This window comes from Gastrolobium bilobum, unplaced genomic scaffold (genome assembly GCF_033153095.1).
Source record: "Gastrolobium bilobum isolate Gb01-03AN ecotype WA unplaced genomic scaffold, APGP_CSIRO_Gbil_v1 utg3205, whole genome shotgun sequence".
Lineage (NCBI taxonomy): Eukaryota > Viridiplantae > Streptophyta > Magnoliopsida > Fabales > Fabaceae > Gastrolobium > Gastrolobium bilobum.
In genome coordinates this window covers 640,865-712,953 of record NW_026899186.1, presented here as the reverse complement: position 1 = coordinate 712,953, position 72,089 = coordinate 640,865, and the positions used below count along the sequence as shown (strand labels likewise).

General features: G+C 34.1%; 4 protein-coding genes across 5 annotated transcripts; 2 read left to right on the top strand and 2 right to left on the bottom strand.

The window, feature by feature from the left end:
- Window positions 1–91: 91 nt before the first annotated feature.
- Window positions 92–3,881, bottom strand: LOC133288081 (uncharacterized). Its single transcript, XM_061485779.1, has 3 exons — window positions 3,660–3,881; window positions 1,768–1,947; window positions 92–937 (listed from the first exon to the last, which is right to left on the bottom strand). The coding sequence occupies exons 1-3, from the start codon at window positions 3,879–3,881 to the stop codon at window positions 281–283; spliced, it is 1,059 nt and encodes a 352-aa protein (XP_061341763.1). The 3' UTR covers window positions 92–280.
- A 13,220-nt stretch (window positions 3,882–17,101) lies between these two features.
- Window positions 17,102–17,785, bottom strand: LOC133288060 (NDR1/HIN1-like protein 12). Its single transcript, XM_061485756.1, has one exon. It carries the CDS (start codon window positions 17,783–17,785, stop codon window positions 17,102–17,104), a length of 684 nt encoding a protein of 227 aa, XP_061341740.1.
- A 982-nt stretch (window positions 17,786–18,767) lies between these two features.
- Window positions 18,768–34,167, top strand: LOC133288066 (uncharacterized). 2 transcript variants are annotated; one of them, XM_061485764.1, is made up of 5 exons: window positions 18,768–18,809; window positions 25,565–25,642; window positions 27,177–27,258; window positions 32,833–32,975; window positions 33,789–34,167. In XM_061485764.1, exons 1-5 carry the CDS (start codon window positions 18,768–18,770, stop codon window positions 33,990–33,992), a joined length of 549 nt encoding a protein of 182 aa, XP_061341748.1. In that variant the 3' UTR covers window positions 33,993–34,167. The 2 variants fall into 2 exon arrangements, with proteins under 2 accessions (XP_061341748.1, XP_061341747.1); XM_061485763.1 differs by lacking the exon at window positions 18,768–18,809 and adding an exon at window positions 24,945–25,388.
- A 4,112-nt stretch (window positions 34,168–38,279) lies between these two features.
- On the top strand, window positions 38,280–38,762 carry LOC133288059 (secreted RxLR effector protein 161-like). Its single transcript, XM_061485755.1, has one exon. The coding sequence runs from the start codon at window positions 38,280–38,282 to the stop codon at window positions 38,760–38,762; it is 483 nt and encodes a 160-aa protein (XP_061341739.1).
- The last annotated feature ends 33,327 nt before the right edge of the window (window positions 38,763–72,089 follow it).

Sequence of the window (72,089 nt, the reverse complement as noted above, 5' to 3'; positions counted from 1 at the left end):
CTGATGCATTTTGTTTTACCATCTTATCTTAACAACATTGATCAAAGTTTACAAAATAAGAAAGACTCATGCATAACCTGAAAAGTGGAGAACAAACTTATTTCCTATCCCCTTCCATGTTTGGGTGGTGGAAACTGAGAAAACAGAATATAACACAAACGACTAAATTACAGAGATACACCACATTGTACAAGCAGTAACAAGCACAAAACACAATAAAGAGACTCATAATTCAGATTATACTGCACATGATAGAACACAACCCAAAAGAAAAGTAATGTCAAGCCAAGGAAAGGAGACCAAGCCGGTTCATGGTTTGCTTCATAAGAGGTAACACATATGGAGCCAGCATACGGATAACGCTTGGTAAGGTAGGGTAGGTTAAAGTGCCAAGAATAAACCAATTGAAGCTTAAAAGAGCAACTGCGTCAGATGCAGGTTTGTTCTTAATGATGGAGAAAAACTTCACCACACTCCTCAAGGACATGCCTACCACGGTAAAGAGAGCTACAACAAGAGGCACGCAAGGGTCTTTAGCTTCCCACACAATCACACCAACTACAAGCGACAAAAAGGCACTGAAAAGTGATTGTGAAAGAGCAACCTCTCGACGATGATCAAGTACTTCTCTCATTTTTTCATCTTTTGAGATCTTTTCAGGTTTAACTCGGGGAACAGATTCAGTTTTCAAGAGTTTAAGTAACTCACTTCTAGTTTTTCTCTCATCTTCCCAAATGTCATCGCGCTTTAGCAGATCTTGAAAGGCTTTTCCAGTCTCATTATAATTGGGTTTCCTTGACCGGATAGGACGGGGAATGCTAGAGCTACCTTCATCAGTGTTTTTGCCATTGTCAATGATTTGTTTATCTTTGGAGCTCCAGTATTTCTTTCCCTGAATCTCTTTGAGCCGAAGATTTTCGTTTGTCTGATCCCGGGACTGTCAACATGACATATGTAACAAAGCACCAAATCAGTAAAAGCTTTGTACATGGATATAATAACAGAAACTTAAATTCCCACTTCACAAAGCAAGTTGAGAATTAGACAGAACAATGATAGTAAAAAACAAATAATTTTGGCATGTTATCTATTTTTTACACAATCTTGAACCCATAGCATCTTAACCAAGTTTCAGGACAACCTTTTAATCCAATGGAACTGTTGCAAACTTCAGAAATCTTAAATTAGAGAAGTGCGGGTGTCATTTTCTAGTAAAATCTTATCTCGCTTTTGCTGATGATATGTCAATCTTGACATTCTTATTAATTCACCAAATAGTTACACAAGAATAATACTGATTTTAATTTCTGATCATTGCAGATGTTAACATATTGTTCGTTATTCAATGTCAACCAGAAGCTAAGTCTATACATCTAGGTACACTTAAAACAGTCTTTGAAGGCTCTTTTAAAATGTATTCTGATTTCATAGTTTACAGACTTCCAGAAAGTGAAAACCTTAATCATAATTATCAAGACATTACAAATTACAGACTGGGATGTAAATTAAAAACAGTAGCCTCTGTGTCTGTTACTCTGTTAATCTATTCGACTTTTAAATGCAAAATGCAAAGTTTATCGAAGAAAAAAAAATTACTAAGAATTTAGCAAGTTCTCCTTATGCCCGCAAAGAAATATCATAAGCTCAACAGTAAAAGGCTATCAACAGGTAGCATCAAGTAAGTGATAAATTCCAACCCTCAGGTCATTTTGACAGTTGCATAGATATGTAAGTTACAAGGCAAGCACATGGATATAAAATATTTACCTTACTCTCTAACTTTTCAATTTTTGCAATGGCCATATCATGTTCCTTTTCAACCTCTGCTACTACCAACTCCATCAACTTGCGTTCTTTGACAGCCATTTCGAGTTGTTCTTGAAGTTCCTTCTGATCCAATGCTCGTTTCTCCAGTTCTTTCTGCATTTGATGGAGTATTTGTTCCAGCTGGATAACAACATAACCACCATTGGATCTAAAAACATTTAAGATAAACTTCATGCTTAGGGGGAAGAATAAAAGGTGGAAGCCAGTAGCCACAAAGGGTATAGGGAAATTTACCAGTGGGTCTAAAAGCACCAATCTCCCCAACCCCCGTTCCCATTACCTTTCTTAATAACTAGGATGAAGCTCAGATAAAGGGTTAAAATTGAGCAGGTGTGCAGTTTTGGTTTACAAATCAAGTTGAAAGAAGGGGAAGATGGGAAAAGGGATAAGACACTCCTATCTGGATAGAAGCTTATGAAGCACCAACACCCCGACCTATCAGGCCAGATGCCTATAAAGTACCGACACCAACATGAGACGCGTAACAAGTTTAAATTTCGACACGTACAACACTCCGATACATCAATTCTAATTTATTTTTTTTAGATTTCGACACTTTAGAACACGTTTTAATATTAAATATTTTTAATATATATAGTATGGATTACATTTCATATTCAATAACTTAACAAAAAAATAAAGCAAAACTGATTATATCCATTAATTTAATAAAAAAATAAAAGAAAATAAATCATTTTCATAATTCCATTACATTAATAGAAAGCAAAAATAATAGAATATCCATAGAAAACCGTAAGTTATGTAGACTACAACACAATAAAAGTTCAATTATTTTCTTTTAATGGAGCATTTTCATCTTCACCACCTTTATGAGAATATCATCTCCATCTAGAAAAACACTTGACTCCATCTCATGCTCATCAAGTGAAAGACTAACAACTTCAAGAATTCTAACATCTTCAAATATATAAAATCTATCTCCACCAACTTCAAGAATTCTACTTGACTCCATTTAGGGATTATTTGTAATTTAATCTTTTTTTAATTTTTTATTATATGTATATAAAATTTTTGAACAATTGTGATTTTATTTACAAAAAATACCATTTGACCATGTCTGACTTGGTGAAACATGCATGTCGGATTGGTCAAAATGTCGGAAATCGTTGACCGTGTGTCAGATACGGAGAGTGTCCATGTCTGACTTGTATCGGTGACTCTTCATCAAATTTTGTTTTAACATGTTCATGCTTTCTAGACAGATGCAACAGGCGAAGAAATATGCTCACAATAGTTTTGAACAATTTTCAGTCAGTGCGTATTGTTAACCTAATAGAACAATATTTTTACATTTACTTCAGCCTATCAAAGGTATGGTTCCCTATAGTGCTCCGCCCCTCCACCACCTTTTCTCTTTACTTTCCTTCTCCCATCTCTTAAGAAACCAAAGCAGCCTCACTTTTTCTGCTTTATTTGACAGCCTTAATGTGTTACAATTGTAGCATGGATGATCGTTACGATTGTAGCATTGATGACTACAATTGTAACACATCAATGCTACACTAGTAACCATCATTAATGCTACCCTCGTAACACATTAATACTACAATCCTAACATTTATTTCCTGTTCCTGTGGGTGGTTTAACTAATCTGATCTTTATATTTAGTGCTAAATCTTCTATCAGCACGTATTATGCAGTAAGAAAGGGAAAATATTGGAATCTAAATCATCTATGTAATTTCGAGCAAAATGAATTGTATTACGCAGATATCAAAACCTGTAATTGCAAATTAAATCATCTTATAATTTAGGGGAAAATGAATTGTATCCATAAAATGAAACAAATAAAACCAGAGAGTGAAAATTAACCTGCCTCTCCCTTTGAAAGTAATTCACAACTCTTGCAGGTAGGGAGACTAACCCAAATGTCCATGTGATAATTAAGCTAATTGTAGCCCCGAGCAACTCCATCCAAGTATAAATGACAAGTAATGCAGTTCTTATACCAAATAAGCATGCCAGTTTAAGTAGAGAGAAAGGCCATGTCACCAAGAGTATTACGTTAGCCAATAGCTCAGAAATCAATGCCATTAATCACTAAAATGAGTGCTCTTCCTCCTTAATTATTACTGGTTCAAAAGTTCCATAGTGTTGCACTGATACAGAAGATCACAGCATCCTGCAATATCAATAAATCCATATGAAAATATTATAGACTACACGGAGGATTAAACAACTGTGGCCGTCACAATCGCATCAGGCTGGGATTGTGGACTGCATCAGCTGCAATTAGCCGCATCAGCCCAAAATGCAACCGTGATTTTAACGCCACCACAACCTTTGGTGCAAATAAATAAGTAGAAATTTTTTAGCTATATAACTAGACTAAATAGAATTAAGCACATGCCCTAGGAGGAAACGGCGCAACCCTAAGACTTTATATTATAAAAAGGAAATGCATGTCACATTACAACTGAATAGGTTTTTATTAGGAAACTTGATGGCTTCCAGTGTTTACAACTCGAAATATTGAAAATTCAGTGTCATTCAAATTTTTAGCCTTGGTTTTAGCAACACATATCATTTTAATTCCAAACATTAATAAAAAAACTAAATTTTCCAAGTGTTGCCATGGTGGAGAGATTTCATTGCAGAAAACTACAATCTATAAACAACAAACAACATTGAAAACCACAATCTATAAACAACAAACAACTATGAAAACTACAATCTATAAACAACAAACAACTATGCGCTTGTTTGTTTCACTTGTTTGTTTCTCCTTTTGGTGAAGACAAATGGACGTTCAGTGGTAGGAAATACATTGCTCCTTCAGTCAAAAATGCAGCCGACAACTAAAATAAACTGGCCAAATGTCCAGCAAATATAACAAAGCTCAGAGTCTTACAATCTTCTATTGAAGTTGCAGCTGGACATATATGAAGCCTTCCACTGGTCCCCCAGCCACACATACATACAGAGGTGCATCTCATTTCAAAAGGCCCATTTCTGTTTGTACTAATACAAATTATTGTAAATATGAAAAATATCTGTAATATTTGTTTCCATTATTAATTAAATTAGTGCTTCCTTATTTTTAGGATTTGGGTTTATTCCTTTTGGTCCATTAGTCTTTCTATATATATATGTACTCCTTTGTATATGTACTCTTGAGAATCAAAAATATTTTTTTTTAATTTTTTTCCTTTCAAGTTGGTATGAGCCTTTTGCTTCCACAGCCACCACCTCTAGTGTGCATCCTTCTTTACATCTACATCCAAGTCACTGCCTTCAGTGCAAATCGCCTTGCATAGTTGTCATGCCTCAACTTTCGGTCACTTTTCCAGTCACCAACCACCACTGGGATATTTTTCTGGTCACTTATTCCGATTAAGAAGGCAACTTTTTCATTCATAATTTCCCTATGGCACCCTTGCATCTCATAATTGCTCCAAGCGCCTCCACACACACCAAAAAGTTGCAACCATCGCTTTTCTCTCCGCCGATCACTTTTTCGGCCTTTTTTCAGACCAGTCCAGTCCTAGATTGACCTGAACCTAAAAGCTCATCACCGGAAACAGCCGCACACGCCCCATACACCTCCAGCGTTGTCATACTGCAGCTCACGTGATGGCGCATAAAGCATCCTTTCGGCCGTTGCTCACCATCACTGTGCTTGCCTTGCCCTCCTCTTTCCATATCTATCTTCATCTTTTTGATCTGACACCGTTTGGGTCGTGGGTCTTTGCTTTGCCATAAAGCCCAATTTTTTTGGGTCGTTCAGGCTTTCGATGCTCAGATCTGGCATTTTTATCGCTGTTTGGGGAGCTCCAATAACTCAAGCAAATCAACACTCTAGTTTGTGGATCCTTATAAATACCTTTAATAAGACCTCTTACTCTCAGGCTATTATTGATAAGTACACATGTACTCAATATTTTCTGGCTTCTGGAAGAGATTTTGATAGGTTATCGATTGTTGACTCTAGTGTGACTAATCATATGACTTGTCAGCCTGATACCTTTATCTCTTATCAACCGATCGCTAGTATTCGTATAATAACTGTCGTTGATAGATCCATGTATCAGTTGCGGGTTTTGGTACCATTCAAGTTCAACCCTCCTTACATTTAAAAAATGTTCTCCATATTTCCAAAATCTCTTATAATTTTCTATCCATTCACAAACTTAACACTGGTTTGAATTGCCTCGTAACATTCTTTCCTACTCGTTGTGTCTTTTATGATCTCACCACAAGAAGGACGATTGGAGATGCTAAACAACAGGGTAGATTGTACTATCTCCTTCAAGAACATGTTGCAAGAAGTGCCCGGGAACAACTTTCGGAGGCTTATAACCAATCCACTTAAGAGTCTATGATTTGGCTTCATCATAAGCGTTTGGAGCATCCACCTTTTAGCCTTCTCAAAACTTTGTTTCACTTCATTATGATGTCTCTAATCTTACAAAACACCATCGCACATCTTTTCCCTATAGCTCCGTAAAAAGTATGGAATCATTTGATCTTGTTCACTCTGATGTTTAGGGATCATATAAAGTACATAATATCTTAGGTGCTGAGTGATTTGTTTCATTCATTGATGATTGTACTCGGGTAATTTGAATTTTAATAATGAAAGACAAGTTACACGTGCCACAGTTAGTCATCCAATTCTATCACTTGGTTAAAACCCAATTCGGAAAAAAAAAATTAAAAGACTATGGACTGATAATAGCACTGAATACATCAACCAACAACTCTCATATGTATAGATACCTCTCAATAGAATGGGGTTGCTGAGAGGAAAAATTGTCATCTACTTGAAGTGGCAAGAGCATTACTTTTCTAGACATCGGTTCCCAACTCTTATTGAGGAGAGTTGTGATGACTGCAACATATTTGATCAACTAGTTACCCTTTTGGATTCATGGAAATGTAAGTCTTATTCATCTCATGACCTCTCTCTTTCCATTTGTCCCTATTATGTAGAGCCTTCAGTCTCGCGCCTTTGAGTGTGTTGCATCCGTCCATGTTTAAAAACAATACCATGGTAAATTGGATCCCCGGGCTCTTAAATGTATCTTCCTAGGATATGCCCCCAACAAAACAGGGTAAAAATGCTATCATTTTGTCTCTATGGATTTAACTTTTAATAAATCTGAGTCATTTTTCACTCGTACTTAACTTCACGAGGTTACAAGTTCATAAGCTTTGTCCATTTTTTTCAAGTTTGAGTCCCACTTACCTTTCCCCAAACCTCTTGAGCCAGATTTTATTGAATTTTGCCCAGTTACTACACTATATAATAATGAGCAAGAAGACTTAGTTGACTAGGCTCATATTGAGCAGGAAGACTAATGGAACCACAATTTACTACACATGAATTCAAGAAACAAAAATGGAGACAAACTCCTTACAATCACCAATCAAAGAAATAAGAACTACAATGGTTGATAACAACCTTGAAATAGAAAATAGAAATGCGAAGAAAAAACCCAGAGGATGACCAACAACGCTATCACCCCTAATTCCCCAAATTACTCAATACATGCATCCGTTACTCCACGGATTCCCCTCCTTTTATTAGCTGCCCTTTTTCCAAGAATATTCTCAATGAATACTTTATAACTAACTCTCTTCCTTTTATCTCTCCTCAACCACCCCAATTTAGTTATTACTTTTAGCAAATACTTTTGATGCCCATCAATACTCCTCCTGCAAAATTTATTTTGTCCTCAAGGTGAAAGAGGATGGCAGAATTTTCCACAAGTGTGTGAAACTCTTCCACCTAGATGTTATTGCTTGAAGCATATTGACCCAATTGGTAGTCTCAGTTCTTGAGCAATATGAGTGGCCAAAAAATTACATGATGCCCAAAAATCCACCAAGATTTTCATTTTATTTCCCTGAACCTCACCCCAAAACTTCAACAGATGGTTGGAAATAAGACCCACAATATTATGGACACTTAATTGAAGAGTCCCGTCTTCCTCTATGTCTTCACCATCACAGAACTGACCTCCATCTTCAAGCTCGAGTTCACAGGTACCAACAACCATGATGTGGAGGTGCTGATCCGGTGCAAATAGCGTGTTGCACCAGAAGTGGAGGTTGCACCATCACTTTTCATTGAGCTCTTCTAGTGAAAGGTGACGAAATTTAGCTCCTCTTCCACTGCCATTCAAATTAGGGTTGTGTTTGCCAGAGTTCCCTCCCCTAATATTTGTGACACTAGCCTCTAAATGTTGTCCTTCTGAAGACCCAAACCCAGCATTACTCTTGGTCCATTTGTTTCACTAGTGCCCATTGCTCCAGGCCTACTACGATGTGAGTAACTGGCGTGTGTGGGCTGCGGTGCAGCATAATTAGTGACCTTATTATTCAAGGCTGGGCATGTGTTATATCCAGCTACTGAATTAGGTCCGCATCCCACCTTACCCGCAAGAGATCTGACCCTAGCCCTTACTTTCTCCCCTTCCTCTACTATTTGTGTGAGGATTGTTATGCGACCCAAATTAGTTAGGTTATGGAGACGCAACTCAACTTTCATTGTCGCCTTTCTCCTTCTTCCTTTTGCTTTTATTTTTCCCCATTTTCTTGTTGGTATTCTTTTTCTTCGACCTCCACTTATTCTTCTTCATATTCTTCGCTTTCTTCCATTTCTGCCAGAACCTTGCCATTGAAAACGTGTCCCACCATGACTTTTACGGTTAGAGTCTCCTTCTCTACCCACGCATATAGGATTTTCAACATTTTTCGTATTAGTGTTGTGACTTTTAACATGCTAGTTTTCTCCAAATTTGCAAGATATCGTTGCATGGTTTTTATTCCCTCAAAGATCTAGATCAGAAACACCCTTGATCTGAAGTGCTATGATACCAAATTGATGAAACCACAATTTTTTGAACTTGAATTCAAGAAACAAAAATAGAGACAACCTCCTTACAATCACCAAATAACGAGATAAGAACTACTGTGGCTGATAACAGCCTTGAAACAGAAAATAGCATTGAGAAAAAATAAACCAGAGGACTACCAGCACTTCCTCTCACCCTCCCTAGTTCCCCAAATTACTCAATACATGCATCCTTCACTCCACATATTCCCCCTTTTATTAGTTTTCCTAACTAACTATCTTCCTTTTTTGTCTCCTCAACTACCCTCAATTCTATTATTATTTTTAGAAACATACTTCAAATGCACATCAAAGACTTAGTTGATGAGTCTGGTAGTTCATCTGATACTTCACCTGACATGCCTCCCCTTAACAATGAACAAAAGGCTAATCGACAGAAAGATGGGACACCCGAATTATTCTATAAGAGGAAGAAACAACTCACATTGGCATACTAGCAACTGCAATTGCCTAAATCACTGGTAAGTACTAAATGCACTATTATTTTTATTCCTAAGCCTGATATTATAAATCTTAATCATTTACCCATTGCCTTAAGGAAAGAGAAAAGATCTTGTACCCAACATCTCATTTCTCATTTTGTCTTTTTTAAGAAACTTTCTGTGCAGTATAAAAAATTTATTTCAGCACTCAATTCCATTTCAATTATGATATCAGTGCATGAAGCATTACAAAATGAGAAATGAGTTCAAGCCATGCATGACGAGATGAATGACTTGGAGAAAAATAAAACACAGAAAGTTGTTAATAGACCAAGCGAAAAGAAAGCAATGGGGTGCAGATGGATTTATACTTTGAAATATATTTCAAATGGTACTCTTGACAGGTATAAGGCTCGATTAGTAGCTAAGGATTTCACACAGACTTATGGCATTGATTATGAGGAAACGTTTTTTGCAGTGGCCAAAATGAACACCGCGAGAGTTCTATTGTCCTTTGGTACTTACTTTTGATTGGGACTTAAATCAATTTGATGTGAAGAACGCCTTTCTCAATAGTGAGTTAGAAGAGGAGGTTTACGTGGAGATTCCACCAGGATTTGACTTCACAAATGGAAAAAATAAAGTTTGTAGGTTAAAGAAAGCCCTGTATTGGTTGAAGCAATCCCCACGTGTTTGGTTTAGAAGATTTACTAAGATTATAATGTCATTGGGATACAAGCAGAACTAAGGAGATCACACACTTTTCTTTAAACACTCCCAAGGAGGTAAGGTCGCTATTCTCCTTATTTAGTTGATGACATTATTACCACGAGTTGAAATGGTTGAAAAATGTGCCCTACAAGAGAAATTGACTATTGAATTTGAAATTAAAAATCTTGGGAAGCTGAGATATTTTCTCGGGATAGATATATTCCATTCAAAGGAATTTTTATCTGTGAGCAAAAATATTTCCTTGATCTCCTTAAAGAAACGAGAAAGCTTGGGTGTAAACCTTTCAATACTTCTATTGAGAAAACTCACAAATTGGGGAATGAAGAGAAGAGTCCTTTAGTTGACAAAGGACAATACCAACAACTGATGGAAAGATTGATATATTTAGCTCACATTAGACCTAATCTAGCTTATGTAGTTAGGATTGTTAATCAGTTCATACATGACCTAAGGGAAAAACACATGCATGTAGGAGGATTCTCTAGTACCTTACTAACAAGACGACCAAACAAAACATATTAAGATCGACCGTCACTTTATCAAAGAGAAACTAGATAGCAGACTGATCACTACTCCATGTATTCCTTTTGGTCGTCAACTAGCTCATATCTTGACTAAGGAACTTCCCACTGACAAATTTCAAGAACTTACTAACAAGTTGAGAATGATAAATATCCATTTCTCAGTTCACACATAACTCAGTTCAACACGACCAAACAAAACATATTAAGATCGGCTGCCACTTTACAAAAAAAACTAGATAGTGGACCAATCACTACTCCATACTCCATATATTCCTTTTGGTCGTCAACCAGCTCATGTCTTGACCAAGGAACTTCCCACTGACAAATTTTAAGAACACTGAAAAATCAATCTTGAATAGAGTACTGGTCATCCTGCAGACTGCTAGCATTTAAATAAAATATTTATGAAGATGAACGAGTCACAGAAACTATTCCCACAGTTAATTTAATATTGTGTATATCTGCAAAAGCTGAACACTAAATTCCAGGCTTACCAAACAAATGCCTTTTTTTTTTTCAAAGATGCAAACATCAGATTAATGATACTCATTTTGGGGGCTACTTATCCTCAAACCAATGCCTAATTACTTTCTCTCAAAAATCCTTAACTTGCTGCACAGTTGGCTTTCCATGTTGAATGAATCTGAATTCAGAATCCAACAGTCAATAATAAGGCCAGTTTTTGTGTGTGTTCTACTATATATAGTTATTGAATTCATGAATTAGTAAAAGAATGGACCACTTCCAGAATTGGAAGCTTAAGCCTAGTGGCCACAACATCAAAAATAGCAGTCAAAAGTATACTATAACTCTAGAACAATTCTTAAGGAATCTAGTCAGAACAGAGAGGGATAAAGCAGAAATACAATAAAAACCCTTAAACCCCTATGCATGTCTAGCAGGGACACCTTTGAAAATTGAAACTGCCCATGAGCAAAACGCCAAAATAGATTACCATTACCCTATCCTACAGTAATGGCAAAGACAGAAACCCCACCCCTCCTTCACTATATCAGCATTGGGCTTTCACCATAAGTTATGCATAAAATAGCTGCACAAATAGCACACCATTACAAACAACGATTGATACAATAAGAAGAATAGAGTGGGAAAAATGCAAAATTGATTTAATAAAACGAAACATCCACAGACATTACTTGAAATATCACCCATGGCCATAAAATTCACGAAAAGAATAAACTTTCACAGAAATTAAACAATGCCCATATAATCAGAACGCAAAAGAAAATGTGGGTTAGAACTAAAAAGCAAATCCTAGCAACCTACACGCCACGGAAAGGAAAAGATTAAATTTTCCAAATGCAATTCCGAAATGATCAAGCAAAACCCAGAACAAATAAAAAAAGAAAAAGAACCCTTGAAGCAAATAAGTACCAAACAAATCCATTGGCACCAGAAAAGTTACCAAAACTTACAATGCATGCAAATGGGAACGGAGAGAAACTGTGAAACAGAGCAGAGCAGAGAAGAAAAAGCTGAGAGAGAAAGAGAAAGACAAACGAGGAAGGGTCTGCATAAGCACACGAAAGCAGTGTGAGTTTGAGGGCAGAGTTGCATGATGCTTAGGTGGCAATCAAAGGTTCTTCGAGCTGCCACGTAAAGCGTGAACATCTATGCCACCATAACAACAATTTAATTGAATCATAGTACGTTCATAGAAAGATGAGATTCATTGAAGAAGGTGGTCGACGTCATTTCTCAACGTGTCTCTTTGGAGCTCTCATGAGTGTCCCTATTTTGCGTCTTTTCTGTTTGAATTTTGGGGTTTGGTTGCGAGAATTTTATAACATTTCTCGACGACGTCATTCATGTTTGGCATAAAGTTTTTGAAAAAAATTATGAGAATCCTATAATTGTTTTTGTAAAATATCATCAAAACGGTGATATATTTTGAATCCCTGATGTTGAGAAAATTTTACAATTTTTTTTAGGATAAAATTTAAATAATATTTTCTCTATTAAATAACTTTTTAATAACATTACTAAAAAAATACTTTCTTACCATATTTTTTAAAATCATAACGCACGGTGACTTTTTCCGTTGCAGAATTTAAGACAAGGCAATTCTCAGAAAATTGATTCGGCTCATTATTGAATCTTATGAAAATCTACTAAAGATAAAATATGAAATTGTAATGTCATCTTTCTTTATAAAAAAAAATTGTGTCATTTTAAATAATATAAAGGAAAAATTTTATTTTCATCCCGTGTGACTTATGTGTGTATCATTTAGTTCCATTATGTGTCATTTAAATTTCTGAATGACTAAAATACCTTTATAAAATATCAAAAATACTCTTAATAAATAAAATATTAAACTAAAAATAAAATATCAAAATTATCCCTAATTAGAATTAATACTCTAAAAATAAAAAATAAATCATATCTTTTTCCATTCTAATTTTGCAGGAGGAGTTGTATGTTTTTCGGCATCCGTTTCTCCTTGTGCCCTACACTTTGTGGTATACACATTGTCCATGCGCGATTTTTTTTGTTTATTATATTTTCTTTGTCACTTTTATTTTATTTTATCATTGTAAGGTGTTAGCCTCCTATCTGATGTCATGTTCTCCTCTTATTTTATATGGTTTAAAACCAGTTACAGATAAATGGCTGAATACTATATCATATAAATGCTATAACACTTTGGTTCAAAATCCTTGGCTGAATTATTTTCTTGGAAGAAAGTATGCAGAAGTGTATCACTAGTAACTGCATTTGGAGAACTACTGGTCCTCTATCTGCATTTTCGGAAAAGATTTCCTTGCTTCGTCAAGACTACAACATCTGCGTTTATATATATGTCTCTAAACTTGTACAACAAAGCAAGCTTGAGCTAAATAAAAATTGTCGGAGAAGATTAAGATAAAGATAAAATATAAAGATCGTCAGGTTGGAACCATTCGTCGAGGTAGAATATAAAGATCTAAATATCAATTTGAGAGAACAACGATCTGGCGCCATTGACTAGCAAAGTTTCTAAAGTTTAATAAAATAAAGATAAAATATATTAAGATTTTATTTTAATTAAGGATATTTTTTATAATTCATCTTTAATTTAGTGTTTTGTTTGCCATGATTGTTTTTGACATTTTATATTATGAGGGTATTTTAGTCATTCGGGTTAAATGACACATAATGAAACCACAATGGATATAAGTGATAATTTTTAAACCACAAGGGGCTAAATGATACACTCACAAACTACAATGGGTGAAATTGAAGTTTTTCCTAATATAAATTATGTTATTTTATAGACATAAAAAATATAAATTACACTTTTATTTTATTTTTTGTCTTTATTTTTTCAATAGGACTCACATTTTTATGTCTATAAAATAACACAACTTATATCATTTAAAAAATTAGAAAAATATTTTTGCAGTTAATACAGATAAATTATCTGCATTACTTCCAAAATGATGTCGTTTTAAGATTAAAAAATTTGAAAATTATAATTACAAAGACTATAATAACCCTGAAATAAATTAAAATTACAAAAATACCATGATTTCCGCCTCAAAATGACGTCGTATTGGACTTATTGCAGATAATTTATCTATAGTAACTGCAGAAAAGACGAACCCTTACAAAATACACTATTTTCCTTCTTCAAATATAAATTGTACTTAATTTAAACTATCTTTTTAAGTACTTTTAAGGTTTTACTTTTGCAATGATTTAAATTTTGTAATGATTTAAGCATTGACTTTGAAGTTTATTTATGATAACTAAAAGGTAATATAAAAATTATCAAAAAAAAAACCCTTAAATATAATTCTTCCACATGCCTTGTTACTTCCATTGTTCAAACTTACAATGCACCGATACTTCAAAAAATTTAACGTGTTGTGTCTAATACTTTTCGATACTCCGACATTCTAACACGTGTTGTAAAGACTCAAAAAAGATTCAAAGGTTGCATTGCATTATGTTGCGTTTTTAGTTTCAACTATTAGATTCGTTGGATTATACGAGTACTATTTTATTGAGTTTAATAAAAATATTTGTGATATCTTATGTTTCTTTACAAAATTAATTAGTATTATAAGTTTAGCTTCATTTTTTATTAAATTATTAAATATTAAATATAATATACACTACATAAATTAAAAATATTATTTAAAATCTAAATATATCCTAACGTGTCAAAATTCAATATTTTTTAAAATTAACATATCAGAGTTTCGTAACATGTCGTCTCCCGTGTCACGCGGTCCAATATATATAGGTGAGTTTTTTGTTCTCACTATTACAAACTTACATTTGACTCGAAATGAAAATCTCTGTTCAAAACTAATTTTTCCATGATTTTTCCTACAAGTTGTTGCATCAATTTTTCAGTATTATAAAATTTTTAACATCTAAATGCATTATTTTCGTGCTTGGTGTAATGAGTTATGTACATATTTTGCCATTGTGGAAAAAAGTAAACTTGGAAATATGACATGTTTAGTAGAAGTTTTTTAAAAATTAATCTTTAACATTTTTAATATATTATTTGATTTTTATTTTCATAACGAGGAATGTGTATATTCTTTCCCAAGAAAATAAAAGTAATATTATAAACATTAACTTTTACTTTCATTTCTTTATCCCATCATTTGAATTTTAGAATATTATTTTTCAAAATATTAAATACTGACCAAATATGTTTTTAAATTTACCAAAAAAATGATATTCTACCTACAATATTTTAAAAATACCATTTTTAAAATATAATTATAGATTCTATTTCTCTTTATGTTATTGGAAATAAGTATCTTTTATCATAGATATATAATATGGTGGAGCCCATTATCCATTAAAAAAATAAATAATGGCACAACTTTTTATATAAAAAAAGCATAAGATAGTTATTTTTATGGGTTTTATAATTCTCGTTCAATATGAGAATTGAAATTTTTCTACACACCATTCGATTTTTCGTGCTGAGATGAGTTCTACACATAACTTTTTCTAACGTATAGGTCTTGCGTGCTTTTTGTAGAATTATAAAACCCTATTTGTATACAAGACAATGATTCCCCCCTATTTATATGGAAAATACTTTTCTTATGTTGTAGGAAAGTAGATACCTCATATTGTAGAAATAAAGTTGCAAGTTAGACCTACATGCTCAGATACCCGGACACGCCATTTTTCAAAAAAAAAATGCGTGTCGGACACGGATATGCTCTGACACGTTCCGACACGCGGTCAACATTTTAGGACACATGGTCAACTCTCCGACACGCAGTCAACTTTTTCAGACACGTGGTCAACGCTCTAACACGTTTTTTTTTTATTAACTAAAAATAAAAAAATCATTTATTAATCAATTTTTTTCTGTTATGAAATTTGACATAAAAATTTAACAAGGTACGAAAAATTATTATTTTTTATATTTATGTTATGAAATTTGAATATTTGATTGGTTATATGACTTACTATGAATTGTTATATGTATTAAATATAAATTATATTATATATATTAAAAATATTATTTAATATCAAAACATGTTCCAACATGTCGAAATATGCCATTTTATAGAATAACGTGTCGGCGTGTCGTGTCTCGTGTCAGTGTCTGTGCATTATAGCCCACATGTAAGAGAAGAGAGAAAAAATAATGGTGAGATTCACCCCTCTTTTAGAGCAAACTTTGAGTACTACCCTCGTAGGTAGTACCGTTCCCAAATTAGAAAGCAATAGGGGTATAAATGGAAATGGATAAAAAATAAGGGATTAAAATGGAATAAAAATTTTCTATTTTAGTAAAATGATGTACCCAACTTGATACACTGTAGTATTTAAATTTTTCTTTTCTCTTTATGTGTAGAAAAATTGTTTATATCATGTAAAATGAGATAAATATAACGCTAATTATATACCTTCAAACATACACGGATACACCGCTAAACTGAAGATAGTGGTGCCAAACCCACGAAAAAAGCAACAGTAGAAAGGTGCCAAAATAAGAGGTAAAGGTGGAATCTTTAACATCCTTTGAATGTTGTTGTAGGTATGCTTGGTTTTTCTAGACTCTTCCCCCCGGTCCACTCTCTATCTTTGGTCTAGTTATGCATACCAAATTTCGTAAGATTTTCCCCCTGTCTGGTTTCCTTAGCTCCGAAGGAAATGACCACTTACAAGCCAAACACCAAAGCTTCAATTCAATCAACAAATTTCCTATTCTGCACTTTTCTTAAATTTTAATTTCTACTTTCCACTATATGTCCCACAAAAACCTTAAAGAAATTAAATATTATTTCTTTCTTTAAAGTATTTGTATGATTATATCCTATTGTTGGCAGCTAGCTACAAAAAAAGTGCCAATAAATAAAATCACTAATGAAATAACAAGTGATTGTTGTAGCAGACAAAACTAATTGATAAACCTTTGTATTGTTATTTATTTTACTAAATTGATATAACTTGTTCCATACACAGATGAAAAGAATATTAATTCTTCACTACCCATTAAAGCCATAAGCTTCCTAAAAAGAGTGTCTTCGGAATACATTAATGCAGAGTTATCTTAGCAGGATTGAAATATCTCCTGCAAAAGCAAAGAATCAAAAAAGATACTGAATTTTATTAACTGTAAAAAATCTATTTCGTGAAGAGAAAAAAGAAGAAGAAAAAGTATGGTAGTTGAACATGAAGAGACCTTGTCCAATTTGTGTACATAGTGAAACAAAATGGAAGAAATAATCATTTTGATTTAGAGGTGCATCGTGAGGGAATGTAACTCCCATTCAAGGGGTGAAATTTAAGAGTACACTCCAGATTGTCCCAGAACTTAACAGAACCTAAAGGTCCTATTCTCCACCGTGTATACGCGTTTCCCTTCAAGTCAAAGCCTATGATATTTCGCTTCCAAGATTGATCCACTCCCTCCATTTGATCAGGAGTTAAGGGTATAGAGGAGGCCTGAACAACATAATTAAGGTACTTTGAACTGTTCTTGGGAACATCAAAGGGTTCAGCAACCATCACAGCAATGCCTTGGCCTTGGTAGCTAAGGTTGAACCTTACATTAGTAAAAGTTGCATGAGCCTTTGCATTTCCATTCTGTGCTCTCACGAGAATGGAGATCTGGGTTTGGAGCAAACCAGCATAGTCATTTCTGAGAAGGTCTAGATGAGCATAGGTGATGCTGATGATAGGGACCCTAGGGTGTAAGACCAAGAAACCAATGAACACTACTATGCCTGCAATGACCACACCTATGGCTATGATTGTGCAGAGAATAGCAGCAAGCCAGATTAAGGGGTGTGTGCTACCACTCTGATGAGTGACTAGTCTTTTTCTATGCCGCTTGGGGGTTTGAGTCTCTGCACCTTGGTGGTGATGTTGAAGGGGGTGGGGGTTTCCATGGTCAGTGTGGGACGGCATGGAATGGAGATTGATGCACAAAATTAAGCCATGTTGTGTAATTGTGAGTTTTATGTTTGTGGGGTAATACTTGGTTGGGTTTGGCTACCTTAGCCAGGTAGGGAACTGCACAAAAATTTGGTTCTTTATCTCTAATTGGTGGGAAGGTTTTGGTATCTTCCTTTCCTAGCTTTAAAGCATATGTCGTAGCTTGTGCTAATTTTTAATCATTTGTTGCATATTATACGCTTCTCTCCATTAAGGTATCTTGGCTTGGCTACTATTTTAATCCTAAAGAGTAAGCAAACTGATTTTTATACATTAGATTTTTTCTTACACCTATACTTGGTTTAGAAAGAAAAATAAAAAAAAAGAGGTTGTTGTCTATAGATAAAATACCAAACTTGCAAAAAAAATGATAAAATTATTTAGTAATGTAAATATCAGTGTACAAAAAAGTGAATACCAAACTTGCATCACCAAATACCAAGTTACAAAACACTTTTCTTTGCCGATTTCCTGGCTTTAAAGCTTTAATCGCGAATGCGTTTGTAGTTGGAGGGAAAGTCATCAGTTAATACATTTTCACTTGCTGAGTTGATTTATTGATATTTTAATAAACCATAAAATATTTATGCATTGTTATTATTGTTACATTCAATGAATTGTAATAAATAATTTAAGGAAAAACTATTCTTGTGCAACATAAGAGTAATGTTATCTCCAATAGATCCATCGAAAATCGTGACACTCTTTTTTATTTTTTTATAAATGATATGTGTGTCTACAACATGAAGGATCTTCTCTCATGTAACATCATATTATATGAACCCAATATTTAATTCATTAAAGATAGCCAATACTTTATTAAAAAAATGGTAGCCTGAATTCCGTTTCTGTCCTTGACATTAATAAAGCATGACACAGCCTCATCAGTTATTACATTTTCACTTCCGGGCCTGCAGAGAGAAAAATGATGGGAGATTGAGAGTGATGATCGTAAATGGGCCTCTTTCGTTCGGAAGACAAAGTATGGCCTAAATTAGTTTCAGGCCCAAACTAGTGGGCCTCTTTCGTTCGGTTGACCCAAGTAGTTGCAGGGCCAAATTTGCTAATAGAAATGTGTAAGTTAGGTTTGGTTTGAATTGAATTGAATTGATTTTTAAAATCAGAAAAAAAAAAAAAATATAATATAATTAAAAAAATTGATTTTTCATATTTTTTCAGTTTTCGTTATATTTGATCCGTTTATAAATAGTCGTACTAACTTTTCATTATATATTTATGAAATTAAAATATTTGAGTTTAATAAAAAAAATTCTTTTTGAAAGGCACATGGATTAGATTCTCTCTTTTTTTTAAATAAAAATAAAATCAGTTTAGACCTGGAGCTTGCTATTAGTTGCTGCTGTTCTCTCTCGTATCATATTGCAAAGTACTTGTGGTTTTTCCTTTAATAATAGATGGAAAAAGTGTGTATCAATTTAATAGATGTAAAGTTATGTCATTTTATGTGAGAGAAAGAGATAGATAAATGAGGAAAGAGAGTGGACAAAAAAATATAAAGGTGTGGGTCTCACCTCTTTGTGAGAGTGAAAAGATATAAGTTGTGTCATTTAAAAGGATAAACACTTTTCCCATAATAGATATGTGTAATAATATTTTTTAAAAGTGTGTTGTTTATAAAAAATGATTAATGTTTCTCATGTGAGATAATTTTATCTCTTATATATACATAAAAGTATATGAGGTCCATTTTTCTTCTATTCTTTTTACACGGTCTTATATATTTTTATATGTGTGTAGGAGATAAAATTCTTTTGAGAAACATTTATCCATTTATAAAATATATAAACAATGAAGTGTCTACTCTTAATTTATTTTAAAGAAAAATTATATTCTTAATTTATTTGAATTTAAAAATAAATACACCATTATTTACAGACTTTTGATAGATTATTTTTACATGATTTTAAGACAAGAAAGGTTTGTCAAATTTTAAACTGATTTTAACCAATCTCAGTTAGGCTCTGGTACTAAAGCCAAACCCAGCCCAAAAGGACCAAAGCCCACAAGACACGGACCCGTAAAACTAAAACCGGAAAGGGTTATCAGCAAACCAACCCAAAGGCCCACTACGAACCATAAAAAAACCTTTATCTGTTGCCAAAACATCCAAAAGCAACGGTAAAAAGGTTTTTGTATCAGGTACCAGTGTGACAACCATGGGGGAGCTTGGTGGATCTGAACCAAAAGGAGAGGACAAAGAAAATGTCAATCCAAAGGATCAGCCTCCTGATGCTCTGGAAATAATGAGAAGATTCTCCCAATCCCAGGAAGGGAAAGAATTCGATGTTAAGCTGCTTACCATGAGTGGTACTGAAGTGTTCTCTGAAATCAGGCAATGACTCTCTTGCTGTGTATTTCTTTCCGTAAAATATCTGTTTTAATGATTGTGTGCAGCTGGAATGTGAGGGGAGCAGGGAAGAAAGGTCTGGCCCCACTTATTAAAGATTTAACCAAAAGATTCAGAATTAAGGTTCTTTGTCTAATGGAGACTTGTGTTAGTGGAGATAAAGCAAAACGTTGCATTGCTAAATTGGGTTTTAATAACCACTTTATTCAAGAAGCAGTGGGATTCTCTGGGGGACTGTGGTTGTTATGGAATGAGGAAGATGTAAATATTCAAATAATTAATACACACCACCAGTTTATCCACACATCCTTGGCTTTGAAGGAGTCAAGGAAGGTTGAACTTATTTCGTTCATTTATGCTAGTCCTAGAGCAATTGAAAGAAGACCTCTATGGGATAGCCTTTAAAATATAAACATCAACGACAATGGTGCTTGGATAACAATGGGAGACTTCAACGCATACCTGCTGAAAGATGAAAAAAAAGGAAGGGCTCATCCGAATTGGAACTCGATGAGGGACTTCCAAACCTGTCTGGAGGAATGCAATCTCTTTGATATTGGTTTTAAAGGGCCAAATCATACGTGGAAGAGAGGCATGCTATACGAAAGACTGGACAGAGCTTGTAGTAATGACAAATGGAATCTTCGCTTCCCTAATAGATTCCTTAATCATATTCCTTTCTATAGCTCAGATCATAGACCCATCATCCTACTTAATGGTTGTCCCCCTCGTGGATCTAATAGCAATCGGCCATTTCGCTTCATGGCATCGTGGCTGACTTGCAACTATTTCCATAATGTAATAGATAACTACTGGGGTGGAGAAGCTGTCTGGAAACCTGCCTCTGTGAAGTTCCAAAATGAGGCTCAGAACTGGCACAAAAACTCTTATAAGGAAGCAAATAAGAAGAAATACAGCATCCATGCGAGACTCAATAGGATTGATGATATGATGAGTCGAGTTCATGATCCAGACTTAGAAGATATCCAGAGACACCTGTGGAACGATTTGAATGAAATTTATCTTCGTGAAGAGATCCTCTGGTTTCAAAGATCTAGGTGTAATTGGCTGATGTTTGGGGATAGAAATTCGAAATTCTTCCACTCTACTACAATTGCGAGGAGAAGAGTTAACAGAATTGATTGTTTGAAAAATGAGAATGATGAATGGATAGGTGATCCAAGCCTCTTGAGCAGCATGATAACAAATTATTTTGAGGTACTCTACAGTGAAGAAGCTGGCAGCAAACCCAGATTCCCTATGAACGGTATGTTTCCCCCTCTCAGAAACCAGAGTCTGAGGTTGATCAATGTTATACCTTCTGTGGAGGAAATCAAGCAGGTGGTCTTCCAATTTAGAGCCTTTAAATCTCCAGGTTCGGATGGTCTTAATGCTCTTTTCTTCCAAACTCAATGGAACAAGGTGGGGAAGGCTGTCTGTGATGTAGTCATGGAAGCGTTTCTGAACCCTGCAAGTGTGGCATCAATCAATCAAACTCTCTTATGTCTGATTCCTAAAGTGGAATGCCCTGAATCAGTGAGACAACTGAGACCTATAAGTTTATGCAATGTGATATACAAAACTGTTACCAAGTTGGTTTCCAATAAATTGAGGAATCATATGAATCACTTGGTGATGCCTAACCAGTGTAGCTTTGTTAGAGGAAGACATAACTCAGATAACATTATCATTTCTCAATAAGTCTTCCATTTCATGAGAGCCAAAAAAGGGAAGAAAGGCTGGATGGCCATCAAGGTGGATTTGGAAAAAGCTTATGACAAACTTGGCTGGGATTTCATCGAGGATACCCTGAAGGAAATTAAGCTTCCTGATGATCTCATAAAATTAATCATGAACTGTGTATCAACAGCTTCCGTGAATGTTTTGTGGAATGGAGCCACTACTAGGGAATTCAAGCCAACAAGAGGGGTGAGACAAGGTGATCCTATATCACCCTATCTGTTTATTCTGTGTATTGAGCGTTTGGCTCATCTTATCAACCTGGTTGTCGACCAAGGAGATTGGAAACAAGTGAGACTAAGGAAAAATGGCCCTTATCTATCCCACTTATTCTTTGCAGATGATCTTCTTCTGTTTGGAGAAGCCTCAATGAAGCAAGCTCAAGTCATGAAACACATTTTGAAGTGCTTCTGTGATTCCTCAGGCCAAAAGGTTAGTTCTGAAAAAACTCGTGTGCTATTTTCTAGGAATGTTAACCATAATCATGCCATGGAATTAAGCAATGAGCTAGGATTTGGCCTAACTGGTGACCTGGGGAAATACCTAGGAGTTAATCTCCATCACAAAAGGGTAACCAAAGGAATTTTCAACCATATTATGGTGAGAGTGAACAGGAAGACGGGAGCTTGGAAGAAAAGATCTTTGTCCTTCGCGGGTAGGAATGTTCTTGCTCAGTCAGTCTTATCGGCCCTTCCTATGCTATGCAAACTAGCCTCATCCCTCTAGGCACTTGTGATGAAATTGAAAAGACTATCCGAGGATTTGTATGGAACTCCAGTGGAAAAGGTACCAGCCCTCATAATGTCAACTGGTCGAAAGTGTGTTATCCGAAGGACATGGGAGGTTTGGGAATCAAGTCTATGAGAGAATCAAATAAAGCCTTCTTAATGAAAGTCGGCTTTGGCATTCTAACTAAAAAGGACACCCTCTGGGTGCAAATTCTGAGAAATAAATACAACATCAGTAATGATCCAATTCGTGATCTGAAAGCATCTACAAATGGTTCAAACCTGTGGAAAGGAATGATAAAAGTTTGGCCTGATGTCAAAAAATATTCTAGAGTCCTAGTCGGTAATGGAGAAAACACCAGATTCTGGCTGGATAATTGGTTACCGAATACTGGGTGCATCAAGGACTTGGCTCTTGAAGAAATCCCTGATCAAGTGCTTCAGTATAGTGTTGCGGATTATGTCACTCCTCAAGGCTCATGGGATTGGCAGAGAATCTCAACCATTGTTACCCCTGATATTAAGAAGGTCATTGCTATCATCCTTCATGCAAATCAAGAGAATGGTGAAGACAAGATTTGCTGGACAAAAACCAGTGATGGGTGTTTATCTGTGAAATCGGCTTATAAAGCGTTTAAAATTTTTAAGGATGATCAGACGAGGATAAACTGGAAATCCATATGGAAATGGGATGGGCCAAGTAGAATCAAGACATTCCTCTGGTTTCTTGCTGGTGACAAGCTAATGACAAACCAGCAACGCTTTGTTAGACATTTCACTGATTCTAATATTTTCCCCCGTTGCCAATCTCAGCAAGAAAACTCCTCGCATCCTATTAGAGACTGTGTTTGGTCCCAAGCTGTGTGGAAAACCATGATTTATCCAAGTAAATGGCCTTCTTTCTTCTCGAATGCGCATGTAGATTGGTTAAATGGAAACCTGCAATCGAAGGGGACTGGGGTTGGAAACAGAAACTGGAGTCTACTATTTGGTGTGACTTGCTGGTGCTTATGGAAGGAAAGAAATGACTTTGTTTTTAATAGGGTACACCCGAATACCCAGGGAAACATAAGAATTATCCTCGGGTATTATGAAAACTATATATCTGCAAAAGATATTCTGGTGAAAGGTGGCCTCCAGCAAATTTCAGGCCCTCCCCCAGCTGCTACTTGGATTCCTCCTCTCGCGGGCTGGATGAAGATGAATGTTGATGGAGCAAGCTCAAAGGACAACTTAAAGTCTGGGTGTGGTGGTGCACTAAGAGACTGTGAAGGGGACTGGATAGTGGGTTTTACTAAAAATCTGGGACATGAAAATGCTTTTAAAGCAGAACTTTGGAGCTTCCTTGTGGGACTCAATGTGGCTTGGGAGCAAGGCTGCCGTAACCTCCTCATTTAAGGGGACTCCACTCAAGTCCTAAAATTTATAGAAGAGGAGGAACAACTAAGCCACCCTTTAGCCCAGATTGGAAGGAAAATTCGGGAGCTTCTTGAGAGGAATTGGAATGTGCAGATGAAGCATACATTAAGAGAGGGAAACGCGGTGGCTGATTGGTTAGCCCACCAAGATACACCTATTGAAGGATCTGTTCAGTTGTTTCTGACCCCTCCTGTGAGGTGCAGTATTTTGCTTTGTAAAGACAATTTGAATATTGAATCAACTAGTGTAACCAACTAGTTTTCTGGTTATGCTGAGAATTTCAAAAAAAAATAAAAAAAATAACGTGACCATGAGTCAAGAATATATCCGCTTATATCTTATTTAATATATGATAGGGGTCATATTATAACATTATAATTTTATAAAACTGAATTGATAATAATAAAAAAATTTAAAAAATATTAAAATAGATATTTATAAAATTTTATTAATAATTTATTTTTATATAGTTATAATTTTTTCACCATAACTTCAAATAAAAAATATGAGAATTCATGAAGCTGAGTCGTGTCATGTGGAGCAGCTCCCAAATCATTGCTATGCCCGTTATTATAAATTTATAACAGACGTTCGCATCTTAAATTTTGTCATGATATGTGAAAGTTCTGATATTAATATAAGATTTCATTCAATAAAAAATAACATTTTAAAAGAATGTGTTGATAGCAAACTTATAATATACACGTGTCGGCCCAAACTATGTAATAAATAATAAATTCCAATCCGTACAAAAAACCCCAAGATTTTTATGATGACTTGTTGGAAAAAAGGGTGGTTTTATTCAAATTGAGTTCCAGATGGACGAGACAGGTTCTTAACTGGTGGCATGAGACAAAAACAACACAATCACTGTAAAACTCCATATTTTTTTGTGGCTGACGATGACCCTTTTCAGACAGATACATGAACACACCCTCAACGTTGATTTCGCATCCCCCATTTCTTTCTCTCTCTCTTTCTCTTCCTAACTCCTACTCTGTCTTAGCCACTAACTGCTTCACTTTTTCGATAGACCATGAAACTGTCGCAGACATTGTTGCGGAGACCCTTCACAACAACATCGCCAGCGTCACTCAACAGCCAAAGTTCAATCTTGAGCTCAAATGGTAAAAGGGTCTCTTTGTTGGGGTACCAAAGCCTCAGATTTCTACGTTGCGCTTGCAGCAACTCAGGACCCGCCGTTTCTTCATCTACGGTGAATCCTTCTCCGCCGCTTGTTGCTTCCGATTCTGGTTTTGATTCTGTTGCAACTCATAACTTGGTAGGGAATCTGGAAGGCATAGAGGAAGGCATTGAGAAGGTATGAGTTTAGCTTGCTGGGGTTCCTTCTTTGTGATAAGCTTTTGGAATCATTGATTTGGTTATTATTCTAAATCTTACTTCATGAATATAGCCTTAGTTATTACCTTTGAATGGTTTTGAAACTGGGTACTTCTTTGTCTGATTTTTTTGTGTTTTGGTCGATGAATTTTGTAGGTGATTTATAGATGCCGGTTTTTGGCTATTCTGGGAGTCTTTGGGTCTTTAATTGGATCATTTATTTGTTTTATCAAGGTATGGTTTTTAAACTTTGTTATTTACTTTGTCATGGTCATGGTTGTCATTTGTATAGTATCTGATCAAATTTACCAAAATTATTGTACGCTTTAATGCCATATTGGTTAGAATAGTCTCATAGATGAAGCTAAAAAAAAAAACAAAAAAAACAAAGAAGACTACCGAAATCTTTTTGTGTACACCTTAAAGCGGAGATGTATGAAGAGGGAGCTGGTAAAGTTGCTTCTTTGTGACTGAAAGGTCATGGGTTCGAATCCGAGAAAGAATCTCTTTGCAAATATACAAGATAAGATTGCATATATGGATTGTCATTGTTTAGGGGCCAGAAAGTGACCACAATTTAGTATTCTAACCTCCTTGTGAATTATAGATTTTACATGCAAATTCATCTGATAAATGGCATATGCTGATAAAGATCAATCAGACTTAGGGCCTGTTTGGATGGGCTTTTTTCCCTCCAAAAGCTACTTTTTTTAAGAAAAAAAAGCACTTCTCACTTTAAGTTCGTCTGGATGCCTGTTTTAAAAAAAAACAGAAGTCACAAAAAAAGTTAAAAACCTACTTTTTTTAGAAGCTAAAAATTTTAACTTCTAAAAAAAGCAAAAGCCAAATATTTTTTTCAAAAACTAAATAGCTTTAAATTTTGTAAAAAGCACTTTTAAAATAAGGAAGACATAAAAGTTACTTTTAACAAACTGGCTCTTAATCATCCTTGATCTTTTATGTATGGATTTTATTCTTAGGTCTTAATTTGACATGCCGTCATTCATCTCATTTGCTCAAAAAGGAAATAAATAGTACGTGTGAATTTAGGATTTTATAGGTTTAGATTGTAATTGATTCTTATTGTTTTCCTTCATTCAACAAAACTAATACAACCACTGCTACCAATTCCATTAGAAACGTCGCAATGGTCCTGCTGATTGCTGAAGCATGTTTCTCAGCCAATCCATAAGTACACGTTAGCCTTGATCCTTTATTTAGATTAAAAGTAAAATGAGACTAGCTGCTCACTTAGTTCCTTGGTTCAATTTCGTCCCAACTAAATAACAGTATATGAGCCCCGCAAAATTTTGGCTTTGCTAAAGACAGATGATATAGATAGTGCTTGGTCACTGGCCTGCATACATCTTATGAATTTTGATGGGGTGATTCCAGCATCCTTGCATGGAAATATTGTTGATTTCTTAATATTTCATTTCAATTATAAAAATCTATACAAACAGCATCTCTTGTATCTATGTGTGCTTCCCTTGTACCATTCAGACCTATATGAGGAGATGAAGGCATCTGCGGAAAAAAAACATGGTGGGAAGAGTTGGGGACATGGAAAGTTGGGAAGAATAAAGGAAAGTTTGTATATTTGCAATTTGAAAATTTAAGTAACTTTATGCTTAGATAGATAATTGAATTGCCCAAATTGGTTGAGTTAATTGTTTCAGTTTTAAGAAATTAATTACAATGGTTATGCTATGTCTGATGAATTTCGTTTTAATGCATAATTCTATTTTATTGACCCCTTAACACGCAGGGCTGCACAATTGTTGCAGAGTCATATTTGGAATACTTTGTAAACCGCGGTAAAGTAATCCAAATGCTGATAGACTCTATTGGTAAGTGTCTCTAAAGTTAAACTCCTATAAGTTTGTGCAGTTGGCTTCTTCTTATCCTATGTCTTCATTATATAGCATATTATTCTTCGTTTAATCATTGTCCTTGGTGATAATAACATTAGTCCTTGTCGTCATTGAAATTAAATTGGTAGAATTCCATAAAAAGGGCATTTTGGCATAATGTTAAATAAGGCCTTAGGCACATACTATAACAGAATATGACTCAACTTGACCAAATTTTACAATTACAGAACCAAAATATTTTATATCTGCCAACTTTTTTCAATGTGTTTTTTGTGAACCTGTATTTGACTTTGTGTAAAGAACCACTTCAACCCAAAACCTTAAGGTGTTGGGTGAGGGCCTTTTTAATGATTTATATTATTCTCTAACACACCCCCTCACGCAAGAGCCCTTTGGGCTAGAAGCGTGGATATTGCACAGGCCCAATTTTTGGTTTACCTTTTGTGCTTTTTATTTTAATTCCACTTTAAAGTGGGGGGCGGTGAGGATCGAACTTGTGACCTTGTAGTCACTCAAGCTCTGATACCATGTTATGAACGTAAAACTTAGTGTATTTCATGAATCTGTCATCTAAATATTACATGAACGTATCGTTACATATATACACTCTCTGATACAAGAGAGGAAGTAAAAGCACTTAAGAAACTAACTAACAGTATACAACTAATCTCCTAAAAATTAGGAACCAATTAACAAACTCCACGTCAGCTAGTTAAACTAAAACGCATGCAATATTACAAGTCAAGTAGACGTTGCATTAGTAGACGTTTTATACTTCAACACCCCCTCACAAGCTGGACGGTGGATATCACGAAGACCCAGCTTGGCAATGATGGAATGGAAGGAGGATGGATGTAGTGCTTTTGTAAATACGTCAGCCAACTGATCAGCAGAGGCAACAGGAAAAAGACGTAGCAATCCAGCTTGAAGCTTCTCTCTGGTAACATGGATATCAATCTCTATATGCTTAGAACGTTCATGTAACGTTGGATTCTTGGCAAGAAAAATGGCGGAAACATTGTCACAATAAACGTGCGCAGCAGTGGTGCAAGGTATACAAAGATCGCGAAGGAGGAAAGTGATCCATTGCAGTTCACAAGTCATTGAAGCCAGAGCTCTATACTCTGCTTCACTGGATGAGCGAGAGACTGTTGGCTGCTTCTTAGATCGCCAGGAAATCAAAGAAGAGCCAAGAAAAACGCATATCCCAGTAACAGATCTTCTAGTATCAGGGCAACATGCCCAATCGGAATCTGCAAAGCCACTCAATTGCAGAGAGTTCTGAGATGACAGGAACAAGCCAACACCAAGTGAACCTTTAATATACCTGAGAACACGATGAGCTGTTGTACGATGTGCATCAGTAGGGGCATTAACGAATTGACTGAGTTGTTGAACGGGGAAGCAAATATCTGGACGAGTCGTTGTTAGATATAACAAACGACCTATGAGCCGTTTGTATGAAGCAACATCTAACTCAGAAAGGGGTGTACCTTCAGTACGAGAAAGACGAGTAGAAGGTAGCATAGGAGTTGATAAAGGCTTGGCACCCAAGTAGCCAGCAGCAGACAAAATATCCAATGCATACTTACGTTGATTGATCACAATACCACTTATGTTTCGAGAAATCTCAAGACCCAAAAAATATCTTAACGGGCCTAAATCTTTAATTCGAAATTGGTTATCCAAAACAGTCTTTACATGATGAATTTCAGCAACACTATCACCAGCTAAAACAATATCATCAACATATATAAGTAAAGCTGTAAAGGAGCTATGATCATGTTTGATGAACAAAGAATGGTCAGCTGTGGATTGAATATAACCAAGTGAAATCAACGAAGTAGACAATTTCGAATGCCACTGTCTGCTGGCTTGTTTTAACCCATAGAAAGATTTTCTCAACCTACAAACTTTGCCTGGAGAAGCTGTAACACCAGAAGGTAATTTCATAAACACTTCCTCATTCAAATCTCCATGTAGGAACGCATTGTTAACATCGAGTTGTTCAATCACCCAATTCTTAGCTGCAGCAACCGAAAGCAGCAATCTGACAGTGGTCATCTTGGCAACAGGACTAAAGGTATCAAAATAGTTTACCCCCTCCAACTGAGTATACCCTTTAGCAACCAATCGTGCCTTATATCGTTCAACAGATCCATCGGTCTTGTATTTCACTTTATAGACCCATTTGCATCCAATGAAATGTTTATCAGATGGGAGATCAACAAGATCCCATGTATGATTTAATGCCAAAGCAGATAATTCAACATTCATTGCATCTTGCCAGCAAGGAAACTTAGAAGCTTCAGCATATGACTTTGGCTCAACAACAGTAACCATATTTGAACAGAAACGAGTATATAATGGAGAACATTTATCATAAGACAAAATTTGAGAAAGGGGATAAGGAGTACCTGAAGAAGAAGAGAGGACAGTAGAAACAACATTGTTGCACTGAAAATCCATGAGGTAACTTGGTCTTTTCTTTGGTCTGGATGAACAACGAATGGGAACAATAGGTATTGGAGAAGATGTTGGAACATCAGTAGTTTGGTCACAAGGAACAGCAGGAACAGGTGATGGGTTACTAACAGTAAAGGGATCATAAAAAATAACAGGTGGTGGGCAAGGCAATATGGATGGTGAAACAAGATTAGGCACATTAATAGAATGTGAGAATGGAAATGTCAATTCATAAAATATGACATTACGAGAAAGAAACAATTTGTGAGAAGAAAGCTCAACCAACAAATATCCCTTGGTACCATCTTGATATCCAAGGAAAGCATATTTTTGGGCTCTAGGGGAAAATTTTGTGCGATGAGAATGAATGGTAGAGGCATTTAACATAAACAACCAAAGGATTTTAGATGAACAAGAGATGGTGGTTTAGAATGTAAAATTTCATAAGGGGTTTTGTATGCAAGTAGAGGTGTACATAGACGGTTGATGATGTATACTGAATGAGCAATAGCATAACACCAATATGACTTGGGTATGTTAGCTTGGAATAACAAGGCTCTAGCTACATTCATAATATGTTGATGTTTACGTTCTACTATGCCATTTTGCTCAAGTGTTTCAACACATGTGGTTTGATGGAAGATTCCTTTGGCCTTAAAAAACTCATGCACGAGGAATTCGGTACCATTATCAGTGCGAATGGATTTTACAGTAGCTTGAAATTGGTTTTCATGGAATGTAATACAATGTTGGATAGAACTACGAACATCGGATTTGTTCTTAATGAAGATGAGCCAAGTATAACGTGTATAATCATCAACAATAGAAAGAAAGTATTTATGTCCATGTACTGAAGCATTAGGTGTGGGACCCCAAATATCCATATGTAGCAATTCAAAAGCTTTATTTGATCGACTATTACTTGAACAGAATGGTAATTTCTTTTGTCTAGTAAAATGACATATAGCACATGGTGATACAGTTTTTGATGAAATAAAAGGAAACTTGACAGACATGTGTTTTAGGGTAGTGGGAGAAATGTGGCCTAATCTATACTGCCAAAGTAGGTGGTCATTGTTATCAGTACATGAAGTGGAATTACAGATAACAAAATCAGTAAAATTCGAGTAGTTGTTGGTCTTGAAACTTGGTGAAGAAGGTATGACCAAAGAAAAGCGACCTCCATCTTGTTTAGCTGTACCAATCTTCCTCTTGGTACTCACCTGCTTTATGAAACAAAAGGAATTAGAGAAAACAAGATAACAATGCAACTTGGACATTAATTTTGTGACTGAAATTAGATGGACTTGGAAGTTTGGGACATATAGCACATCAAACAGTATTAAATCAGAAGAAAAATGGACATTTCCTGCATATGATGCAGTGACTCTTGAACCATCAGGCAGATTTATATGCACAAAGTTAATTTTATGAAATGAAGAAAGGCTAGAAAGTGATGATGTAATATGATCAGTTGTGCCAGTATCAAGGATCCAACGCAACTGAGTACCTGAATTATAATTGTTTGTTTCTGCACTTAATGCAGATGTGGACACAAGATTAACATGACCAGTGGTATCTGTATTGAGTGTTGGTGTAGATGCAGGGTTTGTGTGAAGAAAGTCCTTTGAAGATTGTAAAGCTTGTACCAGTTCATGAAACTGTTGATTAGACAAAGTCATCGATGAAACTTCTTTGTTTCGATCTGCACATTCAGCTCGCGTGACATTGTTTGCAGTGGATGCATCATTCCTCCTCTTATAGCCTAGAGGAAAACCATGCTTAAAATAACAGGTTTCAACAGTATGATTGTCCATCTTACAGTGAGTGCAAAATCTTGAATCACGTCCTCTTCCTCTTCCTCCTCTATTGCTGAAACGTCCTTTGCCTCTATTTGTAGGAAAACTCCTTCTATTCTCATCTGATTCACTTATAAACACCTTCGAAACATCATCAATATTCAGATTCAGATGAAACTCTCGTTCCTGTTGAGCCAGCATTGAACACCTTATTAACATCTGGCAAAGGATTGATCAGCATAATTTGGGATCGTACATGAGCATACTGCTCATTTAGCCCCTTTAAAAATCTTATAGTCTGATCCTGATCCCTTCGAACTCGTATCTCAAGTAAAGCTGGACAGTTACAAGCCATAGCGCATTGGCAAGTAGGCATTGGCCTCAGATTTTCTAACTCATCACACAGACTCTTCAAATGAGTAAAATAATCGCTTATGCTTTTGTCACCTTGTTTCATCCTGTAAATATCTTCTTGTAGATCTGAAATTCTGAAGATATCTGCTTGCGAAAAACGTTCTTTTAGATCTTTCCAAGCATCCTCTGCTCGATCTATCCAGAGTATCGATTGCAAAATTGATGGAGAAATTGAATGATGAATCCACGATAGTACAGTAGTATTACAACGCTGCCATGCATTGAACTGAGGATCCATGGTTGGAGGTGGTTGCAAGCTTCCATCGATGAAGCCAGTTTTTTTTTTTGACAGCAACGCCATGGACATGGCTCGAGACCATACATGATAGTTCTATCCATCTAGTAAAACAGAAACTAGAACTTGCGATGGACTTTCACTGGGATGAAGGAAGTATGGATGAGAGGGATTTGTAACAAAATCAAAAGTCATACTCTGATTCGCCATTGTTGAAGAACTCAAAGAAAATTGGAGAATCAGAGCTTCTTGAGTATTTGACTTTGTAACTAGAAACTTGAAGAGTATCAGTATTCTATTTTCCAATTACTATGGAAAATAGTTTGTGCATATGTTCAATCCATATATGAATAAAATAACCTTAACTTATCCCAGGGCAGCATATATATCTATATATGTTCATGTGTATACATGGGCCTTTTCTATAGGATAGAGTTGTATTTTGGGATAACCCGTGGGTTTCCATCATGAATTTCTTTAGAGGTTTTACCTAAAGGGCCTGGAAAGCTCTTATAAGATATTTTCATTTTTCTTTTATTTCTTATTTTGTATATGTATTTATGTTGTTCTACGAGGATTTCTTATCTTTTCTTTGTGCTTCTCTTCTTTCTAACTTCTACTTTATTGTTCATCCAGATGTCTATCTTTTAGGAACTGTGATGCTAGTCTTTGGAATGGGTCTCTATGAGCTCTTTGTCAGTAATCTTGGTAGTTCAAGCTCTCTGCCAGATCAAAACCCTTCTGACAGATCAAATCTATTTGGTTTATTCACTCTAAAGGTTAGCTTTGGGACATTCTGTTTCTTGATCAACCTTATCTAAGTCAGCAGGATTTTATATTCTACGTATTGCTACTGGCTACGGCCTCTCGTTTGCATTTAGGCCATTTGAAAGAAACACGGAAATGAAAAAGTTGTACTGAACTAAATGTAGGGAGAGACATGCAAGATGTAGAATTACTTTTATGGAAAGTTAAAAAAATAAAAATAAATAAATTTAACACAGATGGGTAATCAAACGATTCAGGAATGTTTTCAGTCATCGTTCAATCGGTCCATTATATGCAGTGGTTTGTAGTGTGCTAAAAAGATAGTTACTGTTAGTTGAAATCCTCCAAGGTTATTTACTTTTAGGTGACCCTTTCATGGGCCATCGGCTTTGTGGTACATTTTTTACCGGTATTTGGAGCTTTGTTCCAGTGGAGAGCACTAGTTGTGTATTAATGCAATGCAACTGTAAAAGTTTTTATTATTACTACTGTAGTTAGAGACTTGTTGGTAGATAATTATGTGAACAGATTATGATCCATTACTATAAATATTAAATAGATATTAATGGATAACATGGTAAATTTAGCATTCCGTAGCTACAGAAATTTGGTATTTCTTGGTTCTAAACTTAAATTCTACTAGCTTGTGTTCCTAAATACCGGAAATTCCTCAATAATATCGATGTACCCGAGGTTGCAAGCTCATGGCCTTCGTAGTGTACTCCTGTTTACCTGCCCAAATATCACACTGTCTCAGGATCTTCTTTTTCTTTATAAACTTTCTTTTGATGTTAGTTCCTCTATGTTGTTTTTTTCCTTTTCAGGAACGACCAAAATGGCTGAATATAAAAACTGTCAATGAACTAAAAACCAAGCTTGGTCACGTCATAGTAATGCTACTTCTGATTGGGATGATTGACAAAAGTAAGAAGGCTGCTATACACACTCCTGTGGATTTGCTATGCTTCTGTGCTTCCGTCTTTCTTTCTTCTAGTTGCCTCTTTTTGCTGTCTAAGCTCAATGAATGAGGCTAAATGGTGTTTACATCCATGTTTCAATGTCAGCACTGAAAGAAAGTAAGGATAAGAACTGATATACACGCATAAAAAAATGATAATCTTCTAGTATTTATTATTACATTGTATATACATGCAGTTATCTTGACTTCATTCCTTTGTTGTGCTTTTGTATCACTTAACCAATCGCCTTATTTGAAGGCTTCGAAGTTGCCCCTCCTTCCTTAACTGGGCCGAAGAATATTTATTAAAATGATAACAGCAGGCCATAAAGGGATAAATAAATTAAAACCTATTTGAAAAACATATGAATAATTTTATTTTATTTTATAAATAAATTGCCCCTCTTTTCTTTTGCGGGGTATGTTGATCGACTTCCACCTTTATTAGGGGGGAAGGAACTTGATGAAAGAGAGATGAATAGTAAAAGGACTATAATAAATCAAAAGGGAAATGTTACTTACACATTATGAAGTTAATCATTGCCCTGTATGAGGTTATATTTGGACCTAACCCAAGTCATGCACTCCCAAAGTCCTACCCACAAACCTTGGTTGTGGTATAGATTGGGAAATTCTTGTATTCACTTGGGGCACACAAGTTGTGTACATTAAGCTAATCAATGTTAAGAAATTGTGAAATAATTTTTTGTAACACATGTTTTACACATCAATATCAATATTACTTTTATCTCAAATTAATTAGGATCGGTAGTAGATAAATATAAATGAAAATTATGAAAAACACATGTTTTATATTTTGAAGTAATAATGCATTAGTTGTTTATTAGGCTAAAATACACAAGTGGACTCAAGATGTCCAAAAGAACCTTTGATCTCATGTAGACAAATTTACCATAATCCGTTTGAAGTACAACACTGTGCTCTTACGTCAAATACGTTTGGCCTTTTGTTTCAAACATACGAATACTAAACGCAATTCATTCAACCAAAAATAAATAAATCACAATTCATTCAACCAAGTGGCATAGCCGGAGTTTGAGTATTATGTTATGAATTCCCAAGCAACTTTCTTAATCTGTACGTGGTCATTTTCATTTCTTTCTCCGCTCTCTTTCCTTTGCACCTCGAGCATTGCACCATAACCATTATTCATGCACCCACTTTGGTGTTTGGAGTTTGGACATTTCTTTTTCTTCTATATAGTCAAGTTGGGCACTCATCACTGCAAAGTCTGATGAAAAACAGAAAGAACATTTGTCTAGTTATATGTGCAATGCTCTCAGGTAATGCCCGTTTAACTTCATCAGCAATAGTTGTAGAGATTAAGATCATTCATCATTACAAGAAGACAAAGTTGCACCCCAATTGTGCTGTTCACAGATAAAAGTTGAATTGTTCACTGTACGGCAAGCAATATATATAGCTCAAAACATAGCCAGCCTCTAATTAATAAATATTTTTTTAATTAATTAAAAGTAAAAATTTAATTTATATTCAATTGTTAAAAAAGTTCCAACCTCCTTAAAGCTTCAACTCTATAAACTTTTCCACTTGTTCAAGACACAAATGAATTATAGCAACTGCACTGAGTTCTTCATCTGCATATGTCTGCTTGTATTTTATGTTTGTTTCTGTGTGCAGCAGTGGACCGCGCCACCCACTAACTAAGAGCAATCATATGATGAAAATTGTCCAAGGATATCATCACATATGATTTTATTTTCATTATTAGTATTGAAAATATTTTTAGTGTGAGTAGCGGTGAAATCCCATGCACGTTAGTTAAAAATGAATTAAGTGAGTATCATATAAGTATAAAAGACTAATATACCTATAGCTTTAAGATTTTGAATTGATTATTATGATTTGTCATTTCGTTTATTGATAGTGGTATAACCTTTCAAGCTCTAGACGGGGACAGTTTGATTGTGGAACTTCACTTGTATTGTTTTAGATTATCTCATTTTCTGTTGTGTGCCCCTATCATTGGTTTCCATAAAATAGAAACAAAAGTTTTCGTCGTATCTGTTCCTAGAAAATTAAAACAAAAGCTAGTTTTAACTGGTAGCTAGATATATCAGGGAAGAAATGGATGGTTCCTGAGTTTTGAGTTTTGACAGAGAGGATAAATTGTGATAATAAAAACAAATAGACATTTCTCTTGGACAATGGAGGTTCTATTATTATCTTGAATTTACATGAGAACAACAGGCCACTATATTTAGGAATATCAGAGGAAGGTAAATTCTAAATAATAATAAAAGGAAAGTTATATTTACAAACTTCTTCTTTACAAATTTTTACAAACTACAATATGTATTAGAGGTAGTACATTCCAGCACGCAGTGTATTACCCATAATACATAATGTAGTTTGTAAGATTATTTTTTTTTGTAAATATAACCTCTCCTAATAAGAAAAGGTTTTGCAATGAATCTTTTTCTTTTTTAAAAATGCAGTATGCCGGGATGGAGTATTTTAAAAAAATAAAATAATTTCTTGCTATAAATTATTCAATACTATTAAATGATATTGATCGTTTTCTTTTTGACACGGATTGGTTTAGCTAATACAATTAAACAACTAGCTGAAACATGTTGCATATTCTGTTGGGAAATTCGTTCCCTCAAACTCCAATGTCAAGCGGGTCCAGGGGAAGCCCGTGGCAGGGGGCCACCACCAATGAGCTAAGGCTACACCAACCGTAGCAAGTGGATTCGACACCATGTCTCAACCCAAAACCTTAAGGCATTGGGTTCATGGGTCCTTTCACTTATATACTTTTCACTTAGCTCATTACCAACCAATGTGGGACTCATCACACTTGAATATCTCAACAATCTCCCCCTCAAGTGTGAAACCCACCATTGGTATGCTCCCCCCCAACTGAGTACCCAAAGCGCAAAGTACTCGACCCGCCTCCTAGCCAATCACTAGGCTAGCTCGAGCCCAATCCGGCTCTGATACCACTATTGGGAAATTCGTTCCCTCAAACTCCAATGTCAAGCGGGTCCAGGGGAAGCCCGTGGCAGAGGGCCACCACCAATGAGCTAAAGCTACACCAACCGTAGCAAGTGGATCCGACACCATGTCTCAACCCAAAACCTTAAGGCATTGGGTTCATGGGTCCTTTCACTTATATACTCTTCACTTAGCTGTTGGGAAATTCGTTCTCTCAAACTCCAATGTCAAGCGGGTCCAGGGGGTTGTTCAATAAATATTTGTTCCTCTAAGTACCCATGCAAGAATGCCGATTTGACATCTAGCTGGTAAATAGGCCAAGAATTTTGTGTAGCCAATGCAACCACCAACCTGATTGTATCATGTCTCGCAACAGGAGAAAAAACTTCTGTATAATCAATCCCATATTGTTGCTTGTACCCCTTGACAACCAAGCGTGCTTTGTGCTTGTCAATTTCACCATTTTCCTTTAACTTTGTTTTAAACTCACACCAATGATTTTGTGTCCATTTGGAAGATCAGTTAACTCCCAAGTATCATTCCTCTCAATTGCATCAATTTCAGCATCCATTGCTTTTCGCCATTTTTCTTCTTTGACAGCACTCTCAAAAGTCACGCGATCACATTCTGAAAACAAAGCAAAGTGAGTAATTGGATCTTCAATTCCAGTTACCTCATAATCTTCCATCCAAGCAGGCCTTCTTCTAACACGACGAAGAGATTGAGTTTCTTCTTCGTCAACTCCAACTACTGTTGGTGAGGATTGACTAGCTGAAGAAGTTGCAATAGACGAATTTTCAGGCATACTAGATGCTGAAATTTGCTCTTGTTCAGAATCAATATCACAAAGAACTTCGGTAGGCTGCTGCATATTCCAATCCCAAGTGTTTTCTTCATCAAAAACAACATCCCTGCTAACCACAATTTTTTTCGTCAGTGGATTAAATAATTTATATGCTTTAGATGTATCACTTACACCTAGAAAGACACATTTTTCAGCCTTGTCATCAAGTTTTTTTCTTTTCTGATCCGGGACAAGAGCATATGCAATGCATCCAAAAATTCTAAAGTGATCCACATTTTTGAAATGACTGATCTTGGTATGATGCATTACTTTCTTGGCATAAGTGTAGCACAATCAAGTGATGGAATTTTTATTTCTCAAAATAAATATGTGGAAGATATTCTAGACAGGTTTTAGATTAAGGATTGTAATCTTGTGCACACTCCAGTTGAATGTGGCTTGAAGTTACATAAAGATCATGGAGGAAAGAAGGTTGACAGCACCTTCTACAAACAAATTGTGGGAAGTTTGATGTATCTCACTACAACAAGACCAGACATAATGTATTCTGTGAGTTTAATTAGCAGGTATATGGAAAATCCTACAGAAATACATTTGTTGGCTGCCAAGAGAATCCTTCGATACTTGCAAGGAACAAGAACTTTCGGGATATTTTACAAGAAGGGTGTAAAATCTGATTTAGTGGGATTTACTGACAATGATTATGCAGGAGATCAAGATGACAGGAAGAGCACATCAGGTTATGTTTTTATGATTGGTACAGGTGCTATTTCTTGGGCATCGAAGAAGCAACCAATTGTCACTTTGTCAAGCACAAAAGCTGAATTTGTTGCTGCTACAGCTTGTGCATGCCAAGCCATTTGGCTAAGGAGAATTCTTGAAGAACTTCACTTCAAGCAAGAAGGAGCAACTTTAATTTATTGTGACAATAATTCTGCAATTAAATTGTCAAAGAATCCAATTTTACATGGGAGAAGCAAGCATATAGATGTGAAGTATCATTTCTTAAGGGATCTTACAAAGGCTGGTATAATTGATCTTATTTTTTTGTAGAAGTGAGGATCAAGTTGCTGATTTGTTTACGAAGCCTCTCAAATATGTTGCGTTTCAAAAGCTCAGGGGATTACTTGGCATATGTTCCATGGAGAAAGTCAAAGGATTTGGAGTAAACTGAATTTTTCAAGAACATCAGCTTAAGGGAGGGAATGTTAGAGTCTCTTTGTTTTTTGTCCGTTAGAAAATTCAATGGTCTTTTAAGTTTGATGTAACGGCCATGTGCTGCACTAAAGTTGTTTGATGAGTCTTAATGGTATCATAATGGGTCAGTTTTGGGTAGTATAATGAGTCATTAAGTTAGAGTTTATTTGGGTGTAATGTGTCTCTTAATGTTATGTTTTTCAGTTTTAGTTTCTGATTTATATTAAGTTTGAGTCAGTTTATGAAATTTGTATTCCCTCTTCAAACATTGTGAGTTATATTTCTGCATCTTAATTTTTCTCTATCAGATCCGCCTCCTAGCCAATCACTAGGCTAGCTCGAGCCCAATCCGGCTCTGATACACGGATTGGTTTAGCTAATACAATTAAACAACTAGCTGAAACATGTTGCATATTCTGTTGGGAAATTCGTTCCCTCAAACTCCAATGTCAAGCGGGTCCAGGGGAAGCCCGTGGCAGGGGGCCACCACCAATGAGCTAAGGCTACACCAACCGTAGCAAGTGGATCCGACACCATGTCTCAACCCAAAACCTTAAGGCATTGGGTTCATGGGTCCTTTCACTTATATACTCTTCACTTAGCTCATTACCAACCAATGTGGGACTCATCACACTTGAATATCTCAACAATCTCTCCCTCAAGTGTGAAACCCACCATTGGTATGCTCCCCCTCAACCGAGTACCCAAAGCGCAAAGTACTCGACCCGCCTCCTAGCCAATCACTAGGCTAGCTCGAGCCCAATCCGGCTCTGATACCAGAGTTGGGAAATTCGTTCCCTCAAACTCCAATGTCAAGCGGGTCCAGGGGAAGCCCGTGGCAGAGGGCCACCACCAAAGAGCTAAGGCTACACCAACCGTAGCAAGTGGATCCGACACCATGTCTCAACCCAAAACCTTAAGGCATTGGGTTCATGGGTCCTTTCACTTATATACTCTTCACTTAGTTCATTACCAACCAATGTGGGACTCATCACACTTGAATATCTCAACATATTCTGACCTTGACATGGAGTAACTTTTCCTTCTAAAATTTCATTTATAAAAGAAGAACAAAAAGTTAAATTTAATTTTGGGTCATACGAAACATTTTTTGTTTAATTATTGAACCATTTATTCTATAATTACAGAAACCTCATACAATAGTTATACTAAGGGGAAGCTTAAAAATGAAAAGGAATGTATAAAAAACTAAAAGTCACGTTATTGTTGTTCACACAATCACACCTTCAGCTGAAATCATCATTTGCTTTAAGCAACCTAACTTGATTTTGCTTTTGGCTTGTATACCCTGATTTCGTTTTCTGCTGCTGTACTTTTACAGCGAAAACAAAGATAGAGAACTCTATTTATAAAGAACTTGAAAGTCCCAAGATCCTTGATATTGAGTGCCACTATTATCGTCTGCGAGGGAATTTGCGAGGAAAAGTAGTAGCGAGGATGAAATTAGCGACAGAATTTTCATAGCAATTCCCTCGCTATACAAGATTTTTCTAGTAGTAATTCGATGTATATTGAGGGACAACATAAATATAATATAACACAAGTGATTGAGTTATAAGTCAATTTTTTGTCAATGAAAATATTTGTGATATCCATTGTTAGAATAAAGTAAAATTTATTATACTATCACTTGTGCTATGCATTGTTTTATGCACAATAATGCTGGGATAATGAAATGGTAGAGGTTATTATCCCTTTCTCTTTTTGTGAGATAAGATTTTATAACTTAATTTATTGATTAACAAAAATTTATGTTGTTTATGTTGAATTTTTTTTTATGGACTACCATAATGGGGTAATTTTATTTTATAAAATTAGACTGATAATATGGTTGGTTAATTTTTAAGAAACATGCACCATAATCTCATTTATGTGTTATATTTGCAGTTAGATCCCCTACCACTATTTCTAAAAATTATATCAAAATGATACTCTATTAGGTCAATAAGATATAAAGATCTTTAGGCTTCTTCATCCTTACTTTGTCTCTTGAAAAACAACTGCCCTATCTGAGAAGTGGTGGAAGACCTTGCTTTTGTTTAGTGTGATTACGGGTATCCACTACTTATGACTAACACAAATATGAACCTTGAATTATTGGTGTTCTAAAATTCAAATAATTTATGAACTAATTCTTCCCCGTTATTGATATGTTTTTCTCTAATACTTATACTATTTAAACAATTAAAGAAAGTGTAATTTATTTTTTACTCTACAATTTCTTAATTTCTAACAAATCAAAAAGTCACCTTCATTCTCATAAAAAATTATTCTAATAAGAAATCAAATATTTCAAAGGTATCGTCTTTAATTTTCACATTTTGCGTGATCACTCACTACTTAGAACGGAAACGATGCCAAATGTAAGTCTAGATAACCGCACATTAAATTAAGTCACCCACTTTATAACAAATTTGCAACTTGATTTCAACAACATTATAATACTCGCCGAAGAATCTGACGCCTTGTTGTAAAGCCAACTTCGGGAATCCTAGATTTAGCTATTACGAGGTGACTTGGCTTACAGATCCTAGTTGCTACTACATTACTAGTTTCCTTTATTTTTAAGGAAAGCGCACACGTACGGAGGATTTGATAGAGAAATGATTTGTTTGATACCACTAACAGACTCACCTGTTGCTGTTGCTGAGCATAAAATCTGAGCCATTGAATGAATCCAAATCCTGCCACGTAATTATATAAATGATTTGTATAAAATCGTGGGAAATAGTATAAGGCCAAAAAGCTAAAGGAAAACGTAACCTTTTAATAGGATCACATGGTTCTGATTAAGTAGTGCTTCCAGGCATGCGATTGGGTAAGCAAAGAAAGTAGAATTAAAAAGTTCCGTTCCCAATGATGTCTGTTATAAGCCTAGGATATATATTGTAACATCCCAACGGCTGATGAGGGCGGGGAGTAATCGCCGGTGTAAAGAGGCACGGATAATGAGCGGCTTCTGACAGGCTTTCAGCGTGGGGTTACATGCATGAATGAATCGAATCGACACCCGAAAGAGAGATTCTAAAGACTGTGCAGGTATGAGACTGCACAGTTTGGGATAACTTATAAGAATTAATTGGTACTACCTATGCTAACAAGATGCATCTGCTTTTCGGTAGCCCGAAACAGAAGAACTTCATAGTTAAGTGTGCTTGACTTGGAGCAATTCTGGGATGGGTGACCTCCTGGAAAGTGTGCGAGTGAGGAAAAAGTACACTGAAAAGTCTCGTATTAGTATGTGGGGATAGTCGTTGATTCTTGAAGCGGCCGGGCGGTACATATATCATCCTACTACCCATAGCAGACAAAATTAAAGTTGCCAAATTTTAAATATGCTAAGCATGAGAAACGGTGGCTTCATTTTTTATTATAACAGTAGAATAAGTGCGTGAAAGGTTTGACCCCTGTGTGAAAATGGAATCAATTTATGAAAAAAGTTTAGGCATGAACCATGTTTGGAGCCTAGCTAGGTGGAATGCCAAACATTGGCTTTTTTTATTTTTTATTTTATTTTTAATACAATGGTGGTACTACCTATGAACTCATTCAAATTATCTAAATCCCTTACCACTATATCAATTTTAGTGATTTCTTTAAACTTTGTTACATCTCATTGTGGTGCTTATATATGTTATATGTTAGAGTAAATATAACATTGTTACAGCTAATTACTCAACTTGTTACTATTGTTTAGTTAGTCCATAATTGATTAAATGTGTGTGTTAGTTATTAGCTACTTGTCTTCAAAAGATTGGATGTATTTGTGAGATATAACTCTTGTAACTTTCCACTCAAGTGTGGTGGCTCAGTTGGTAGGATTGAGTGGTGGGAGAGGATCCCAGTTCGAATCTCACCAACACCATCTGGGGAGGAACATAAGTACCGTAATCCTTGGACTCGCACCCGAACTCTGTATTAGTCCTATAGGCTTCTCAAAGAGTCAAATCCGTGGGATACCAGGAGATTTTAATTCGCCTTAAAGAGATAATTAGGATCAATTTCAAAAAAAAAAAAAAAACTCTTGTAACTTCCCAGTTAAATGCATCTGTGAGTGAAATTAGATTGAATAGAAAAAGCAAGCCCTGCATCTTTGTTTTTCCTCAGATTTTTGGGCCTACCTTGTACTCAGTGAGAGAGAGAGCAGCAGAAAGGGAGGGATTCAAATATAAGTAGTTAAGTCTTACATGATTATAAATATGCTAAATGATGATTATATAAAGTAGAAGAATTCATAAATCTAATATCTTAAAATTTTTGGTCGAGATGTGATATTGATCGAATTCTTTATTGTGGATTTGTTACTTAAATCTATTTGACATGTGAATGATAATCTCTTCTAATTTGCATTTCGCATAGCGCAAGACCGTATTCATGTTTAATTTTTTTAAAAAAAATATACTATGAGAATAAATTCTGTAGAGCCTCCCATCTCTTAATCATAAGAGTTCGAAGAGTCTATATTCCATAATTCTGAACTTCTCCAAATTGAGTAGGTGTATTATGAATTACCAAAAATAGGGTGGTCTTAAACTTCAAGCAAAGTGACAATGGAGAATCATTCATGCGCAATATATAACTCCCTCCAAATTTTCGTATTAGATGTCTGCATCAACTAACGATCATTTACTTAGTGGAAGAAGCATTTTCTTCATAAAACTTAGTAACTTAAATCATATCGCAGAAATCCCACTTAAGACTAATTAATTATAACAAAATCAGAAAGTAGCTATATTAAAGTCAATTTTTCTTAGTGTGGTCTAATCAAGATCAATGCCCTCTAATTTAAAATCACTAGTGAGCATTCAAATCAATTGTTGTATGGAAACTTTAGGAGTCAACAAATGCTGGACTTGCCTTATGAGGAAAATATTCGAATGTTTATTTCTTTCCTTTTGTAACATTTAACAGACATCACCATGTGCATCAAACTCTTATTTTATGTTCAATTTGAAGGCTTATGGCTATCATGACTGCACGTGGGACCGTAGTAGTCATGTTAAATAGCAGTCTCAGCCGATCACAAGAAACAGTACAGTGGCATTTGAAACAGCAGCTAGCTACTGTATGTACTAGTGTTTGATTCAAGATTAACCCCTTTGTTTTTCTTCCTTTATTGAAACCACATTAATTTTTCCTTAACTAGTGACCTTCATGGCAGAGAAAACCATCTTGTTGACCTGTCTTCTCTTCTTTATTCTGCAACACAATTTTGGTTCAGTGGAGGCTTTAAGGGTACTAAATATTCATCCACCACCACCTATTCCTAGAGTCTTATTGAGGAGTCCCCAAGCTCCTTCCCTTGATTGGTATTCCATGAATGGTGATAAGGGTGGTGAAGGGGATGCCTTCCGACCAACAAGTCCAGGTCATAGCCCCGGGGTGGGACATGAAACACCACCAAATACTCCATGACCACCCGTGGATTTTGAACCTTGAAGATGCTAGCTAGATATTTCGTTCGGGATTGAATTGTGTTCTTTTTTCCTTTCTATTTTTCTCATATTTTTGCATGGGTTTTATCTTTCTCATTTTACAAGGAAAGACATTATTGTTTCTAGCACACAGGAAATTTGGTGTGGGACTCAATGATATTGTTTTCTCCCTCCTTATATTTGTTTTCCTCTGCAAGAGGGGATACTGTTTTTCTTGTAAAATGAGAAATATAAAACTTTTTTTTTATATATATGCATGAGAGTTGTAGTTTAAATTCTACTAGTTATAATAGCTTTGAGTGTTTTGGGAAGGGAAATGAATATCTACTCATTATGTTTCATGTTTTCATAGATTAGTTTTGCTGGATATTTCAAACAGTATTGATTGCAATACGAAGCTTCAAATTAAGAGTATTTGCATGCATATATAATATGGTGTTTTAGTAACAGGGGTTTACTAATCTCATGTTACATGAGATAGTACTCTCATGTAGGTGATACAAATATGTGAAGTCCACAATTTAAGAAGAAAAGAAAAAAAAAAAAAAAGAAAAAGAAAAAATTGACACAAAATTCTATGAATATATGATATGAGATATATATCTTATATAGCATGAGACTATCATTTCCCTTAGTAACATCCATAAATTGATTATCTCTCTTTTTTTCTTCCTATTATTTCTGAATAATTTTACGATGTTTCTGTCACAGACAAATGAAGTTTTATTATCTTTATATGATTGACCTGATTAATAAGCAGTGTCAAAAGCGAAAATTCATACACAGCCATCAAAGGAGAGCAAAAATCTTTTGATAAGCTAGTTGCTGTCAAGTCAAATCATCTTTGATAGAATGAGCAGCGTCTGTGTTACTTTTGATATGTTATGCAATTTATTTGTCCTTTTGTTAATCATATATACGAAAGAGCACTTTGATGCCGTAAAGTTCTTATTCTAAAACAATTGATTTTTTATAATCATATCATGCTTATAAGGTACAGTTTATTATAAATATATAGATATTGTAAAAAATTACTTCAACACAAAATTTTTAGGTGGTAGGTGATAGTTTTTTTTTAATATTTTATATTATTTTTAACACACTTCCTTACACAAGAGAGGCAAATCAAAAATGAACTTGTGTCATATTCATACTTCAAATCCAAATGACTCTTGCACGATGAGGTTTGTTAGAGAATAATATAAAGTGTTAAAAAAGTCATCGCTTAATGTATTAAGATTTTGAGTTGAAGTGATTCTTTATAGATATCTACAGATTAATACAAAAAGATAAACAAGGCAAAAAATTATTTAAAGTCATTAATTAAAAGGAAGGATTATATTTACAAACTTATTATATACCAATTCTCACAAACTATATATATATTTTCAGAAATACATAGTAATTTATAAAAAAAATATATAAACGGCTCTCTCCAAAAAAATAGTGGATAACTGTGAGCCTGTATTTCTTTGACATTACTTTTCAGGTTATGAGATAGTTTCATTGTCCAGAATATGATCTTAATATTGATCACAATCCTTTTCCTAGGATATCTATTCATAGTTTATTCCTAAGTGGCAAGCCTGACCTTAATAACTGAAAAATATGATTTAGAGATGGCCCACTTATTATTTGTTACCTACTTACCTCACCAAAAAGATTACACACGTCAATATCTTATATATGGTTTGAAACATCTAACCTTTTTTTATAGAGATGGCACCAGTTTATGTCGGCAATTGCAGTGCTTCCGTGCATTTCTTTACTAATAAGAATCTTATGAGTAACGTCATTGAATCGAATGTACTTTAGATTGTTTTGATTTTGCATTTGTTCATATGCTTCCCTTTTATCATACGTATTATTTTGAAGTAAAAAAGTTTATACATTGAAGATCGCCGGAGGCTTTATACACTCAAGGTCATCAATAGCAAACAATACGGCGGAACAGCGAATGAAATGCAAATGAAAATGGAGTCAGCCACCTAACTTTATTTAATTTGGAAAACATTAGAAAAAGAGAATGCTAATCTTTAAAATATCGAGAATGAATTTTGGAGTCCAAATGTAAAAAGGCATTATCACTCTACACGATTCATTTCATAAACGATTACTTTTAATTTAATCCTTTCCCACGTATCCATGGGGCACTTGATGGGTTAATTTTTTATTTATTTTTGGTAAAAATGGGTTAATTTTAATTTTGAAAACATTTTAAAATAATTTTATTTTTTGAAAATGAATTTGTTATTACTTATAGCTCAAGATAATATAACCATATATAAGTTCTTACGAAAATTATAACACTTAAAAATAATGTACTAAATGATTAATATAATTCGTTATATGGATTTTGAGAAATTTAAAATAATTTTTTCTAAATAAATAAGAGATTAATTTTAATTGTAAAAAAACTTGCAAAAAAAAAAAAAACGATTTTATTTGACCACGTTACATAGGATATAAGATAATCCAGTATTTTTACTTAATATTAAGCTCAAATATTTATGTTTTCTTTAACAATCTAAATGCACAATGTGATGTGATCTGTAGCAAGGTGTGTGCTTCTTTACCAACATTTAGTTTGCTACTAAATAGTTCAAGGATTTCATCAACCAGACTTTGCAGCTGGGGATTGTCCAATCCCTACGAACATATTAATATCAAATTCAATAAGAGATTACTTTAGCGACGTTTGATTGAGGAGAAATTTTTTGAATACTAGACAAATGTAATTATTAAGGAAATGGTTGGAAATTGAGTTTGGTAGGAACATGTAAAAAAAGTTATTTGGTTAACTGAAATATTACCAGGGAAATTTATTTAAATTTTCAAAATCTATGTTTGGGAAAAACTTCGCACCTGTTTTTTTATTTCTCCAGTTATCTCAAAATACCACATCTCAAGTGGTATTCTGTAACAGTGAATTTCATCCAAAAATCAACACAAAAGTCATTTATCCTATTTGTCTAGTATTTTTTTCAAAAATCTAAATCAAACATAATATTTTCCAATATCTACTTACACTTTTCTATCGATCTCAAAATAAATTTTCTGCCAAACACTACTTAGAGGATGGTTCAGCCTCCTACACAATTAATAAAAGCCTTTCTAGAAGCAGACATTGTTTATTAGGGCCACCATTTCCCCGTGTCCATGTTGGATCACTCGTAGGCTAACACCTTAACTATTACTCATTTTGGATCTTCCACCCGCATAGCCGAATCATACTAACATCTTTCCAACCCATAAGTCTATAACTAACTCATCAAACACCAAAAGTCCAATAAAGGAACAGTGTCACCCGAGGCCACAGTGTGATAGTGTAACGCACTCACATTAATAATACCATGAAATGATGTTTTCAACTTATATATTTGGTCGAGGCATTAAGTCAATGTGTTATTATTTCTATACGAGTTTATTTGAATTTTAAATTTTGAATTTAATGTAATAGAAATTGATTATGAGCTAATTCCGTTTTGTATTTAATAGGAGCTGATTCCGTTTTGTATTTAATAGGAGTTGATTGTGTTTTGTATTTAATAAGAGCTGATTGCGTTTTATTAGGAGTTGCTATTTTACGAGTTGGTTACAGATTGTCACCAATTCAAATTTATTTGTAATTTGTAATTCTGAGCCTATTTATGAGCAATATTTCAATGAAATGAGCAAGAGTATACATACCAATTTTATCTTGCTATCAAAGCTTAAGTGACTATAAGGTCACAAGTTTGATCCTCACCTCCCCCACTTTAAAGTGGAATTAAAATAAAAAACACAAGAAGGTAAACCAAAAATTAGGCCTGTGCAATATCCACGCTTCTAGCCCAATGGGCTCTCATGTGAGGGGGCGAATTGAGATATATAGTCTCACATTTTATCTTGCTATCAGAGCTTAAGTGACTATAAGGTCACAAGTTTGATCCTTACCTCCCCCACTTTAAAGTGGAATTAAAATAAAAAGCACAAAAAGGTAAACCAAAAATTGGGTCTATGCAATATCCACGCTTCTAGCCCAATGGGCTCTCATGTGAGGGGGCGTGTTGAGATATATAGTCCCACATTGGTTGTATGTGCAACTAATGTAGACCCAAAACCTTAAGGTGTTGAGTGAGGGCCTTTTTAATGATTTATATTATTCTCTAACACACCCCTCACACAAGAGCCCTTTGGGCTTGAAGTGTAGATATTGCACGGGCCCTATTTTTGGCTTACCTTTTGTGCTTTTTATTTAATTCCACAAGTGAGGGGCGATGAAGATCGAACTCGTGACCTTATAGCCACTCAAGCTCTGATACCATGTAAAGAACAACTTCAACCAAAAACCTTAAGGTGTTGAGTAGGGCTTTTCTAATGATTTATATTATTCTCTAACAGTTTCAACTAATGGGTCAATGGTTTAATTGTTTAAATTGAAATTTATATAAAATATTGTAAAAAAAAATAGAGAATGATATTATGCTTATCTTTTTTATATATACTAGTAAATTACCCGAGCGATTCTCATGGAAAAAAGGAATGAAATTGTTATCAGTTGTCGTTGGTTAATCATCGCACCGGTAAATTAACACTTTCATGTTGCTATCAAGCTCTGAATGGTACAATGATGGAGGTATAAACACGAAAGAACAAAAAACAAAAAAAATAAACTTACTTGAGAAATATTTGAAATAAAAAAGAATTATCTTGCTATTTTATGTTATTTTTGAACTTGAAAAGGCTGCGACACGAAAAAAGAAAATGTGTTTTTCATGTTGTGATCTTTTGACTTGCATACAAAGTTTTTTTAATATGTGAAGCCTACCACTAATTAAGTCATAACATGATAAAATGATTCTCATATAACATGAAAAAATCAAAACCCTTAAAAAATATGTGATTTTACGTTAAAAAAATATTCAGATCAGTTCAATGACAATATATGATTTTTTTTTTCTCTGAGAATGAGATGTTAAAATTGACGGAGGATACTTGTATTTATAAGTGAAAACCTTACCCAATTTACTTGTGGAAATTGTGAATTATGTCAACAATGTCTCAATCAAAATCAAAATTTGGCAATCACTTTTACTTTATTGTTTCCCCAAAGTCAAAGGTAGCCTTACCTTTTTTTCCGCCAAATATTTTTATTTGTTGTCTTCCTCCCTTGTTGCTTCGCACAAATATAGTTGAAAATAAACTATTAAAGAGGGGATAGGTTTTACCTATCTTTATTTTTATATCTACCTTAATTATCATTATTCAACATCATTAGGTTATAATCTCAAAATGAGAGAGAAATAATAAATGTTAGTTGAAATTCTGATATAACGATATTGGAGAATGGTAAATAATGTTATTCAAATGATGTTAAAATCGTTGAGAATGGATAATCTGTTAGAGAAATCAATTCAACCATATTCACAATTTATGAATTAACCTCAAGAAATTGAAACATACAATAATACAAAGTTAAACGTGTCGTACACAATATGTGAATGCAACAAGGAAAAAATCTGAGCCCAATGTTAGATATTGTGTCCTTAAGACAATTTTGTCCTCTCTATAGTGCCTAAGATTCGTTGACAAATGTCTCTTAGGATAGAACATATTACATCTATTCTTGTGGTGACACTTTCATATTGAATAGCCTCATCGAACTCAACCTATGTCTGACTAATTGCACTAGAGTGGAAGAATGCAAATGCAATAGGAAAAAACTCTTCTTAAAATTCTGGTTATCTATCTATTTATAGAAAACATAGGGTTACGATTGAAAAGACTCTCATTCAAGGATAAAACAACACGTCCGTTAAGATGAAGCAATATATCCGTTCGGCGATGAAACGACGCATCTTTTCAAGTCAAACTTCTTATTCATAAAAATAATTAATTTAAAAATTAATTCCAATAAGTAAGGTAGGTATAAAAAAAGGATAAATAAAATAACATATTCCATTAAAGAATATTTCACTAGCCATTAGGAGTTGACCGAAGAGTTTCAAAGTCGAGGAATATATTACTTATGTTGCATGAGATAGTTTTATCTCATGTAACACACAAAAATGGATGAGACCACTAAGGAGAAGAGAGAAAAAAAGTGAATCTCACATACTTTTTGTATAAATATATTTCCCTTCAACAATTTCAATAAGATTACAGATTTTAACCATAATGCTATTATTTTATTAAAAAAAAAATCTCTCTAAACATGATACGTTGGATGATCCCTTCTCATTGTGATCAGATTAACATAATAAGGTGCTTTTCTCAGTCATCCTTAATTCTATTATTTTATTAAAAAAAAAATCTCTCTAAACATGATACGTTGGATGATCCCTTCTCATTGTGATCAGATTAACATAATAAGGTGCTTTTCTCAGTCATCCTTAATTTCGACATTATATTTACCGTTAGTTAGGCGACTTTGTGAGTTGTGAAATTCTTGATTTATATTATAACAATCCATTATACAAGTAATTTAAAAACACCTGCGGCTATCAAAAAAAAAAAAGCACCCGCGAATGCTCCAGATTAGTTACATATTTAGAAGGTTTGGAAACACCTCATTGAAAACAAAAGAAAAAATGCAAATAATCTCGCTAAATTAGTGATAAGGTCAAATACAGAATGGGCTGACCAATGTGTACCGAGCCAAATCACACACGGTTGATGGAAAAGGCCTTTGGGATGATCAGCTTTCTGGGCTTGAGGTTGTAATTGATGATGTGAGGACTCTGGTTCTCCTGCGATAACACTCTGACACTCAAGTCAGTATCAATGGCAGGTGTATGTGTATTCTTACTGAATTAGGTTGGCATACCTGGACATGTACCCTTTGTTTATATTGTGATTCTGATGCCGCCTTGTGAAGGCGATATGGCCTCCGATTGGCCGTTTAAGGACTGTAGGTCCAGTTTGTGTCTTAATAGCGTTATCTCTTAATGCTAGGCTACTTTGATAGAATAGTGGCGAGCTGGTGTTGTCTTCTGTCTATTTGCTTAAGGGAGCGGTGAACCTTTATTAGTTTCTGTGTTGGCTTCTTTATCTCTGAAGGTATGTTAAAGGGCGGTTTCACGCGTGATGGTGTCATCTCGCCAAATTAATGCGTGATGTGAGACATCGCGCCTTATACTGGGCTTTACGGGTTTTGGGCCTTGTCCTTAAGTACGTGGGTTTTTGATGGGCATATCGTATTTTATCCAGATCAATTAATATACACCAAAACTTCTTTAAATGACCGATTAATATATACATACATTAGTATACGTTGGAGGAAACAGAGACAATTAGAAAATGAATGTTAGATAGATAAGATTAAGACAGAGTACCTAAATAAGAAAACAAGTTTATTAAAATTGCATTAATACGTTGGTTTATATGTCTTTTAAAATTAAACTTTAATTTTAGGGTTTTCGTTTTATCCTTTAACATAACACAACAAACTTTCCTACCCTCACAACATTTTGTGGGACCCACACTTTTTAAAACAAAAAAATAAATAAAAAATAAAGGCACGCAAAACGAATCTCTATAACATTACACAATCATTTTTCCTACAACGTAACTCTTATAAAACCCTTAATTTTAATACACTTTAAGTGTAAAAAAGGTTTTAGAAATGTGTTGTGGGATATATCAAACTCATCAACACATTATTGAGTAATAACGCAAAACGTTTTAAAACTAACTCTGTATAAAATTATACTCTAATAGAACTAGATACATAGTAAGAATGAGGATATAGATACACAGACTCTTCATGTTTATTTTTGGCTTCGTACTTTCTAAATAATTAATTCAATCCTGCTCAGAAATAGAACTCGTGCAACAACTTATGATTGTTCAGTATAGCTATCAAATTGAAAAAGATCATTCCCACATAGAACAGTTAATTTGATTCTTTTTATATTCCTAACTTGTGTTCTTGTTTTCTAAGTATGCGATTGATTATTCAAAATAACAACAAACAAGTAATCTACAATCTTCAATGGACTTATAAAGGAATTAAAACGAAATGTTCAAACTATATCTAACAAGAATGTAAGACAACTGGATCCTAGATTTCATGATTTATGACACTTTCTTTTTACATGTACATGTTAACTCGCTATAACATAATTTCTCGAAGAAGGTTGAACGCTACAACACTTCTGGGTTTTCCAAGCCTAGAATTCAACAAGATTATAGCACTATTCCCAGCACTGCAACCCTGTTCTTTATTAGAATTTTTTGTTCGTTGTCCTTAATTGCAAATTATCCCTAATCTTACAACATCCAATTAACACAGTTTCAAATCCTTATTTCCCAATAAAGATTCTCAAAATTGGTTGAAGAAGCAATGAAACCATAATCATGTTCAGCAAGTCAAATCAATTATTGGATCATACCCATTCCATCTAGAATCCAATTAAGGTTTTGTCTGGGAGTTTGAAGGGAAGAAAGTGAAGGGGATTCCAGAAGAAGGGAGGGAAAGGAAGGGAAGGAAATTGAAGAGTATTCTATTCCTTTATTTGGGAGTTAAAAAAATCGTAAGGAAGAAAAATGGAAGTTTAGTGAGATTTTTTTTTACTATTTTACACTTTTTCAAAAAACCTAATATAATTATTATATTTTACAAATTAAATTAAATTTAAATTTTTAAAAAAATTATTTATGTACTTTTTTCACTACTAATAAAGATCATATTTTTGATGAAATTTCTACATTTCAAACGATGAAAAATGCATTTTCAACAAAAAAATTTCTTCGAAAGGCAACAAATTTTTTTATCCGTCGAAGATTTGACTGGAAAAAATTTGAGTCAAAATTTTCAACAGAACATAATTCTGTCGAAATTTTGGACGAAATTTAGTTTCTGTCAAAAGTATTGATGAAAATAATTTCTTAAATATTTTCGACAGAAAAAAATCCACCGAAAGTTTGGAAGGAAAAAAGAATTCTGTCAAAATTTCTGACATTAATATTTTCCGTTAATTTTTTTACGAAAATGCTTTTCGTAAAAAAAAATTAAGGGAAATGTGTTTCGTCAAAAATTTTGAGGGAAATATTTCTTTGTCAAAAACATTTTAGGGAAATGTTTTTCGTCAAGAATTTTCGTTGGAAATGTATTCCGTTGAAAATTTCGATGAAAATATTTTCGTCAAAAGTTTCGACGAAATTTAGATTTAGTAAAAGATATTGACGGAATTTTTTTTCGTTAAAATTTTTGATGAAAATATTTTCAGTCAAATTGTTGACGGAAAAAAATTTCGTTAAAATTTTTCATAGAAATGTCTTTCGTCGATAGTTTTGACGAAAATATTTTCATCAAAACTTTCGATGTAATTTAGATTCAGTCAAGAAATTTGAAGAAATTTTTTTCTGTCAAAATTTATGATTGAAATATGTTCCGTCGAAAATTTTGACAAAAAAAAATTTCGTCGAAAGTTTTGAGGGAAAAGTTTCTACGGAATTTAGATTCTGTCATGAGTTTTGACGAAATTTTATTTCTGTCAAAAATTACTGTAAGTGAATATGACCAAATCTTGTTTTGTCTCTAATTTCTTCTATAGTTTGGACGGAAAAAAAAATTGTCTCTATTTTTGACAAAATATGATTTTCATCGAAGATTTCATCACTATTTTCGACAAAATATTTTCTGTAGATAAATTCTGTCGATATTTGGAATTTTTTTAATAATGTCATATTTAAAAAATGATTCACACTTATGTAATTTTCACATTTTAATGTTAAGGATAGATAAGTAATTTTCAATATTTTCCCTTTCAAGTTTCCCAAATTAAAAGAACTCTAATTTTAAAAATAAGAAGGGTTTTTGAGGATTTTGTGAAAATCTTCAATTTTTTCCCTTCACTTTTTAAAACTTACAAATAAGGGAAAAGATTAATAAAATCCTCTCCTTTTTTTTTTTCTCTCCTAAAACTAACTCTCAAACAAAGCCAGATAATTAGCAAGACATATTAACAAAAAGATTAAAAATAATGCTCCAATTGAAAAGAAATATTGTTCAACTAAACATCAAAACAAAAGAAATAGGGGAATGCATCGGGGTTGTTACAGGAAAAAAAATATTGTCGCATAGACAACATTTTGGGAAAAAGAAAATAATAGACAACATTTTGGGAAAAAGAAAATAATACAAGGAGAGAAAAAAAATAATGCATGGCCCCACAAAAGGTTGTCTCTACAGGAATTTTTGTTTTCGTATAAGTTGGATTACCCAAAGAAATATTATCACAAATAGACCAGAAATCTAAAAGGAAATTGTCCAAAGTGAAACTACTTAGCACGATTTCATCCAAAATTACATAGTACAGAACTTTGATGATCAGAGAATAGTTGAGTCTTGAATTCCTTCAAAAAAATGTTCTTTCTTCTCTCCCTGTGCCTTCTTCGTTAATTCCCAAAAAAAGAAAACTGAAAAACTAACTAAAACTCAAGACTAACTAACTAAACTAAACTAAAAACTAATCCTAAAAGCTTGTAGTTCTCCTTCTGCCCTTCGATCTGTTCCCATCCAATGGTTGAGAGCTCACCCCACACTTCAGCAACTTCCATGCATGTGACTGCTTTTACTGAAATCACGTGGCAAAAGTTAGTTATAATCACAAAAATATCACTTTTTGTTTTGGTACAGCAAAAATACCACTTTATTCGACTACCTCTTAGGCCAATTCAGTTCAAAGTAGGCCCAATGCCCTGCAATTTTAGTGACTTTCCAGCCCAAAAAGGTCCAAATACATGTACCAGACAATGTAAAAATAAAGGCTAACATTTATCTAATAATTTTTTATTCTTTTTATTTGAAACTTGATTATTTAACTTTATGAAGAAAAAGGAACACATGGTCAGTTCTATACGGTGCCTCCTTTCTTTATCATTTATTAATTTTACTGCGAACTTAATGTTAATTATACCGATGGTTTTTACATAGAACTTTCACATGAGTAGGCTCAACTGATTATTAAAAAAAATAATCATTGGTCTCGAGTTCAAATCCCTTAGAATGTAGTTGTGCTAAAATTTGGTAGGAAAATTTTTATCGTCTATGTAGTCATACTCATATCGAATTAGATTATTCGAGTAATCAATTAATTAATCGATGAATAATATTAAAAAAAAAGCATTTATCATCATACAGTTAATCATAATTATTTTTCTATAAATATAATATAAAAATTGATTTTATGCACTCATTAAGTTGGAATTTGGGAGTAAAATATGTGTTTGTAATAGCTAATTTTGTATTTAAAATTATTTTAAGTAAATTATTACTAATATTGGAACTTAAAAATAGATTAAAATTTTATCCTGAAAAGTATTCAAATCTAAACATGGACTAATACATATATCTATGAAACTAACTAATATAAGCCTAATTAATTTCACTGTTAAGAAAAAATAAAAAACATATTTGTCGATCGAGCTGCAAATATACATTCATGATCAGTCACCGAATTTATTTTAATTGTAAACAATTTTATCTGAGAATATAGAAATACCAACAGGTAATTAATTTGTCTGCTACAATTCCCACTATAACAATGTATAAAATTATAAAAGAAAACAGGCCGAAAATAAAATATACTCTATATACCTATCACAATGAACAGGGAGACATGAAGATATGGCTCATTTCGACACGTGAATAAAGAGTCTGCAGCGCAGTGGTTGGCAAACAGCGCATGACTTCAACAGAAATATTATCGATATCTTTGCGAAGATTATATGTGGCATTCAAAATAAACCTTTTAATAGAAAGAAAAGAAAGTCTCTGATTTCAAGCGTTCCATATATATTCTAGATAAGAAAACTCTCCAACTATACGTTCTTTACTTGCAAGTAGGGTTTGTATAGCATATCAAGTGTGGTTTGTAGGTTCAATAAATGCAGAGTGTAAATAAATATTATAGAAGTGAAGACGTGGTTATGAAGAGAGACGAGTTACGAAATTGGGGAAAACGTGGATGAATTTGGTGAACACAAAATTTAAGAGGCGAAAAAGTTTAAACATTTATTGCATAACGCCCAACAATAACCGACCATTAAGTGCCTGTTTGGATCCTCTTATTTTTAAGCTAGAAGTTACTTATAAGCATAAGCTAGGCCAAACAGGTTTTGGGAAAAACTCTTATAACGAAAAACTCTTTTTTTATAATGAAGAAAAAAGCTGAAAACTAAAAGCTCCTAGGAGGAGCTTTTTTTTAAGCTCTTATCTATTTTTCTTGAATTGTGTGCTTTTTTTTAAATGAAGAGTGATAAAGATAGAGAGAAAGATAATTTTCTTGAAATATGTGATTTTAAGTAATTTTTAAGCTAAAACTTTTATGTAATTTCCAAACAGCTTTTAGCTTATTTTTTTAAGCTCTTTTTTTTAGCTTTAGCTTATAAGTAGCTTCTAGCTTAAAAATAAGAGGATCCAAACAGGCTCAGCTTGAGGCCAAGATGTCTCTTTCAATGTAAAAAATCCTTTATTAAAATTTTCTATTAGAATTGTTAAATCTTTCATTTTATACTTTCCTTTAAAAAAAATATAAATATCATTCTTAGCATCTTTTCTTTTATTAATTTATTGTTGCTAAATAACATTGTGTTAGATTTTAAATTCAATTTGTAAAACTAATTATAAATTTCTTTAAAATTTAAATAATTTTCTCTTTTAATATATACTTCTTTTTTAGGAAAAAGGGGCCCGGCTCCAAATAAACCTAAAAACTACAAAGATAAAAAAAGACTAGGCTTACTAAATAAGCTATTATGGAGTTGGAATTAGGTTGGTATCTCTTAAGGGATGAAGTATATCATTATATGGATGCTTAAACAAATAATGGTATGGATCAAAGCCTAGAGAGACATTATATGTGCTATCTCAGGTATGGTTGAGAGAGTGAGAATGTGTAAGGACATTGAAAATGCATAAAAAAAGTGGTTTAAACAAAAATTTAGGATTTCACAAGAGAGTAAATTTTCGGTTCTCAATTATAATTATCAAAATAATAAAATTCAACTCCTATAATAAGGGTCATAAACACCTTTTTATAGACTAATTACAAATTAATCCAAAATTTAAAATCCTAAAAATAAGAAAAATTCTTAAAATAAATATTAAGGTAATGAACTTCTACAAATAAATAAATAATTACAATTAAATTGTTCAAAACACGTCCCAAATCTTAGATCTCAAATCATGCCAAATGTGTTGCTCTTCTTTTCTTGCCAAACAAATTATAATCATATCTGCTACTTCATTTGGACTTGGATTTAATCATAATTTGTTATATTTCAAATTACTTCTTCTTTTAACAATTATGTCATACTTATTGGGCCACAATTCTGATTGACTCTAGTACTCTTCTTGAATCAATGGTTGAGCTATGTGTAATGGGTCAACGGTAAGTGCATCATTCTTCCCTGCTAGGAAAAGATTCGTCCTCGAATCTTCTTCATCTTCACTGATATTAATATCTTTAAGTAAAAACTCAATTGATAATTCTTTCACTTTTAGATCTTCATCATCATATTCTCGATCAGATTTATCATAGACCGAATTATCATGATAAGATGGATAACCATCATAAGTTGGATAATCATCATAAATTGTGTTATGATCATAAACATCAAAGTTAGGAATATTGAGTTGCATCTCGATATCGTGAAAGGTGGACTGATCTCCAGGTTGTACTCCCCAATTTCGTCCCTAGTTTAGAATTCCCCAAGGATTGATGTCCTCTCCTTCGTCATCAAATGGGTCCTCTAATTCCAGTCCTTCTTCAGATTGAATGTGCCCTCCAAATCTTGGATTTTCATGCTCTGTGCCTCCATAAGTTGTCGTTTCAAAATTTAGAATTTCTAGCTATGCGGCTGCACGAGTTATCGCTCCAAATCTTGAATTTTCTTGCTCTACGCTCGCATAAGTAGCCAATCCAAAACTTGGGTTTTCTTGTCCAACGCCTGCTCAAGTTGTTGCTTCAAATCCTGGATCCGCCTTCTGAGCTCGATCTTCATTTTCTATGTCATGTAGGTATATCTGATGCAATTTTCTATCTTCTTTAGGAGCGAGTCTTCGTCCCTTGCCTTCACGACTCCGCCATCAATGACCTCTATGATCCTGTTCAGCCTGGTTGAAAGCAACCCAATGCTCTGATACCAAATGATGTCAAAAATGCATAGAAAAGTGACTAAACAGAAAGTTAGAATTTCATAATATAGTAACCATCCGGTTCTCAATTTCAATTAACAAAATAACAAAATTTAACTCTTACAATAAGGGTCATAAGTAATCTTTTATATACTAATTACAAATTGATCCAAAATTAAAAATCCTAAAAATAAGAAAAATTCTTAAAATAAATATTAAGATAATTAATTTCTAAAAATAAATAAATAATTACAATTAAAACATTCAAAACACGTCCCAAACTTAGATCTCAAATAATGCCAAATGTGTTGCTTTCATTTTCTTGCCAAATAAATCATAATCACATCTACTGCTTCATTTGGAATTCGATTTGATTGTAATTTATTATATTTCAAATCACTGTTTCTTTTAACAATTAAGTCATACTTATTGGGTCACAATTCTGATTGACTCTAGGCTTATTGAATCAATAGTAGGGTCATGTGCAAGAGGTGGAAAAGAGGGGTATATATTGGTAGGAGTGATATTCTTTAATGATATGAAGAGTGAGACTAACCTTTTTGCCCATTCATCGCACTGCGTCACGTGAAGAATTGCACCTCAATCGTGGGTGTATACGATGAGTGAGCTATGCAAGGAGTGAGAGGTTTTCTATGGTGAGGTCCATACACTCTCCATGGGAATGTAGAGATGTGACCCCTTAATGGGCCTTTGTAGGTTGGCCCATATGTGAAGACTGGTCCAGAACACTAAGAGATACCAAGTTGTGTGATATAACAGGTTAATATCAGGAGGAGGGTAATAATACACACATAAATTTGTCATCAAGTCTGCATAGATATTTCCTTCATTATATTATTAAGATTCTTCTGTCGTTTAATAATCATACTCGTATACGAGTCACTAAATAATAACTCCTAGTCTTTAGCTTCAACTTAAGTTAATTATGTATATCATTTTTATAATTTTAAATTTTTTATTAAATGTTTTTCTCTTTGATTTATACTTTTTATATTTTACTTGCGGAACGCATAAGAATTAAAATAAAATATTGAATAGTTATGATTTTAAGAAAATGTAATTGAATTTGACTAAATTATCTTTCATTAAAATATTCAGAATATTATCACTTTATTAATAGTTTTTCTCATTTTATTTAGTAAAAATATCAGCATATAAGAATAAATTAAAAGAATATAATTAATACATTTTAATTTTTAAAAAATATAAATCACTTGAAACAAAATCATTATTTTAGATTATCTGATACTATCTGAAACAAAATAACACTAGTGCAAATTTCCCCGCCTTTACTTACTAAAAATAAAAATAAAAATCTACCTTTACTTGTTTTTAAACTATAAATATTTGTCTAGGAGCAACTAGAATCTATTGCTTTTTTTTTCTTCTGGTTGGACTGAATTAGAGTTTAATAAAAATACTATCAGAGCTGACTCAAGTGGTAATATAAGCTTTAAAACAAATGAACCGCCAAAACAACAGGGTTTCAAATCCTAAAGTGAATTTTTGGGGTTAGAGATAATTGTCATATCACTTGAATCGAGATTAATTTCATACCTGTGAGTATTTTGGGAATATTCAGAAGACAAAAAAAGAAGAAGAGGTAAACAGGGTCGTAGAATCCAGAGAAAAACAAAAAAAGAGTTTAATGAAAATATTAAACCTATTATATGCGCAATGAGTTTTTAACGCAAATTATTTATAAAATTAATTTAGATTCAATCAAAGAATACTTAATAGTAATTAGTTGCACTGAAAATGAATTGTGACCTGAAGTACATTTTACTTAATTGTAAAAGTCATAAGGTGGTAAATAAGTCAGGCCTAATTTTAAATAGATTAAGTCTGTGTATAATATTTTGAATCAAACATAAAAAAAAACTTATTAATTCCATGTAGGCAAAATTATGGGTTTGGCCTATTAATCTATTTAAGGGAATTATTTAATATGATACAGGATCAGCATGATCTTTCTATTAAAAAATTGACACGTGAACTAATTTTATTTTATTTTTCTCCTTCTCTCTTTTTCTGTCATTTCTGCTTCGCCAATTTTTTCTTGGGCCCGAAGCACACAAAACCAGCTCCTATTTAAGCATATCAAGCCTTATAGAACCATCAAGAATTTAAAGAATGTAATTTTTTTTTAAAATTATTCAAATAGTAATTTATTTTGTTTCAATTAAAATAAATAATACGATATAAATCGATTTACATATTTTTAGATAAGCCCTTTTAGAAATAGGCTTATAATTTAATTTTAAGGGGTTTAATATTTCTCTTACAAATAAAAAATAACTTTATTTCTTGTGCACATATACAATTTTTTTTTTTCAAAAAGTGCACACATACAAATGTTAAAACGAAACACTAGAGTTTTTTTTTTTATAATTATTGGCAAGGTCCAAGGGAATTAACAAAATGAACAGAACACTGAAATAATATAAAACGTTGTATGATACTCCAATTAATCCATGTATACAAGGAACTTTCGACTTAAAATATTTAGGTCTAAGATTAAAAGGGTCCAATGCTTAAGAGTTCGAGGGCAAGGAGTCTTTACCTCTCAACGAAGTAATTCCAAACCACTAAAAAGGTGTAAGTCAAAGTGTCAATTATCAAACATATAAGAGACTGATTTACCGCGCCACACTGACATCTCAGTATGAAGATAGAATCAACATCTCAATATATAACCAAATGCAATAACATGAATGTAACTCCAACTGATCAGTCTACGAGCGTAACCGTACCCATCATGTCATAACATTAATATATATCTACCACATAAGGAGCCAACGAATGACCAAATTACAAAAAAATTGAGACCCATTCACAAAGAAACAGTGGCACAACATTCAGAGATGATCCCCTCCATGCTATAGATATAAGTGCTTCCATAAAAGAGATACCACTCGTTCCTTAACATTAAAATCTCCTTAAATTGTGCCAATAATTAACATGGAACGTCAAAGTTTCTTATTGCAGATGTTTAACCTCACTTATCTCTTCAGAATTCTGAAAGAAATTCTATTGTAACACTATCAAAAGAGTTTTCTCAGCTATCATCAATCCAGTCCAGATTCATCAATGAATCATCTTCAACTATATATGATCATCCCAGAATTTCATGTGTTCATTAATTAATTCTATATAAATGTTCATTTATTTGCATTAAGTTCATTACTTTTTATTATATCAATCTTGGATTAGGATTCTCTGTAGTTGATTTTCAACTGCAACAGCAGTGATTCTCGTCGGAAAAAAAATTATATATTAAATAAGAGAAAAACATTTGACATTTAAAATGACACAATTTTGTGATATTATAAATAAAATGATGCCGTTTTAATATATATTAATTCAGAAAAATATTTCTGCAGTTACTGCAGATAAGTTATCTACATTTACTCCCAAAACGATATCGTTTTAGTGTTGAAATATTAAAAAATTATAATTATAAAGATTATTATAATCCTAAAATAAATTAAAATTACAAGAACACCTTGATTTCTATCTCAAAACGACGTCGTTTTGGACTCAATGCAGATAACTTATCTGCATTAACTGCGAAAAAAATGAACCCATATTAATTTGGTATTTTTTACCTTCTCTCTCTTCTATAAAATTAGGAAAAGAGAGAAAATGGTGAAGATAGAATACAAAAAATTATTAATTATGTATCAAAACCACGTTATTTTATTTAAAATGACATAAATTTGTATCATTTAAAATGATAAATATTTTTCCTATTAAATAATAATAAAAATGTAAGTTCAAAAAATTTAGATACTTAAATTATAATTGCAAGACCCTACAATTCTTTTTGAACCGTAGGATCGTGTTTCTTCTTAGTTTTAATGATTTAAAAGTAATAAAAATGATAATATACAAATAATATTTTCTTTCGATCTAGATCCCCTCGTGTTAAAAAAAAAACATGATATGATCGTGTAAGAAATCATAAAGGTGGATCAATGATAATAAAAGAAGAGAGAAAAATAATATTGAAATAGGTAATTATTAAATTATAACCATTGATTCACCTTTGTATGTGTAAAGAATCTTGGGATGCACCACTCCAAAAGCTAGCTCAAAGGGTAGGAGTGCCCAAGGCCTTATAAAGGCCACATTAGTTGCACATACAACCAATGTGGGACTATATATCTTGTAAAGAATCTTGGGATACACCACCCCAAAAGCTAGCTCAAAGGGTGGGAGTGCCCAAGACCTTATAAACTTCACATTAGTTGCACATACAACTAATGTTGGACTATATTTCTCAACACGCCCCCTCACACGAGAGCCCATTGGGCTTGAAGAGTGGACAATGCAACAGGCCCAGCCTACCTGTGCTAAGAAACGCCACAAGAGAAAGTGGGGGGCGGCTAGGCTCTGATACCATGTAAAGAACCTTGGGATACACCACCCCAAAAGCTAGCTCAAAGGGTGGGAGTGCCCAAGGCCCTATAAAGGCCACATTAGTTGCACATACAACCAATGTTGAGATATGTTGAGAAATAGAGTCCCACATTGGTTGTATGTGCAACTAATGTGAAGTTTATAAGGTCTTGGGCACTCCCACCCTTTGAGCAAGCTTTTGGGGTGGTGACCTCAAGGTCTTTTACATGGTATCAGAGCATCGTCGTGCCCCACTTTCTCTTGTGGCGTTTCTTAGCCCAAGTAGGCTGGGCCTGTTGCATTGTCCACTCTTCAAGCCCAATGGGTTCTTGTGTGAGGGGACGTGTTGAGATATATAGTCCCACATTGGTTGTATATGCAACTAATGTGGCCTTTATAAGGCCTTGGGCACTCCCACCCTTTGAGCTAGCTTTTGGGGTGATGTATCCCAATACAACCAATATGAGATTATATATCTCAACCGTATGATTATGATATCTCACATGACCATAGTATGTTTTTTTTTTTCACATCCATTTCCAATTATTATATTTAAGTTTTAGTTGGAGAACTAAAACGATAAGAAAACAATAAGTGCTTATACATAGGCACAAGCCGACAGTTCCAAATTCCAAATATTATTATTAACGGGAATTTCATTCGAATAAATACTATATTTTGCAGAATTGTTATGAAGTTTAAGGATCCCATTTCAAAATTAATGAATCCAAACATAAAAAGCATTTTCTTATTGAAGCAATGTCAAACAAAATTGTTAAATTCGCGATATAGATTGTGTTGCCGAAGCTAGCTTGCAGTTAGCCACAAAACGAAAGGTTCATTTAGTGGTGAGTCCCAAAATTGCCAATTATACATTTTATATAATAAAAAAAGATTATTGTGATTCTTTGAAAGCTTGACTTTGATTGGTATCCATTCATTCCCTCTAACAAGCCTTTAACGTGGCCCTTTGAACCTTAAGCATAATAAATTTTCAAAGCATATGCATCCCCATTTTCAGTGCCATAACAAATTAAAAGGGCCCCAATTATAATAAAGACCGTGTCATTTCCAATTAAGGACAACGATCTTTAGCAAGAGAAAAACCAGATTTGGGACTGAGGTTTCGTGGTTGTCTGGGTATACTCGTGGATCATTTATCTCGAAATAGAGAATGAGATGCTGACTTCAACAGTATCTTGTACAAATTTTGTGGTTCTCAGCATTGCATAATTTATTACGTGGTACTATCTTGCATTGGCAAGTAGTTAGTAGCTAAAAACTTATAACAGAAAGGACTACTAAATACTAATGAAATTTATGTCGGTACAAGCTTACGCACTCATGTGATCAACTTTTGAAATTTAAATGCGATACTCAAAACATTGGTGAAAGTTGAAAACAGCTTGAGATGAAAATCGCCTCAATCTCTATATACAAAATTAAGAGGATTTGAATATGTTGTTATATTTAATGAAATGGCTGATAGCCAATATATACACAAGTCGGTTATAAAGAATCAAAGAGGATCAACTAGAATAAAGTATACTGTTCAACAAACTATACATGAAATAATAACAAACTATTCTTGCTAAAAACTAGGACTTAGTTGCTAAAGGATAAGATCAAAGGTGATCTTCTCCTAACACGCCCCCTCAAGTTGGAGCATGAAGTGACGAAATGCCCAACTTGCTGCGAAGAAAACTGAATTGCTTCATGCCAAGCGGTTTGGTAAATATGTCTGCGAGTTGCTGATCTGTACGAACGTAGGTAGTAGTGATTGTATTGCTGAGAACATGATCGCGTACAAAATGACAATCAATCTCTATATGTTTGGTACGTTCGTGGAAAACTGGATTAGCAGCTATTTGCATGGCAGATTGGTTATCACAGTGCAACTGCATAGGGTGTGAATGTGGAACATCAAGCGAGTCCAGAAACGATTTGATCCATAACAACTCAGCTGTAGCTGCTGCCATTGAACGATACTCAGCTTCAGCGGAGGAGCGAGACACTGTGGGTTGCTTCTTTGTTTTCCAAGAGATAGGAGAAGTACCCAACATGATAAAATAACCAGTAACTGATCGACGGGTGAGTGGACAGCTAGCCCAATCCGAATCAGAATATCCACGAAGAAGGAGATCATTGTCGGATCGAAGGAGTAAACCTTGGCCAGGATCAGTTTTGATGTACCTTAAAACGCGGATGACAGCATCATATTGAGCAATAGTAGGATTTTGCATGAACTGGGAAAGAACATGGACGGAGTAACTTAACTCAGGTCTAGTAATTGTCAAGTAAACCAAACGTCCTATGAGTCTTCTGTAACGTGCGGGATCCGAGAATGGAGGACTTTCTGTAACTGCAAGCTTATGATTTGTTTCGAGAGGGAAGGCACATGGTTTGCACGCAAGGAGACCAGCGTCTTCCAATATGTCGAGAGCGTACTTTCGTTGGCTCAGAAAAAGACCTGATGGACCGTGAGCTATTTCGATGCCAAGAAAATATTTAAGAATCCCCAAATCCTTGATGTGAAAGCATGACTGGAGAAAGACCTTGACATCGGTGCATAAGGCATCATTGTCGCCCGTTAGAATAATCTCATCAACGTAGATGAGAAGAGCAACAAAGTGGCCATCTTTGTGTAAGGTGAATAGGGTGTAATCTGCCTTGGATTGGATGAAGCCATATGATTCAATGGAAGACCGCAACTTAGCAAACCAATTGCGAGGGGACTGCCGCAAACCGTAGAGAGATTTACGTAAGCGACATACTTGATGTGGTTTGTGATGATTGAAACCTTGTGGAACGCGCATGTAAACTTCTTCGGTAAGGTCTCCGTGTAGAAAGGCATTCGTAACATCCAACTGGTATAGGTGCCATGATTTGGCAGCAGCTACCGCAAGAAGTGTTCGGACACTCACCATTTTGGCTACAGGAGCATATGTATCGAAGTATTCTTCTCCAGCTATTTGATTGTTACCGGCAATGACCAACCGTGCTTTGAATCTCTCCACTGTACCATTTGAGTTGTACTTAATGCGGTATACCCACTTGCATGGAATGGCACGTTTTCCTGGTGGCAAAGAAGTGAGTTCCCACGTGTGATTTTGTTCAAGGGCATCTATTTCTTTTCGCATTGCTACACGCCACCTTTCATCAGTTACAGCATCCTTGAATGTTTTTGGTTCAACACCAGAAGAAATGGCAGCAAGGAATTGTTGATGTTTGGGAGAGAATCTAGAACAAGAAACAAAGTTAGCAATAGGATAAGCCATACCTGAGGAAGGACTGGAAGAAGTAGAAGAAGCTAGCGGATTATGTGCGATGACTTTGGAGCATTCGAAATCTTGGAGATATGATGGAGGACGGCGAGAACGGTGACCACGTCCCAAAGGTGCAGATGGATGTGTGACTTCTGGGGGCTGTTCTTGTCGGATAGAAAGCTCATTGGAGACAGTAGGGGCAGATTCGGGCTGAGCCTGTTCAACAGGGAGAGTGTCTTCAATTAAAGGGACAAGGTTGGTAACAACTTGGGAATCAAAGGATGGGCTTTGTGGAGCAAGGGTTGGTTCGGGTGATATGGGGTTATGGGGGTTTGGGTCGTGAGGAATATCAGTGGTAGGAATGACAGTGGTTGGTGCAAAAGGAAAGGTGTTCTCTTCAAATACCACGTCTTTGGATACAAAAACAGTATGTGTTTCAAGGTTATAAAGCCTCCAACCCTTTTTGCCAAAAGGATATCCCAGGAACAGACACCGAGTTGATCGAGCTGCAAACTTGTCCAACGGTTTGGGACGTGGATGAGCATGGCAAAGACATCCGAATATGCGAATATGATCATAGCTGGGTGTGCGGTTGAAAAGACATTCATATGGTGTTTTTCCTTGGAGAAGAGGAGTGGGGGTTCTATTGATTAAATGTACCGCAGTTAGAACACATTCACCCCAAAACTCGATAGGAAGACTAGCTTGAAAGCGTAATGCTCTTGCAACATTCAAAATATGTCTATGTTTCCGTTCAACACGACCATTCTACTGTGGTGTGTCTACACATGATGTTTGATGTATAATTCCCATATCGGAATAAACCATGCGGAGATTATGAGCACAAAATTCTGATCCATTGTCGGAGCGTATTATTTTGACCATGGTATTAAACTGATTACGTACCATGAGAAGAATTGAGTTAAGTATTGGAACGTTTCAGACTTGGTGGTCATTAAATAAACCCAGACGTTTCTGCTATAATCATCCACAATTGTTAAAAAATATCTTGCACCGGTTAGAGAGGTAGTTTGATATGGACCCCAGATATCGCAGTGAATAAGATCAAAGCATGCAGTAGTTTTATTAATGCTAATAGGGAATACAGTACGAGTTTGTTGTGCGCGTAGGCAAATGTCACAAACTGAAGGAGAATGACCCCTATTTTTATTCACTGTAACAAAAGGAAGAAAGCTTAAAAACTGAAATGAAGGGTGACCCAATTGACGGTGCCAAACATCTGCATTCTGTTGAGTGTGAGCCGCACATGCAGTAGAGATGGATTTGTTGTTGGATGAGTCATGCACATAAACACCAGCTTGCAATCTACCCAGTCCAGTCTTGATCCTCGTTATGGGGTCCTGCAATTCACAGCCATTGTGAGTAAAAGAAATGATGCAATTTGTATCAGCAAGTAATTGAGCAACTGATATGAGGTTGCATTGTAATTTGGGAACATATAACACATTCTGAAGAGAAATATGAGATGTCAACTTGAGACTGCCACTGTGATTGGAAACAAGTTGATCACCATCAGGTAAACCTATTGTAGTGGGTGGAATAGATGTAACATTGGAGATTAAATGGAGGTTCCCTGTCATGTGTTGAGAAGCGCCACTATCCACCAACCAGGTAGAAGGCAGAGTGTGCTTACCAGAAAGGGATGTAGTGTTAGCAGACGGTGTAGTGGAGGAAACAACCATGTTGGCAATTTGCTGTAGAAGCTCAGGACTCAGGTTGGGAATCGAGTTTTGGTTGGACACTATAGGTGTTGCAGCTGCTGTTTGTGATGCAGAAAAATTGAATGGGTTGGGACGCTTGTCATTAGCATTGATATTGACAGCGGAAGAATCTGAATCAGAATCAGCCATTGGAAAAGTGGATCGATACCTTCAAACTGATACCATATAGAAAACTAAGAGGATTTGAATATGTTGTTATATTTAATGAAATGGCTGATAGCCAATATATACACAAGTCGGTTATACAGAATCAAGGAGGATCAACTAGAATAAAGTATACTGTTCAACAAACTATACATGGAATAATAACAAACTATTCTTGCTAAAAACTAGGACTTAGTTGCTAAAGGATAAGATCAAAGGTGATCTTCTCCTAACACTCTATATTTATTTGCATGAATATATATAAGCGTGACATGTTTATTGTGCTAATTATTAACTAACCACATCGAACTTGTAAAGGGGTGTTATTTGATGTTTTGAACACTTCTTTTGGAAATACATGGCAATTTTCTTAATTAGCTAAAATACTAGAGTAGTTTAAACTATAACTAAATCAACTCTCGCTCGTCTTGAATTCATTACAAGACCTGATGTGCTAAATTATTTGCTAAACTTTGTTAGAAATTTAGGAAATCTAGTATTGGTGCTATAGAACCATGAATTTGTAATTTTAAAATAAAGTTATGTATATATATATATATAGGTACTTTGTTGAAACATAACTGTTTCTAAAAACTGCTATAAGGGTGTTTATAAACTGAGCCAATACCAGAAGAACTTCAAATTTTTTGTATGTTAGAGAGATATAATATAAAAATCGTTGATAAATTTTTACTTCTCGCTTAAATTTTTGGGTGCAATTGGTTTTTTATACTTTAAATTTTAACTAGTATTTAAATTCCTATTCTAAAATCGTATCCACTAGCTACTTAATCTTATAATATATATACTTCTTTCAATGGTAAATATTCACATCATTTTTTTTTAATTCGCCCGAATGAAACTAAACAAGAAAATTAATCAAAGATGGGAAAGGATGCATGTACGCAAAGCATCCTCAGCTAAAAACGGAGGCCTAAGAGGATCGGGAAGGTGAACTAGACAGCATATATAAGTTAATGGGCGATGGAGAGTGAGAGCCCATCTTAATAAGCCAGAATATCCGCACAATTATTTCTTAGTCTATAGTCTTTTTCAGTTCTATTTAAATTGTATACTTCTTTTAAAGGCAAATAATGACACCAATTATTGCAATAACTTCTACGGTTCTACCACGCAAATGCTTCATCAAGAAAAGGCAATTTACTGTTTCTTTAATTTATTTTTATTATTATTACTAGTTCAAACAATATTTGGATTATTAATTTTTTCACAGTAACTCATTAATAGCATAATAGCTTTAAAAACGATAGTACATTAGTAATATCTGACTTTTTTAAAAGAGCTGTTTTAGGTGTTTGGTAGACTTATATATATCCGACTAACTTTCTTAAAATAATCGGCATGTCTTGTTTATTTTAGGTGGTTTGAAGGTGTTTGCTTCCCTAATTCAGTTTCTTCTTCTCGGTGGGATTTTTGTAAGCTTTTATGAAAAAAAATTCCTACTAGTATGTTGTCTTTTCACAAATAAAAATAAAAATGAGAGAGTAAATTTATGTGAAATATAGTATCGAATTTAATAATTTTTTTCAGATAAAAACATTATTTAGTTGCGTAAGTTTTGGGTTGGACATTTGAAGTATAAACATAGATTTAAAAGTATTTTAAGGACTGATTTTAAAAGGTGCTACTTTTCATCGCTTTTTTTACTCAAAAAACGGTTTCAATAATAAAAAAATTTCATCTTATGCCAATATATATAGGGATACTTTATAACACTCGTTAATTAGCACAATGTAAATCTTACATGATATAACATTATTTTATGGAAGTAAGATTTGAATTTATAATCTCATACAAATTATTCAAGTTATTTATCTCTAATCGACTCTTAGTAGCTTACATGACATATCACTATGTGTTTAATAAATAGACAAAAAATTTACAGAGAAACACAGAAAAAAGAAAGAGTTATATATTGTTTCAAACAAAAAACAAAAACAAAAACAAAAGTAAAATCGTCGTCAAAGTTATTTAATTTGAAAAAATAATTAGAATAAAAAAAAATCTTTTGGAAAAGAGATTGAATTTGGAAGTAGATTACAAATAGGGAAAATATTAACATCGTACACCTTTCGTTCTAAAAATGATTCTTCTTAAATTAATTATATAAAGGGAATGTTTTTTCTACAGTAAACCCAATACGACATTGTTTTGGGCGAAAATCATGGTATTTTTGTAATTTTAATTTATTTTAGGATTATAATAGTCTTTATATTTATAATTTTTTAAGATTTCAATACCAAAACGACGTCGTTTTAGGAATAAATGCAGATAACTTATCTGCATTAACTGCAGAAATATTTTTCCCTTATATAAATCACAATAAACTTAAAATAGTAATCAAAAATTATTTTACTCTGCAAAATAAAAATGCAAATGAAATAAATATAAATATAAATATAAATATAATGAATAAAATAAAACATAGTTATATAATCTTCTATGGAGAAGACAAAAAGAAAAGAAATCACTATAAAAATCCTTGCCTTCCATTAGTTTGTTTTAATTTTAATTTTTAGCAGCATGTTAACAGAGAGTTGTTGTTTTTTTTTTTTTAAATATTACCTCAAATTTAAGCTAAAATAAACATGCACTTATGTACTCTGGTGTTACAATTAATGTACTTCAGGCCAAGACCATTCTTATGGAGAGCATCGCCTATCAGCAAAATGATGAATGTGATGGTGATGGTGATGTGTGTGTGTGTGTGTAAACCACTTGCCTGAAAATGTAGTTGCATCCTTTTTCCCTTCTATTTAAGTATCTTTCTTAGCGACCCTGGCAGCCAGTACAAAGTGAAATTAATCAACCAGAGGAGTCTAATGGTGAAGAAATTAAGACCTAATCTAGTGTCCTTGGTATACGTTGAGCCTCATAGTCCATGACATTGTAAAATAATATTTTTTTAGAAAAAGACCTAACCATGTTTTTTTTTTCTTTTCTATTTAGTATCTAGTGATCCAGACCACAGCCAGTACCAAGGGAAATTAATCAACCAGAGGATAGCCTAATGGTGAAGAAAGACATAACCTGGTGTCGTTGGGTTGAAGCTAATAATCCGTGACTTCGTAAAATTATATTTTTTAGAAAAAAGACCTAACCTGTTGTGTTGTTGGTTGAAGCCACCATATAATTAAATAAAATAATATAAAAAAACTACCCATAAGACATATAAGACCGCAACTTGTTCTATTCAATTCAATCTATATACCAGTCTAGTAATTAAATTTTGACTAATACCAAAGTGGTAATATCCACTTCAAGTTACACAATGACCGAAAAAAGTCCCATTATTTGAACTAATTAACACTTTACTAACTATAGCCGTGAGTATATTTGGCTAAGGGTTTGGTGCTTCAAATCCTGCTTAATTTTTTTTTCAATTTCCAAAAAAATATAAAAAATTTACTAACTATATGAGACAAATGTAAATGAGGAAAGATTTTGAGTAAACACTTTCCTTGTTTTGGAGATTTTAAACATGAGACAATATCAAGTAGGAATAGGATATTGTAAACCAATTAGTGTTACTACCAATGTTACTACTAATCAATTTCACCGTTAGATCGATTATCTTGATCTAACGGTTATATTTATTTCCATCTTTGTATAGTTATGATTCCCCATATTTAATGTGAAAGCATTAAATATGAAAAATTATAATCATACAAAGGTGAAAATAAATGTAAAATATTAAATATGAGGAATCATAACCATGCAAAGTTGGAAATAAATATAACCGTTGGATTAACATGATCAATCTAACGGTGAAATTGATTGGTAGTTACATTAATTGGTTGTTACAATATCATTCCCCTAACAAGTAAATCTCTAAAATTCTTTCTTATTTATTTACACAAAAAGTAAATAATCATATTTTTGTATTTAGAGATAGAGGTGTAAATAGGCTAGACTTTGACTTAAATAGGCTACGCCTATATAAAAAGCATTGGATCTTGTCTGGCCTGTTAGCCTGTTAACCTGACCTATATAAAAAATAAAAACCT

What these genes read in the sequence shown, in the direction of transcription:
- LOC133288059 (XM_061485755.1), top strand. Translation starts at nt 38,280, where the DNA reads ATGGAAAATCCTACAGAAATACATTTGTTGGCTGCCAAGAGAATCCTT.
- LOC133288081 (XM_061485779.1), bottom strand. Translation starts at nt 3,881, where the DNA reads ATGGCATTGATTTCTGAGCTATTGGCTAACGTAATACTCTTGGTGACA. An exon ending in ACTTTCAAAGGGAGAGGCAG is followed by an intron (nt 1,948 to 3,659) that starts GTTAATTTTCAC and finishes GTTGTTATCCAG; the next exon opens with CTGGAACAAATACTCCATCA. An exon ending in TTGAAAAGTTAGAGAGTAAG is followed by an intron (nt 938 to 1,767) that starts GTAAATATTTTA and finishes TCATGTTGACAG; the next exon opens with TCCCGGGATCAGACAAACGA.
- LOC133288066 (XM_061485763.1), top strand. Translation starts at nt 25,104, where the DNA reads ATGAAACTGTCGCAGACATTGTTGCGGAGACCCTTCACAACAACATCG. An exon ending in TAGAGGAAGGCATTGAGAAG is followed by an intron (nt 25,389 to 25,564) that starts GTATGAGTTTAG and finishes TGAATTTTGTAG; the next exon opens with GTGATTTATAGATGCCGGTT. An exon ending in CATTTATTTGTTTTATCAAG is followed by an intron (nt 25,643 to 27,176) that starts GTATGGTTTTTA and finishes CTTAACACGCAG; the next exon opens with GGCTGCACAATTGTTGCAGA.
- LOC133288060 (XM_061485756.1), bottom strand. Translation starts at nt 17,785, where the DNA reads ATGCCGTCCCACACTGACCATGGAAACCCCCACCCCCTTCAACATCAC.